At 36.0% G+C, this 55,589-nt stretch overlaps 5 protein-coding genes across 5 annotated transcripts; all 5 read right to left on the bottom strand.

Moving 5' to 3' along the window:
* Positions 1–8,843: 8,843 nt before the first annotated feature.
* Positions 8,844–14,266, bottom strand: LOC140773950 (protein AUXIN RESPONSE 4). Its single transcript, XM_073116745.1, has 3 exons — positions 11,878–14,266; positions 9,325–9,563; positions 8,844–9,241 (listed from the first exon to the last, which is right to left on the bottom strand). Exons 1-2 carry the CDS (start codon positions 13,084–13,086, stop codon positions 9,354–9,356), a joined length of 1,419 nt encoding a protein of 472 aa, XP_072972846.1. The 5' UTR covers positions 13,087–14,266; the 3' UTR covers positions 8,844–9,241; positions 9,325–9,353.
* LOC140772811 (photosystem II 5 kDa protein, chloroplastic) lies at positions 14,267–14,593 on the bottom strand. The gene has a single exon (XM_073115004.1). It carries the CDS (start codon positions 14,591–14,593, stop codon positions 14,267–14,269), a length of 327 nt encoding a protein of 108 aa, XP_072971105.1.
* Positions 14,594–19,293: 4,700 nt separating this feature from the next.
* Positions 19,294–36,433, bottom strand: LOC140773515 (uncharacterized). Its single transcript, XM_073116118.1, has 11 exons — positions 36,325–36,433; positions 36,174–36,241; positions 32,597–32,678; positions 28,980–29,063; positions 27,578–27,617; positions 25,816–25,861; positions 24,866–24,924; positions 22,029–22,096; positions 20,269–20,352; positions 20,076–20,143; positions 19,294–19,624 (listed from the first exon to the last, which is right to left on the bottom strand). Exons 1-11 carry the CDS (start codon positions 36,378–36,380, stop codon positions 19,545–19,547), a joined length of 735 nt encoding a protein of 244 aa, XP_072972219.1. The 5' UTR covers positions 36,381–36,433; the 3' UTR covers positions 19,294–19,544.
* A 4,071-nt stretch (positions 36,434–40,504) lies between these two features.
* LOC140772799 (uncharacterized) lies at positions 40,505–46,536 on the bottom strand. Its single transcript, XM_073114991.1, has 5 exons — positions 46,312–46,536; positions 45,118–45,432; positions 43,050–43,251; positions 41,038–41,266; positions 40,505–40,901 (listed from the first exon to the last, which is right to left on the bottom strand). Exons 1-5 carry the CDS (start codon positions 46,396–46,398, stop codon positions 40,658–40,660), a joined length of 1,077 nt encoding a protein of 358 aa, XP_072971092.1. The 5' UTR covers positions 46,399–46,536; the 3' UTR covers positions 40,505–40,657.
* Positions 46,537–48,663: 2,127 nt separating this feature from the next.
* LOC140773905 (uncharacterized) lies at positions 48,664–55,317 on the bottom strand. The gene is made up of 8 exons (XM_073116686.1): positions 54,793–55,317; positions 53,565–54,284; positions 51,083–51,178; positions 50,918–51,001; positions 50,304–50,538; positions 50,061–50,221; positions 49,305–49,586; positions 48,664–49,202 (listed from the first exon to the last, which is right to left on the bottom strand). The coding sequence occupies exons 1-8, from the start codon at positions 55,144–55,146 to the stop codon at positions 49,140–49,142; spliced, it is 1,995 nt and encodes a 664-aa protein (XP_072972787.1). The 5' UTR covers positions 55,147–55,317; the 3' UTR covers positions 48,664–49,139.
* Positions 55,318–55,589: the final 272 nt, after the last annotated feature.

Raw genomic sequence — 55,589 nt, 5'->3', positions numbered from 1 at the left:
TTTAAAATTATTTTTATTTTAAATATTTCAAACTGAGTCTATATACTTATTCATTATTTTTGATGATATTTTGATAATTTTAACGGAAATTTTAAAAAAATATTTTAATAATAAATTTAGAGAAGAGCTTTTAAAATGGAGAGAACACGTTACCTCATCTGGGAGGATATAAAGTGAGACTTTTTTATAGGATTATTTATGACGAGTGATGAATGCGGGTGGTGAGGAGGTGTTACCGATGGTGGAAAGTGAAAAAGGAAAGTGACAATTCTATGGATCACTTTCTAGGAGAGTGATAAATTTATGGATGGCAAATGGTTTGTTATATGTCTCATTCTATCATTAATTACAGAAAATTGTATACTATACCCTACATTTTGAATATATGATGAATAAAATATGTTTTATTATTCTGAAATAACTTAGAGATAAATTAAGCGCAGATATTTAATAAAGTAAGAGCTAAATTAAGCTTCTAAAACACTACTCAAAATAGCTATAGTACTTGATTAAATTTAATAAAAGAATTAATAGTTTTACTTTCGTCATAAGTATAGAAACTAATTTAAGACTTATTTTTAAAGTAATTTTAAGCATAATTATATTAAAATATATTTAACTATCCCATTGTCTAGTAATGCAGGAACTTATCATCAAGCTTAATTTGTATTAAGGGAAAATAAGATGATAATGTATACATTGTCCATGAGCTCATGCATATATTGTATCTACTTTGTGAATAGTAAGTACATTTTATATAATTGAGCCATGTCTAACCAAAAGCATGTAGGGTGGAGACGCAAAAAAATTGGAAGTTAATAAAAGAAAATTGAGAACTTTTATCTTTGAATGTTTGATTGATTCAAGCAATTTGAGAGGCTAAAAAATAAAAATAAAAATAATCTCTCAAGTTGCTACTAATTCCTTGGACACTTTTTTTTTAATTAAAGAAAAGAAAGAAAAGAGCATTGAAAGCAGCAGTCATCATGAGAATAATTTATGCCGAGTTGGGGTTTATGCTTTAAATTGGTCCCCTGTATCATGTAACCCCACAAATTATTAATATTTAGGAATTGACCATAAAGTTTGTTACTGTAGATAGATCTATTTTAATTAAGAGATTTTTATAAATCAAATAGTACATTTTGCCTATTTTATGATTTGCACTCCGTCTTTGGAGATTTTATAACACGACCCCTCTTTTTCCCTATAATATTCATTTAACATCCTGAGTTAACTTAATCTAACCATAATCAAATTGAATGATACTAAAAAGAGAATATTTTATTATAATCCACTGTGTAATTTATAATATTTCTAAATTATCCTTGTACTTATCTCTAATTTTATTCATAACATGAACATCCATACTTGTTGTTTTTTCTCAAACCATGGAGAACATCATCTAAATGCCAAGCCAATCTTAGAGCTCCTCAAACGTCAAGCCGATTTTGTTGCTTATGACCTCAAAGATTGAGAGGAAGATGAAGAAAATTTGGGGAAAGTTAGAGAGAAGCTTCTAAGGCTTGTGAGTTTTGATATTATAATTTTGTGAGGTAGTTTAGTTATAGATAAAAAGATTTAGATTTTATGGAGTTAGGGTTTAGTTTGGGAAAGAAGGATTTTGTGGGGATTTAGTTTGGGGAAGAATGAACTTTTTAAGGGTATTTTAGTAATCTTTAAATTAGAGTGACATAAACTATATAACATAGTCAATGTTAGTTAGTTAAAGTAACGTTAGGGTGTTAAATGAATATTATAGAAAAAGTAAGGGATCGCATTATAAAATCTCCAAAGATAGGGTACGAATCACAAAATAGACAAAACATAGGACGTAATTTATAAAAATCCCTTTAATTAATAATAGACTTTCTCATAGAGGTCTGATAGGATATGGGTCCTTTTCTTATCTCGTCCCCGAGGGTTTTCCACGCTCTCGATTTTTCTCGTCTCAAGGGATTTTCACGCTCTCAATTATTTTCAGGCCATTTCACCTCCCTCATCATCACTTATCTTCTTCAAAGCTTCTTGTTTTTGACCAAGCAAGAGGGTTGTAAATTGTTTTAGACTAAGTCCATAGTCTCAAGATAAGCTTCTTCTACGATAATCTTCCTACCTCATTAAAAATTGGTACACAAATCTTCAGATGAGGAAAGACTAAACTTCGAGCTGGCGAACCCACCTACTCTGTTCCTCCTTATCAAAATAAATACATAAAAATCCTTGTCTGTGAACAGTTTATTCATTTAGAGAGATTAACTCATAATTCTTCTTACTGAAAACAATCTATTTTAGCTAACTCATTCAATTCAATACTTTATTAAAAGAATATAATATATATATATATATATATATTTATGCATTGACTACTCATCATATAAAGCAGGATAAAACACATCTCCTTCGATCATAATTTTTTATTTTTAGACCTCTGTAATAGATAATATAATTTATACCATTTTTTGGGTTAAAAAACTCAGATTTAGTGGGACATTTTATGGGCTTGTGAGAAGTCGTAGCTAATTAAATTACTATGCATCTCATCTCACCTACTCCATGAACCACGAGGGCTGCTGGAGATAAGGATAGACTCCACTATTCTATTACATATATATATATATATATATATATATAGATATAATTTATACGAGACGTACAATAATTAACGTGGCAGGTGTGACACAGTACGTGGAATTTAATAATATGTGACCACCAACCAGAAGGATAAGATTTAATTCCATAGGATTTAAATCGTGTGCGCTTTTCTTTCTCGTTCTAAAAGAAATCACGTGCGTTTCTGGATCACGGACTGGGTATAGTCTCAATTATTTTATTAGGTAGCACAGGATCACCCATCTGGGATATACCCCCCTTTAAATTTGATATCTGTTTTGCTAATTAGTTATGTGATTCTTATAGTAATATTGTTTAGGTAACTAATTTGATTTAGAAACTTGAGAAATTATGTGTGGAGTTCTACTATCCTTGAGAAAGAGTTGGCCCAAAGGATAAAATTGTTTACTTATATTTTAATAAGATATGTGTATGTAATGTTAATTAAGAGGCGATTATTAACCTCTCTTGCGTTAAGACGTACGAGCGAGATGATAGAAAGATAATATTCTCAAATATTAATTACAATAGACCACTGCGAGGCTGCATGTACTCTGTTTAGAATGTTCATTAATAGCAATGAGTTAGATTCCTCGACCAAAATGAGAGATGTCACAATTGCAAATAGAAAGAAAAACTTTTCACCGGGCAACACCTTTGGCCGTAAGTACTGAATGATAACTCTCAGAACAATAGCCAACAATACCAGAGAGCCTAGCGAAGTGCACAAGATAAAACCTACTTGTCTAGGGGACTAAAAAATAAAATGTCAGTATCAAGTTTTAGAAAATCAAGCGGAGTAGGTTCCCATCTAATCAGGCGAGAGGCGACCGGCGATTCTCAAGGCTAAGGGGGGACCGAGTCATATAGTACTCATAAGCGATTGCTATGGTTCAGTCCAAACTACCAGCATTGGCTTCCAAATATTATTTCGATACTTCCATACCGCAATCCAACAAACAGAGATTAAAGAAGGCCCCCACATTTCATGATCGAAATTATAAGCCATAAGGTTGAGAAAGATATATATATGTATATATATAACTCTAAATACTATATATTTCACCTATAAAATGCATCTCGAGATTCACGAGGGAGGGAAACTAACTCTGAAGGGCAGTACGAATGAGAGAAACAGAGGAAAGCGAGGCATTCAATTGGTGAAGTAGATCATAGATGTTAGCGTCCATTATTATTGTCGTGCTTGTCCTAATTCGTTTATTTATCATCCAAGAAAGGTGATTCCAAATGCTAATGAGGTCCCCATGCACAATGAATTATCTATGCATGTCACCAAATATTTTAAGATAATTTCACTTGGATTATTTTCCACCAACATCTTGTATTTAAAATTAGTAGACCATATATATATATATATTTATGTATCAATTTTATATATTTACAAACATAAACATACCCTTCAAAACTTATAATTTCTGCCGGAGTACTTAATTGATGAAAAAGGCAGAGATGTCTTCAATCAAGAGGAGTGCATGCAAAACACAAGTAAAGGGTTTTGAGTACCATGTAAGGAAGCAAAGATTTTTCAGATCTATCAATAAAAGAAATTAAGTATTTTGAGAGCCATGTGAATGTACGAATATCAACTTTAGAGGGAATTACATGTAAATAAGAGATTTTAGAACGGTATACAAAAAAAAATCTATCGTATATGGATTTTAGAAAAAAGAGAGTATTATTTACATCGAAAACCCACTTGGTTTTCGATTTAATAAACAGGGTCATTTTCGATTTCACGTGCAGCTTTTATCTTACTTTTTTTTTTTCAATTTTACCTTTTTTATCATTTAGTGTCTTATGTTGATAGAACACTATAAGAGAGATAAATGATCCGTACTCATCATCTTTAACTTCTTCTCCTTCATCTTCTACTTCATATGTTGATGCTAGTTCTTCTTTTACTGCTTCTTTTTCTATCTTTTAATTCTTTATTTTTTATACAAGTTTCTAATTGCTTATTAATTAATAAAAGAAGAGACTAATTAGAGATAGTTTAAACTATGAATTTTTGTCAGAATTTTATACTTAAACTCCGAATTTTGTACTTAAACTATGAATTCTTTATTTCACCGTAGATATATTTTGAATATGAAAAAACTCTAAAATAAAAAAGTTAATCTAATATTACAAGTAAATTACAATATATACTTAAAAAATATGAATTATTGTCAGAATTTCATACTTAAACTATGAATTTCTTATCAAATTCTTTGTTTCACTATAGATAAATTTCAAATATGAAGAAATTCCAAATACAAAAGTTTTAGATCATGATGTCACAAATTTTATCCAATTAGTTTCATATTTTTTTTTGATGTAAGATGCATACCTTCTGAATATTTTACTAAAATTACGCAAAATTAGAATTTCGTAGTTTAACTACAAATTGCGTACTTAAGCTACGAAATTTCAATTATGCACAGCTTTGAAAAAATATTCACAAGCTAATCATTTAAAGTCCAAAAATTATGAAACTAATTGGATAAAATATATGACGTCATGATCTAGAACTCTTTTATTCGAAGTTTTTTCAGATTCGAAATATATTTACAGCGGAATGAAGAATTCATAGTTTATGCACGAAATTCATAGTTTAAATATAAAATTCTGATAAAAATTCACAGTTTAAACTATCTCTAATTCATCTCTTATTTTATTAATTAAAAAATAATTAGAAACTTATGTATATAAAAAAAAGAAAAGATTAAGAGATAGAAAAAAGAACATTAGAAGAAAAAGATGAAAATTAAGGAGAAGAATTAGCAGCAACATAAAATAAAAGATGAAAGAAGAAAATAGGTAGGAATTATTTAAGGAGTCGTTAAGGATTCACTGAATAACGGAAAGTACAAAATTGAAAAATCATATTTAAGGAGTCACTTTAGTGTCCTTTCTTCAATCAAGTCATGTCCTACGTTGTACCTTATGCCGAGAAGGAATCCACATTCCAATATATTTGCAAATTGCTCCTCCTTTTCAATTATATTTGTAAAACTCTTAGCCTTGTTCACATGCGGAATAGTAATAGTTTTAGTTCAAAATAAATCTTCTTTATCCTGGGATAGTAAATAAAAAACTTAGCTTCTCCTTAATATATTAATTCATTATTTTTTCTCATCTTTTTTCATAAAATATTTAAAAAATAATTAATAATAACCTATAATTACTATATTGTTCATAGATTAGACATCACTTAGTTACACTACTCAATTATAATTGAGATTCCTTTTTCTCTCTCCTCTCTCTTTTTATTCATAAGTCTACAATGCAACACACTGCCAAGCACTGCATAACTATATATCCATGCTACCAAGCATTACATAGTTGCGTCCGATATTCGCACTATCACACACTACATCACTATATGTCCGCACTGTTATGCACTACATGAATATATATCTGCATTGTCACTTATTACATAGTCATATGTCCACATTGCCACGCATTACATAACTATATATTCGTACTACCACACATTTGTCTAAGTGCGGATATATAGAGATTTTTGAATGTATAGAGCATTTTAAGTCCCCATTGATAATAAAAAATATTATAAATTTGAAATTTATAATAATAATAATAATAATAATACTACTTTACATCAAATCAAAAGTATTTTTATCATTTAGTATAAAACATAAACATCACTAATTCCCAATACAAATTCACTATCTCCGGTATTTTAATACCAACTTTATGTCATATTAAATATAATTATTATACCTTATATTAGTATTCAACTAAAAAATATAATAGCTTATACTGTCATTAGCTATTTTGTTCTAGTATTAAAAATTATAATATTTCTTTTAGAATTTACCTTATTCTACAAGTTTTCATTGTATTTTTGTTTTATTCTTGACTAACCTACCCTTGTTTACAATGATCCAATACCATTTTATAGTGATATTGCAACAGAACCACCTAAAGGCATCATTTTTAATTAAAATTAAAGGTCATTATAGTTAATTTATTGAAATATATATGAATTAACTTTTCGATTATGAGGCCATGAGGGGGTCAATTAGTATATTAAATAGATTTGCACCTTGCATATATCTAGAGTCATGAATTAAATCTTGAAAATAATCACTTTAAAAATTAAAACTTTAAAAACCGTCCTAGAAGATATCTTTGGAACAAAGTAACTCTTCGTAACGAGAAATATAAATACATAAAAATAATTCACAAACACATGAGCTTTTCAACCAGCTAGGCATGCTAGTTAGGTTAGCATAAAATACATATGGTTCCGGGTATAAATGAGCTTAGCTTAAGCAAAATGGGCTTAGCTTAAGCAAAATGGGCTTAGCTTAGCTTGTTTACTGGATTTTTTCAGTTCGAGCTCAACTCTTCTCCAACTTGATGAGGCTCAAGCTCGGGTCAACAACTCGATGGGAGAGCAGAAGAGGCAAATGGGAAAGGCAGATGTTGTCAGAGACGTTCTTCTCAAGGTAGGTGGTGCGCATCGCAGCTGAGGATAAGGGTGAAGATTTATTTGGGTTTGCAGACGAAAGAGTGGAACATATGGATGAGGTGAACGGATATCGATGAGGCAACATAGGTGATCTGGGTGGGAGGATTTGGGGGCCAAGCTACTAGTTACTTATTAAAACAAAACCCATTTGATAATTTCCTAAAACAATATAAAAAATAAAATATTTAAGAAGAAAAAAAAACTCAAAGGAACAGTGAAAAAAGAGAACTCACTTGAAATTAAGGTATTGTTCCATAGAGAAGAGGAGGAAGGGTACAATGGTGGCCACAAGAACCGTGCGATGCAGAAGAGGAGACAAACTAAATGGCCTTGATGGCTTAAGATATCTAAGCTATTCAACGGCATGGTTTGACCCCTTTTTTCGCATAGATCAACCCAATTTATGCGAGAAGTTCCATAGGCAATAGTAAAAGAGGAAGGGGAGGAGTACAACTATGCTCACCATTGTCGTCAGCGTTATCTTACTTATGCTCACCTCCTCCTCCCAAGCTAAATGAGCCTAAATGTCTTGACTTTGGCTAGCTTCATGTACGAACTCGTTGCACCATTGTTTCTAGAAGGGCTAATCTTTGGGTTGAAATTGGCATTCAAATGTGGTGGTGAAAGGAGAAGAGGAAGGGGCCAGAGAAGAGGGCCGCCACTTTCATTTTGATAGAGATGATGTCGATGAACTGTGGATGAAGACGAGGCCAGAGGATGGTGAAGAGACTCGAGCTCGCTATTTCGATGTCTGTAAACCAAGGGCATGAGTTTGCCCTAATCAATTTTTGTGATTCTTAATTTAGATACAGATTGAACATGATCAAACCGATTCAAATTGTATTTTTTCTTTTGTTTTAGAAAAATAAGATGATTTCTGGCAAGTGCGTTCCAACGCAAGTGGAAGGCGTTTAAATGTCTGATTTGCGTTTACATATACAGAGTACGGGTTTTGGTTGTTCAAATGCTTGATTCACATTCACATATCCAGAGCCCTATTTTTAGTTGTTCAAACGCATTTGAGGGGCGTTCAAATATGTGGAATAGTAGCTGTATTTAGATTGTTGATTATTAGAACTTATTTTGCATCTAAACTTGAGCCAAGTCCTTCCTCCCTCTTAGTATCCAACCCGAGTTCTTGTCTACGACCGAAATTAATCCTCTATTGCTTCTCCCTCCTCACTTCAGCGACCAGTCATACCTGGAAGCTCCCTTCTCTCACCTTATATTGTTCAAGGCACTAACCCACATAGTCATCATCATCTTCTATAACCCTAACCACATAATCACGTTAATCCCACCACCTCATAACACAGTTGCTCATTGTTTCATTCATAACTTATGATATATTATCCCAATCGAGATTTCAATTGCATTGGATTCTTAACTTTCAAATGAACAATACATTCGAATCTTATATCACTTCAATAGTTGAATCAATCTCTATTGCTTTCACAAGTTCTATGTTAAATTCTGTCCAGATTAACAAATTAGACAAACAATCATTTTTTTCGAGAACAACCGTAACATCACCTTGATGAAGAATGAGGAAAGAACTAGCGAGCTTTTGTGAAAATAAACTGGATGCAGTCACCTCCTAAGATGGTTTTTGATCAAGCCTAAGTGAACCGAGCTCTCGTGCGAGCTAGCTTTGCCGAGCCCATGGACCTTTTTTGACAGCGCTACTCATTTTAACACCATCACAGAATAATAGAAGATTTGCTAAGCAATCTATAATTTGTGAATCCACTAAGCTTGATTAACCATACAAAGGGTAATTTTATCCACCATTTGCTTTGTCAACGACCTATTCTTAGCGATTAATTGCCAAAAATATTTCCATATACGCTATCGCATATGGCATATGAAAGCAGCTTGATTCGTTTACATGATGATTTCAAACCAAGACATATGTAAATCTAGAGGCGTTTACTTTAAGCTGCTACCCATGAAGATGCATCTCCAAAGAATCGCATTTTGATTGACCTGATGATTGCAGACAGTTGCCTAAAATACCTCGTACAAGAACGGATTACAAACTGGAGCTTCCTCCCAACCAAGAAAAATGTTTCAAAAGCTCAATATAGCCTTCCTCCTCGCTCGTCCTCTTCCTAGTGTTTTACAAAGAGGCTGAAAAGAAAATAGAGAACATAAGCTACTTGTAGAATGGTGAAATATTACAAGGCTGTTAAAGGCATAATCCTTTGACTAACCTCCCTAACGGATCCCTCTTCAAGGGGAATCATCCCATCCATCCCTGACCAAGGCCATACATGTTCGTATAACTTGCTGGATGTCCATGGCCATGATCATGACCATGACCATGGTCTGCTTCTTCAAACATATTCTTGATGTGCTCTGGAAGAGGTTCGCTCTCTGTCTGCCTGATGGACTTTGGCAGTGAAGTTACAAATTCGACAATCCTTTCACTTATCTCCTCTGCTGCGTCCTCCTGAAACCACCAGCAACATTAGCAAACCATGCAGACCTTTCTCATATATATATATATTGGATGAAAGAAGAAGTTATGCTTGACTTCCAAGGAAAAGATTGTTGGTCGGCTCAATTATGATAAGATCATTGAAACAGGATTACTATTCCAAAACTGTTGCCGATAGGAGAGTCAAGCAAGTTCAGATTGGCATGTGATGAACTTTTCCTCAGTGAGGATAGACAGAAAATAGTTTAAGATAGCTAAAGGAATGTAAAACTTTGGCTCTCTAACTAATTATGTGCATTGTTATGAATAAATACCTAATATATAGACTTGTAGGTCTCTATCTAAAAAACAGAAATTAGGGCTCAACCGTCACTGCAAGAAAACCTGATAAACTCTACGCTATTAGATAGTACAGCTGAATTGGGCTAATCATTTAATATCATTAATAATCTCTGTCAGGTTGTGACCCTTTTTTCTTCTTCTTTTTACACTATTTGTTCTGTTTGCACTGTACTCTACTAGTTGGCTTTCTTTTCTGCAGTTGTACATGCCCCGTATTGTCATTCTAACACATCACGGTGTCTTACCAATAATATTAGCAAATCTTAAGCATAACTTCCAAGATTCGAGCTTGTTATAGTATCAGTGATTAAGCAGTGATTGTTTTGAACCGAGGGAGTGAACATGTGCACAGTGATTGATCAACATATGCTTTAGTTAAAAATATGGTGTCTCCTGCTAAATTGGTTAACCTTTTTACAGTAGCTCATTATGTGATGTCATGTTACTATGTCATCTAACCAAGCATCTTTGATAGCCTCCTCCTTGCATCACAAACTGCTTGTCTGATACTCAACCACCATCTACTTTTCTTTCCTCTTAAGAGGTTCTAGTGGAGACCGTAGCCATTGGTATGGAAGAACTAGACTGGATAAAAATGAAAATGTACAGCTAATTCAAGATTTATTTGTCTGAAGTAAAGATTCACCCATAAGCTAGCACTTGAATCTTAGTACATGATAGGGAATTGTTCTTTGGCTATTCATTTTGTCAAAGCTTATCTAGAGACCTCTCTGTATGACCTCAATTTACTAAAACCATCAAGAAGCACTAATATAGCAAACTCTCAACTATTTATTGCTCACATGAATCAGACAGAAATCATAAAAAAGATGGGAAAATGAGATAGCATCAGTTGACAAGTCAATATCAAAAGGAGAGGTACTAAATCCATAAATTTTCAAAGTTTTTGTAAGAAGAGAAGCTCAAATAGACACCAAGGCTGTCAAATTACTAATATTTCTACAATTAAGATGATCTGGCTACCAAAGCAACATGACAGGTTATAGAAATGGAGGTCTAATCCATTCCAGTTTATCTATAGGCCGGATAAGAACTACAGAGCAAATCTAAATAGACTGATTCAATTTTATCAATCTTCATATTAGCCAACTCAAAAGGAGGAATCTTTTTTTACCTAAATTGTTATTTCTTATAAATAAGAAAGAGATTGAGACAGAGACTCTAATATTAGACATCCACTTATCTATCCAACTTAGAATTCTATTCAAGGTAGGATCCTGATTTAGTAAGTGAACTACTATAAATAGCCTGAGGAGGATAATTGGAGTTGCTCATGCAAAGATGTACCCACCAGCAGGATGCAATATGGACTATGAAGTTAAGAAAGGAGAAATAATAGAGCAGTAAGACGTGCGGATGGATTGTGAGAACATGCAGGAAGAAAGAAGAAATTTTTTGAATGTCTTGTATTAGGTCTTTGCTATAGACACCACTGTTGATGCTCAGATTCTGTAAGGGTAACTATTGTATGCTGGTCTTGCAAGCATCTTTTCTTCACCATACTGCCAGCCATACCTCACAGATCATCATGTGAAAGAAAAACTCCCTATTACATTTATGAGGTTTCTTCGGCTTTGTAGGCAATGTCAATCCATGTGCTCGTTCATAGACAAGGTTGGGCCTTGATAATGGAAGACCTACTTAAGATGAGATCGGAGTGAGTGTATTCTGCATATTGCTTAGGCAACCTGAGTGTTACCTGGTTTCCCTTAGTTGAAAGGTTCCACAGAGACATGTCTGTGTGAGTTTGTTCTGTTTTATTCTCTTTAGTGGTTTGGAATGTGTGAGACCTATTATTTTGACAAATTCATCTATTCTTTATCCAAGCATCATGATTCCTTAAAGTCCACAAATAAAACTAATTTGACCTAACAAATTAATCACAATTTATATCAAAATGTCTACAATCAGTGCAATCTTTATCTTGAATTGCCAACTTATCAACCTAATATGCACAACTAACCTGAGGCCAACGCCCGCCTGAATGGTAAGCAAATTTTGCCTGTGAAATGGCAGAAGCAGACCGCCGCCCTTCATCAATCCATCTATCCGACCACGAATTTGACCAGAGTACCTGAAGTGGCATATCCTTCGCTTCCTCTGAATCTATCCACTCTCCCAAATTAAAGCTATAATTCAATCCCTTCCCAGCCGCAACAACAGCCTTCCTTCCATCCTTCCCCTTCAAAAGAAGCCTATAAGCCTCTGCAGCTGAATCCTCCATGGATCTCGAGCAACACAACCTCATCAACCCAGTGAACATAGAGCGCGACCTCAAAATCATCTGCCCGACCAACGGCACACCAAGAATCCAGGAAGGGAATGCTGCGGACTCTGCGGCAGAATCCAGAAACGTCACGCTCCGCACTGACGCCGGATTCATCGACACATAGTTCACCCCAGGCCCCAACGCCGAATCATGGACTACCAAATGGATCGGCGCCAATGCCATTGAGTCAATAACCTGCTTGATGACACGGCCCGTCTCCGCCAACCCATCTCGCGGAAAGCTCTGCCTTTTAACCCCGATCTCTTCATACGGCATCTGTCCCGTCTCAACTAACCGATCGAATGCCCAAAAGAGACCCTTTTCCTTAATCTCACTGTAAACATCCCATAACCCACCAAAAACCCCACCCCACCTCCCACTCCCCTCCAACCCCATCGCGTCGGAGAAACCCGAGCCAGGGAGATCGACGGCCACAGCGCGAACGCCACGGGATGCGAGCGAAGGAAGCATTTTCCTAAAAGAGTAAGAGTTGCAACCGAGACCAGGGACCAAGAACACGGTTTCGGCGTCTCGTGGGCCCTGTTCGACAACGAAGACTTGGATCGGAGGAAGGTAAGGGGAGACGTGGACTTTGATGAGCTTGCCATGGGAGTGGTGGAGAAGGAGGTCTTGGGGCAAGGAGAGGAACCAAGAGAGCTGGTCGTTGTTGTTGGGCTGGAAATGGGAGCGGAGGGAGGAGAGGAGGAAGGAGAGGAGGGAGACGGAGACGGTGAAGTAGGCCCAGAAGGCGAAGGCTTTGGAAGGAGAGGAATTACGGTTAGGGTTGGTGAGATTGGTGGGTTGAGGATGAGGAGGTCGAGGGAGAAGGGGGGATTTGGGGTTTTCTTCTTCCTCTTTGATTTCTTCTCCATTGGAGGAGGAGGAGGAGGAGGGTTCGGCCATTGATGATGGCAAGAGTGTGTGGATCTTGGAGAGAAGTGAAAGGGAGAGAGGCAGCGTGGTATTGAAAGTGGAAAAGCGTGCAGATGAATACTACTATCTTTATATTATATTTTTTTGTACGGAGAGAATGTGAGAGAGAAAAAAGAAAGAGGAGAAGAAAGATGGAAGCAATGCTTCGTTACACACTAATTACACTGGAAGAAAGTAGAGATACCGTTTGGATAGCGAGAATAATATAAAATTGGAGAGAAAGAGAAAGTGGGATAAAGGAAAGAGGAGAAAGCATAAGAAAGAAAGAAAAGAATTCCCTCTCCTCTTATTTACTTTAAAAGAGGAGTGAGAGAATGAAAAAGAAAATATAATTTATTTTCTATTTTTCTTCTCTTATTTACTCTTTGTCATTTTCTCTTATTCTCTCTATTCAAATAGAGTATAAAATATTATCCAAATGATATTAATATATTCTGACATGCAAAAGAACTCTCCATTTTGCTTATGTTTGGCACAAAATTATTACTTTTTTTTATAAAATCTTTGCAACACTACAAGAACTTTCATAAAATAAGCAGATTATTCAACTAGGAATACGATGCCAATAAAATCATACTATAAAATCATACTCCGATGGTTAAAATGACTTATATTGTACAAGTTTTATCTTATATTCGAATGCAGGTCGCATATATTTAACTAAACGATCATTAGATTCACATTTCTCTGTAACAAAAAAAAAATTGAAAACAAATATAGAAAAATTCTACTAAATAAGAAAACAATGGTTACCCACACCATCAGAAAGGTACAGAAGCAAGATAACTTTTACGATTATAAATCTGTCTTTCATACCCTCAGCAAACGTCTTAGGTAATTAGGATGCAGGAGAGAGTCACTGCGGTGTTCTGCTAAACAAGAGATTTCTCCCTGTTCCAATTAGGAACGATGATTCAGGAATTGTTTTGCAAAGAACCCCAAGAATAAATAACAAGAACAACAACAACAACAAAAATGTGGATTGATTAGCAGATAGATGCTAGACTTGCATTGACGACCAATTTAATCAAGCAATTTTGGATGAACACTAGATGCCAATACTAGTCTTAGCTTCTTACATTCAAAATGCCCATATTATGATAAATATGTACTGCATATTACAATCCCCCTAAGCCATGCAGGAAGACCCTCACTTGTGGCAAGCTTTTGCAGTTGGCATGGTCACACACACAGGAGCATAGAACTTCTTAGCCTCTGGTGTCCCAGCCTTGGGCACCTCCCCTGCGATAGCAACACCGTGAAGTGACCCAATGGTGGACACTGCAGCCGCCGCGACGGCAAGCATGGCGGCACGCCGGCCTCCGCTCCCACCGTGTTCGCGATTGTCGACATCGTCGCATTGGACTTTCGACGCAGCCTTGGCGATAACAAGGCTGCGGCGGCGGTTGACCGATGGGCGGTCAGCGACGGCGGCACCGGCCGTGAAGGAAGCCATCATGGTGGTGAGTGATGCCATTTCTAGATAAGCTCTCGAGTTCTCTCACAAGATGAGGTGGTTGGTTGTGCGACTGAGGTCTACTGTCGAACAGTTGGTGGGTGCTCTCAGCTGGATTAAGAGCTGGATGTGGCAAGCAGAATATAGGGTAGGGAGAGAAGCACTTGTTATCTTATCCTTTTAGAGTTGGTGCAGCCAATGGACGAGTCCCACGTAGGAGCTTCATTGATCATTCCGTGTATGAGTGGTACCAAAGTGGATTACATGGGAGGATCAAGTTAGAGCATGCCACGCGGAGGAGAAGGGTCACGAAAGTAGAAATTAGTCGGAGCAATTTGGTGTGCCCCACTCACCTTGTAAGTGATCCAATGGTGGATCTCTAAGGCTCTTCTCAGATTGAAGGACAAGGGATAAGTTGACGGTCGACCTTTGTTTAAAGGGTTTACTTTTTATTTAGCTCCAGTTCACTTCAGAAATTTTTTTTTAATTTTAAAATAACAGCTATATAATATAAATATTATTCATCAAAATTATATATTATACCACACATTAACTTAATTAATAGTTTACTCTTAATATATATCCCATCAACCTACTTTATATCAAATTAAAAGTATTCATGGTTTATAAAAAATAAAATATATATTTTCTATCTTTTCTTTTACTTTATATCACATCAAATTTAATTATTAATTTTATTTTAGAATACAAGTAATACAAGAATAGTTATTCCTATAATAAATATCTCATTTTAGGAATAACAAAAATAAATATCTATTTTCGAACTGACTTTATTCCTAAAGTAAATGAGGCCTAACGTAAACCATCAAGGAGACCAACATATATAGGTAAAACTCGACTGGGCAATGGCTATCATGAGATAATTCAGTGCCTACCCACATTATGAAATCATCCACCTTGACCGAGCTACATCGAACCACTCCTCTCTTCTCTTTACATTACAGCTTTCCCTAATAAGAATGGCTCGACCATTTTGGTTCAAGCTATTCTAGCTCGAGCTCGAGAACAATGAGCATGTTGTCAACGAGGTCTAGATGAAAAATGCACGTAGGAATCCGCTCCATGCATTCATGCACAAGGTGGCTACCTTGCTTAGCGCTTTACGTGCGTGGCAAAAATAAGGTGATAAGTTGTCTACAAGACAAATTGGTGAGGACCATTCAATCCATCTAGCAGCTGGAGTGCCTCAATGCGTAGGAAAACTCGGATGAGGTAGGGCTCCTCAACCTCAAGTGCTTGTACAACTATGAGTCGATGATCAACATGCAGATAAATATTAAATGGCTCCAAAGATCTTAGCTCAAATGAGTCTAGGAGGGCGATAGGAACACAAGGTTCTTCCATCTCATGGCCACCATCCACAGGCAACATAACTACATACCTGGGTTAATGAAAGAGGAGAGAACCTGATTCTAGGACCTCGACGAGGTGAGCTCTGCCTTTTTGAGTTTCTACCACCAGTTGTGGGGGGTCAAAAGCTAGGTCGAGCCTCGCAGATTCTCAATGGCCAAATCTCCTAGTACTCATGACTAAAGATGCTATTACTCTCACTACCCTAGTCACTCATGATGAAAGCAATCCTGTGGAGCATGTCGAGAGGGAAGGCTCCGGAGCCGGATGGCATCCAAGCCAACATCTATATCAGGTACTGGTCCATGATCGGGGAGTCTCTACAAGACAATTAGCTTCTTTACCTTAGTGTCCTTGCCCACCTAGTGGGGTGATACATCATGCTCATCCCCAAGAAAGACCAACTGCAGCAAGTGAAAGACTACCACCCTATTACCATGTGCAACATGGTTTACAAATCATTGCTAAGGTGCTCATGGTGAGGCTAAAGTCGTTCCTGGCCACGCTCGTTGGGATAAAATAGATGGCTTTCATGGCTAACCGTAGTATCTCAGACATGGATTTCCCAGAATAGTGGTGTGCTTGTGTGCGAGCCTTCATCATGTCACCTCGGTTAGCTCTCCTAATCAATGGTTGCCCCAATAAAAATGGATCTCACCTAGCCACAGACTCTAGCAAAGGGATCCACTATTGCCATACATTTTCATTTTAGTCTCATAGATCTTCTCAAACCTTCTGATTCAAAAAATGAGCTTGGGTGAGCTCATTGGCATTAGGGTGGGGGAGGTGCAACTCTCACACCTTCTCTATGGATATCCTTATTATGGCACAAGTCACTCGTCACAAATCAGAAGATCCAGATGGCCAAATTTAATCTCTTTCTTTGCGATCGGGTCAGGCCAGAGCTTGCTAGCCAACTTGGAGAGTTGTTGCATTTATAGAAGACCTCTATGCCTTTCAATTACTTGGGGATCCTTATCTCGGGCAAAAGGATTAAAGTTAGGGAACACCAACTCTTAGTGGATAAGGTGGTGCACCGGTTGGCAAGATGGAAGCATACCTTCCTCTCGATGATGAGGAGGGCTACCTTAGTGAAGGCCACACTGTTGGCCATTCCCTCTTACTGGATGGGCTTGACTTGGCTTCCGAACATAATGCTAGACTCCATCTCGCGCAAGGCAAGGGTGTTCCTTTGAAATAATGGCCATGGCAAAGGGTTACACTTGATAGGCTAGGTCAATGTCATTAAGCCGTCGGCGGAGGCAATTGGCCATTCATAAGCTAAAGGTGGCTAGATCTGCTTTATTAGGAAAGTAGGTCTTTAAGGTTTTCAATCAGTCCAACTCCCCTTGGGTGAGGATCTTGACGGCTAAGTATGGAGAACTTGACCCCTAGGCCGTGAAAGTGACTCCGAGGGTTTCCTAGCTATGGCGAGCTCTCAACCGGATGTTGATGATCCTAAAGCTTGGGTGTAGGAAGCTGATGGAGAATGGCTGCACAACTAAGGCACCCATCGTGCCGTGGTTCTCTACTTTCCCTTAGTGCAAGAAGTCTCGCACCATGCATCCTTCCCTCCTCGACGAAGACTTGATGGCAGCTAATCTAATGGATAGGAGTAGGTGGAGCTCAGAGAGGCTCACTAAGAAGGAAGGCAACAATCTAGCTTATGACATCTCGTCGTTCTCTTTGGGTGCCACCACCACTGCCGACACCTAACTTTGGTGGTCGCACCCAAAGGGAGAACCGAAGACAGGATAAATGTACACTACCCTGGATCTAATGATGGATGGGGTGCGCAAATGATGGGTAGAGCTCTGGTGCATCCTGATGGCACCGAGGGTGAAATCATTTTGCTAGAAGCTTGAATGGAGGCTCCCCATTCAAATCTACTTGCAAGCCAAACATGTTGGGCCAGTGAAGGGTGGGCACTCTATGGGGTTGAGGAGGACATGTGGGCATCTATTTTTTTAATTACAAATTCAGCTCGGATGTGTGGCAAGGGCTACATGACGGTCTGCATGAATCATTGCATGTGGTGAGCCTGGATTGGCTAAGTGTTACATGACAACAGGACTCGTGGAGTCATTATTAAAGGGGTCATAGTTGCCACCTTGTGGTATATCTAGAAACAACGTAATGCAATCATCTTTGGGGAGGTTTTGGTACAACCGAGGATGGTAGTCCAACTAGCCATGCAATTGGCCAAGGAGTATGATGGCTCTGTTAAGAAAATCTTAGCTTCCATGGTAAGGAGGAAAGCCGTGTGACGAGCTTTGAAATCGGTTAAGTGAAGTTAAAACATGGATGGCGCTTTCAACGTGAACGACTATTAAGGAGGGGCTGGTGCAATGGTTCACAATGAGGTAGGGTTGATGCTTCGGGCGGCTTGGGAGCCTTGCCCAAAGGCATCTGCTCTTCACACTGAGGTCTGGGCTATTCGACTAGGGATCAACTTGATCGAGGGTGGGAGAAACCTAATCCTTTGAGTCTAATTCCTTGGAGGTGATTAAAATCCTTAGAGGGGAGTCTTCTAATCAGGTGGCTAATTGGGCTACCAAGTAGGGTGGGCTAGGATCTAGCTATGTGTGGGTTGGGCATCGGACATTATTCCTCCTCATCTGTGTAATCTCATCTTTGTGACACCTCTCCGACAAATGCCAAACAACTGGTCTAGCTAATTACAACTTATTTCAAAAAATTTAAAAAAAAAAATTGATGGACCAACAAACTCTAGTAGAATTAGTTTGTTACCTTTTCCTACATTCATTCTTCTACTCTCCTTTCTTTCCCTTCATTCATTCTTCTACTCTCCTTTTTTCTTAAGCAAGTGTCGAAACTGCTATTCTTGTCCCGATACCCAAAAGCGTCAAGACACCATTTGATGGTGTTCTGCAGTGGATGACCAAAGGATATATTTTTGCCCTCAAAGTTCACTCCAACCCCCAAATAATTAGTAAAAAAAATTATTTGATAGTTTAATTGCTTAGCTCAATGGTTCAACTCAGTTAATGCCGAGACGTGCTATTAATTAAAAGAGCAACCTGATAGCATGACGATATAAAGCAATATCTCAACAGTATTTGACAATACATACAACCTAAAACTTAAACTAGACAACCTAATGTATTGACTAAGAGTTACGCATTTGTTTAGACTTCAAGCTCTTAAATGACAAAAAAGAAGGGATATGTTGATGGCAGGAAGATGACCACCAAATTTTGATGTTGCAATGTTAGTATCACTTCAACCAATACTTAGTCAGAAAATATAACAATTTTTTTTTTAATTTTACAAGATCTAAAGTATTATCCATATTATGTGAATAAAGGAAAATTTCAGCACGCATACTATGGTAAATCATAAATCATATCTTAGTAGACATGCGTTTCAAGAGACTAGCCATGAACACTGATCCATTCTTAACAGTGAACTCATGGAACAGCTAATATTGAACCACATATTTAACAAGTTAATCCATTCTCTACTCTTTGATGATGTGAAGTGTGAAGGCACATATCAATGAGTCATTCATTGATCGGTATTAGAGTGCCATTAGAAAATACAGTACAAATTTATCCCTCTATTCTAATTAATCCCTCAATCACGGAAACATTCCCTCGAGGAATTCCTCGAAGTTGTCGTCCTCCACATTGGCATCACCTGCTGAAGTATCCTTCAGCCCTGCAACAGTTGCAAAATAGTCAGTTACAAATGGGCATATTTTACAACTGGTTATCCAATTGAAGCCACACCCTCTATATACTGTGATGTCAGGCTCCCCCGCCTACGAAAAAGATGAAAAAGAAAAAAGGCAAACAGGAAAGATGAGGGAACTGTCTTGGTTCTACAATTAGTTAATAGTACTCTTAGTTGCAACGTTTTCCTCCTCATCTATATTATAATCCTAAACGAGATCAGCTATTCCAAATTTGATGATTACAGTCTGGACTGAAAATTTAAAGCTCATGATGACCTATACAAAAAGAACCTCTACTAAGAAATATAGGATCTGATTCTAAAAAAAAAGTGTGATTATTCGCTAGCATTATTCTAAAAAAAAAGTATGACAAAGTATACAGTCTTGAGAGGTTCAGAGGCATCATAAGATACACACGAGCAAATAAAAGCAGACCTTTTTTCCTTCTAGCATTGCTCTTGCTCTGCTCCTCTTCGGTGCTATCAAGGGATCCCTCTATGTCCCTAGACAAATAGACAAATAAAAGAGATAAAAGATTCAGATTACCAAAAAAAATACATTGATATTATTAATTTATTATTATTAAGTAGAGGTAAAGAAAGAAATAAATTAGCAGGAGTTTTGATACCTCTTTCTCTTGTCACTTTTTTTATCCTTAACAATAGACTGCTCCTTTTCTTTCTCCCTTCTATAAACAAGTTTTTCTGCACATCTTTGATAAAGGAGTCCATCAAGCCAAATAATTAATCACAACATGTCATACAAGTTATATGCAAATCTCATACGTCAGGAATGGAATGACGAAATTAATGAAGTATATTAAGGAAATTAATCAACTTTCACTAAAACCACGCCAGCAGAAAAGGAAAAAACCAGATTTAAAAAATAATTTATTGGACATATCGATGGGCTCTGCTTGTTCTAGGCTTCTAGAATATGCACACACTGTCAGGTTCATCTCCCACCTAGCTTGCCACGCCAACAGCAGCTCTGTTCAGTTAAATATGATACATGTTGGGGTCATCGGACCTCTAGATTGGGGAGGTATAAAGATACTTGTTAATCCCCACCGTATAATGCACAAAAAGGTGTGAGATGATATTTGCTAACAGACAGATTTTACTCTTCACCAATAAGTTTCTCCTTGTCTTACATTCCCAGTGTCATCAAAATCTCTCTTTTGCTATGGAAGAAATCACAACCAAAGGTTGCAGTTTTGATGGCAAGGGTCTTACTTTGGTGAATGCCTACATTTACAAATGCTACAAAACACTAGTGAAAGTGAGAAATGTAGAAACATGTTAATAACTTCATTACACATGGGCATTTACTGAGTGATAAGCTGATATTGATTCTTAATCGGAACTTTGTTACACATAGTAAGATGTGGAGAGCAGAAGCTGCCATACAACTGCTGCATCAATTGGATTCTAACTGCAACCGTGACGCTCTTCCCTTAGATTTGATCCCCTTCAGAAATGATCACTCACATACCGTACTTCAATGGAACAATAATTATGAAAGATTCCGTGAGAGGTGCTATTTCAGGATTGTTTTCATTAACGATTAAGTTGGGTACTGCCAGATGGGGATACCCATGTTCATTCTGTTTAACTAAGACCAGACAGCCAGCCAGAAATAATATGAAACATACCACAATAGTCAAAACCAGGCCTTACTCCAATTTCAGACATGCCTCAATAGAAAACTAGCCTTTTCCCCTGAAACTTCAAAAAGTGGTTCCTTCATGAGGTTCTACTAATATAGGTGAGCTTCTATCAACTAGATAAATTTCTTCAGCAGTTTTTGTATAAAGCATGACTATAGAGGTGTGCCAGTGCACAAGGTTTTGTACAAAGTATAACAGGTACCTTTTTCCCTATGTCTTGACCTGATTCAGCTCATATGATATTTTAGTGTCACTTTTTCCCATATGTCAAACTGATGTAGCAAATTTAAGAATATAAATTGCATGTGCATTGAACATAAGCACTGAAGAACACATTGCATACCTACTTCATTTGCCCACAGGACAACTCAGCTTACTGATTAAAAATGGTGTGGATCTCCTCCCTAATGTTGTATCTAATAATCATTAAGAAAAAGAAAGTCTTCCTCTAGTTAAAAATCTCCAATAAAAATATGGCTTGAAACAACCATATCTTTAAGAGAAAAGATAACCTTAAAGACTATGGAAGAAATAGGTTCCCAGTAATCATCTATTAGAAATTCAATGCAACCAGTACTAGTAAAAAGAAATGCACATGCTATGTACTGAATATGTGCCCACATGATTAACTATAGGCCTAGTATAACATGATGTCATCAAACTGGCTTAAACTGCCTCGATATCGCAAACAACAATAGAAAAGTAGTGGACAAACTAACCTCTTACAAGCCACCAATTTCACGAGAGCCTGTTTTTGTTCTCCAGCTTCCGCATATGAAAAGTTTACCTGAAATGGAAGCAAGAAATGTTGAAATCAACCACTAGTAATAGGTAGCCAATAGTATGCTGAAAATCAGAGATAAGAAGTTGAAACTTGAAAGCTCATCAGGCCAACCACATGGAAAATAATTAGCTTAATCATAATATTCTGCATTGGCCTCTCTATTCTTTTGTTTAGTTTCTGCATGTCTAGATTCACATAACTCAGTTCATAAGAAACATACGTATAAGAGACATGTCGAGCAACACACAGTGTCGTCTCACATGGTTGCATGCCAGCAGTGCAAGAAGGGCAGGCATTAGGGAAGTGGAGAGTGCTGAAGAGAGGCTCAGCAACTCAGCAATGCTGGAAACATTATATATACATATATATATATATATATATATATACATATATATATATAGAGAGAGAGAGAGAGAGAGAGAGAGAGATTATGCTATAATGCACAATAAGATGAGGGGAGAAAAATGAAATAATAAGCCCCCGTTTATTTCAGGAATAACTTTTTTCTTATTCCAGAATACAATTCTTTATTCTAAAATAACAACTAAACATCATAATAACCTCATTTTAAAATATAAACACTATTCATCAAAATTACATTTTATACCACACTAACATATTTACTAATTTACCCTTAAAATCTGTCATTATTCTACTTGATATCAAATCAAAAGGCATTCATAGTAATTTCATTAAAAAGCATCTTTTTCTCATCTTTCCTTCACTTTATATCACATTAAAAGTAATTATTATACCCTTATTTTAGAATACAAGTAAATATAAATATAGCTATTCCTAGAATAAATACTTCATTTTGGGAATAAAAAAGAGAATTTTCGTGATGTACATGTCAAAAGGATTTTTTGTATCAACAAGCTGGAAATATGAAATGTACTGCCAGCTAGAAGTACCAACCTGAATTGCAATTTTTATATTAAGAAATTGATATATGAACAGTAATTAAGTGATGATAGATATTTATGTTTCAAAAGAAAATATCTTCTTTTGTTTGTTTCAACATAAAAGTACCGAACTGTAAAACCCAAGTCATGTGCATTGTGTATTATGATAACTATTCGAAACCTATTATCCTAATCAAGGTTCAAAAAATCGAGATCGAGATTGGCGTTCCGAAAAACGATACGTATTAGACAGATTAGTCGCTTGAATCTATCGAACTTCTTAATTCTGTAAAATTCTAAATATTATTTAAAAATATAGGACAACTTCTAAAAATTTAGAAAAAATTTACTAAAAATAAGAAAAGAAAGAAAGAAAAACTATGGTGCAATGAAAAAATTGAAAGTTGATGACTAAAAGAAAATTAAACAAAAAAAAAACCATAGTGCAGTGAAGAAGAAGATGATGAAGAAAAGAGAATAAAAAGGGAGAGAGTGGAAGAAATGAAAAAAAAATTGAGAGAAATAAAGAAATGAATTAAAAAATTCTATACCAGAGTTCGTCGGAGTTCGCCAGAGTAATATATGCGTCGCCAGAACTAGATCTCTCCTTAAGAGAAACAATGTTATATGATAAGAAGAGAAAAAGTGAAAGAAAAAGTGAAAGAGAGAAAAAGAGAGTTTGAATCGGGCCTAGATCGGGATCGGCCGATTCGCCGAACCATGATTCTAATCTTTTTTTACTCTAGGGATTCCTCCTAAGTTTCCTAGCTACTTCCAAAATTTCTAGCCAAAGCTGATGAAACAAGGAAAGTAGCCACAATCTACTCTTTGTAATATAACTATGATTCTCCAACATAGATTATTGTTCTAGATCATTCGCACTTAGGATGAATTTCGATATCTCATCCAAGGATGGTCATGCTGGTGGCATGGCACCTAACACAAGATGTGCCAGTGACACACTCGCGTGTCGAGCTGTGCCGATCTCCGCGTCGATGTAGAGCTTTGTTTCTTAATTTTTTTTTATCTCCATCAATCATCATCAAATGAAGCCTTCGATCCTCCCCATCATTTTACCTTTAACTAGATATTACTTTTAATTATTTAACTATTACCAATTAATATTATGTATTGAATGTTATTATGTGTCCAATTATATTATCGAGTATACAACTATATTATGGAGTGTTCAATCATTAACATTAGTTTTAATAAATGTATTCAATCATATTATGTGTTGAATAATATTTATATTTGACATTGCTTTATCTTTAATAATATAGGTGACTTACAAAAATAATCTAAAGATAAAACACTATAATGTAAGTTTTAATACGTATATTTAAATCAAATATTAACATGTGGAAGATTCAAAAACATCTCTAAATGTCTTAAATTTTTAATTAAAAATATGTTAAATGCGTATCAGCGACACACAGGGGTGTGCCGGTCCCCATGACCATCGTTGATTTCATCTACTACAAAATAAATAGATAAAATGAAAGATTCACGCATTGGTGAACTATTTTGCTTCCAAGATAATTGTTCAAGATTGTTGCCACTGGTTCACATGCATGGCATGTAAACAGAATAGTCAAATTTAATTGCCTAGTATGAAAAAACCAGTAACAAAATTTTGATTATTAAGAAGAGATTCATATATCCCGATATAGATGAACATGAGAATTTTACAAGCAACCCGAAGTACTACATTCACCATAATGTAAGATAACTAGGTCAGCAATTTATGATGACTGCCAAGCATGGAATAAACACTGAATACTGTAGCTAGGTTCTGCAATGAACCCAGATATACTAGCACCAGTAAAGGAAATGCTGCAGTGTAAACAAAGTAGAGTCAAAAACATGCCTCATAACTTCCTAAGCCATCTTTCTCGTCGCATTTCTTGTTGCCACAGACAAATTGGCCTATTATATTGACAATAACATAGCTTGTCAATATTTAATATAGAATTCTGAAAAATTGAAGATAACATTGAGTGACAATGAACTGTGACAAAATAAGCATCAACTGCCTAGTATTAGGACATTCCATTCTCAATATAAGCAAAATAAATAAATGGAGAATATAAAATCTTAAAAAGTTGAGGACAGGCTGTTATAAAATATGGACTACATAACACATCACTGATAAGCACGGCATGTCACAGCGTCTTACTGGTAGGTGGTCAACACAAGAATACGCAATATTTCATATCAAACAATGCTTTTGGCCACTACCACCCCTTCATAGTTGACTCCCACCTATGTCATCGTCCATCATCATCCTCTGAAAATCCCAATCCATCCGTCCACTTCCCATCACAGAAAAATAGATTAGGTGTTCTTTTACCCTTCTGATCAATGGAGACACAGAAGAGAACATTACTAATATAACTTCCAACCCGTACCCGCAAATATCAAAAATGTAAACCTAAACCTATCTTCTCTAAAACACATCTTACGAATTGGCCACTCCCTCGTCCCTCTCACTCCTATGTAATTGCCAAAGATCCCCCTCTGCCCCCACTTCGGGGCCTCCCATCTCTCATCTTCTCTCTCCCTTGTTTTCTACCTCATCAAAATGACATTAGCACAATTACAATACAAGCCTTGCCACCTGGCATGTCTCATATTCTCATGTCGCTGCCACAATCTGCGCCAGTGGATTGTAAATCCTTTCTATTAGTACATGTTGTTCCGCAAGTAAAAGAACATATCCATAAGGCCTTGGCATTACAATTTGAACACATCACACTCGTTTGCAGCACATAGTGATGTAAGTTGTTAAAAGGTTACAGTGTGTATTTACTGGATTACCTTTGCCAGATACGACTTCCTTTTCTGTTCTCCATCTTAGGCCAATCTGTGCAGAAGAAATTTCCTCAGAAACAAATAATTCTATTGACATTATCAGGGCAAAAAAGCCGCAAAAAATTAATGCATGAAATATAACACAAAATCAAAAATATATCATATTAAATTTGCATTATGCTGATGCCAAGACTAAGGATTAGTAAGCTGCTAATGAAGTTATAGTGTTATACTCAAATGACATATAAAGGATAGTGCGCAAATCCAATATCACTAGTAAAACAAACCAACATAGTGACAATCCTGAAGAAACTCATGCACAGGTACTCAACCATATCATAGTAGATCTAAATTGTCGCATTGGCACCCCTAGACCAACTTCTGCCTGAGCCCTGCAATATTGTGCCACAACTAGAAAACAATGTGGCAAATCAACTTGATTTAGCATTCAGTAATGTTCTATTGCACAAGACTAGCCTTCAGACCATTTTTGTCTTTCCATTAGTAATTTGAGAGACTCTTATTTCATTGAGTATGTACTAGTTTAGTTTGTGCAAATAATTATGATTACGAATTCTTAAGCAAGCTAGAACCATAAAGCATGACATGTCTCCTAATTATCTGGCATTTTAAAATGTGGAAGACTGTGATCATGCTCCTCCCATTGCATCAATGACTCAAGGACTCCAGGACTGCATCCTGAAACTGTGGTGCATCCATCTACCTTCCTTTTTTTCTCCCGCCACCGGTACACTGACTCTAATCACCACCATCTCCTGATTCATGGCCACCACCAACACTGCATTGTTATCCCTTGGCACTCTTCTTCTCTACCTCTCTCCCACCCTCACACTCTTCCATTGGCACCATTATCATTGGCATACAGTCACTACAGAACTCCATGAGGTCAAAAGAAAAGAGTACATTTTATGAAGGAAATGAAAAAAGAAAGAATATATGGAGGAAACAGGAAGACAGACACCGTGATAAGATGATCATATAGTGGCTGCCTTTGCAGTCTAGGGAAGAATTTGCTTCTTTTTAATGTCAAGAAAATGCCAAAGGGCTTTTCTTGAAAATGGCAATTTTCTCTCTTCGTTTTCTTCTATTTCTTTTTATTTAAACAAAGGCGTGTCAAGAAAATGCCATTCATTAGTTTAAAATTTTGAATTTGATAATTTAATTATAAGGTATTGACTATATAAAGTATAAATCTAGACAAATAAATTTATAGTTTAGAATAAATTCTTAGAAGGAACTTCTAGTTATTTGTGTCCAACTGTCCATATCAAAACACTGACCATGCATGATGGATATACTTAATCATCAGAAGATGTCCATTTACAGAATATAGTAGAAAAATTATTAAAAGCAATTAGATTAATTAGATTAATTAGAACCATGATAATCTAGTTTTGCCACAAGGCCATCTAAGTGTGCACGGAATAGATTAAGCCCGTCAACATAAAACACTATCATAAAACAAACATGACATATTTTACCAATATAAAACCAAGTATAGTACTATCAAATTGCAGATAATAAATTAAAGCTAGGGAGGGAAGGTATAGTAATGCTATATACGCAGACTCATTATACAGCAACGAGAAGAGGTAAGACCAGAAAAAAAAAAAAAGGATAGGAAGAGAACTAAGGAATAAAGAAAGTTTTTTATCTTCTTATAAGAAGGAAACATCATCAGTAAACACATACTCTATGAAAGTTATAGATTCTTAATATACCTCATGCCTAGCTAGTTAAAACATACCTTGCCTTTTTTGTACTGTGACATATCTGCAATGCAATATCTATCAGATGTTAAGGCTTCTAAGATACATATATCACGATTTTCAAATAAGAGTCCCATGTAAGATTATAGAAAGTATAATTTAGTAGGTATAAATTGTGAACATATGGCATTCATTAATAAAATGAAGCTGAAAGTAAATATCACCAAAATTAAAATAGTTCTGTTATACAATAATACAAATGGATAAACAATGAGCAGTCCATTTTTTCTAAAAGTTTGCTTATTTACTTTCACGCACAAGCAGTCCATAAAGAATAAACTAGCTTTAGTAACCATTCGAAACAAAAGATATATCTATCAAATAACTGAGTTTAATAAGACTCCTTATTCCACAATGTATCAGGTTTCATAAGACTGTAAAGAGTGAAAATTTCCATGAGCATTCCGATAACCAACTCAAGATTCATGTAATTAACATTACCACTATAAAAGTACATATATTTGGAAACTTAGTAGTCCGAGGACCACAAAGTTATGAGCAATACTTATAATATGCAGGGACATATCATATTGTCCAACTTATTTCCTAGCTTTAACAAAGATTTATGTTTCAGAAGTTACTTAAAGGAATTTGATGCAGTATTGAAGTTATAATTCAGCTAGATATAAGTTGGAGACTTCACCAAAGGGTTTATACTGGATGATGCTGATTATCATTATTTCTCTTGGTTTTTTAGAGCTGACAAATAACAGGTTGGGAAGCACAAAGGTAGAACCAACACAGTTGCACATAATACCACCAAAATGTTGATGAAGTGCAATGTTGTTATTGAGAAAAAGAGCTGCAAGTGCAGCACAAAAGTATAAGACAAGTCAGCTGAAAACACAACTACACAAAGTTGATGAGACACACTCCTTTTATTGAGGAAAACAGCTACAATTTCAATTATCTGCCATTTGAAGTAAATTGAACGGCGGAGATAGGTTCTCTACCTACAGTTTAACATGGGCTTCTTAAAACATACAGCGTTTGGCATCTTCACACAATCCAGGTTAGGATTGCCACAGCTAATTGATTCTTTGCACTTCAGTAGAGACTATAGTAAATTAGTACTGCCAATAATACTAGCTCATGAATTTGTGTTGAGCAGCATAGACCGTGCCACCAAGCTGGTGGAATGGTACAATAACACTGGCACAACCTGGGTTATATGAGCAAGCCAGGTCTTGCCACAAACAGTCTGTCAGCATTGTACCAGACCTGTGCCGGAGGCACATAATATATTGGTGCACCAGCAGCACATAAAACTCTGCTCCAGCTCTATCAAACAGAACCCAAGCAGAGTTGAAAAGCTCAAGATATCATATTGAAGTTTTCCAAACAAAAAGATATGCTACCGTAAGACTTCAAAAAGGATACTCTTTAAAAAGCTTCTCATAATAACGTTTGACGAGCCTTTTCTCCCAAGTAGAGTCCACGTCATCTTCTTCAGATAGAATAAACCTTTATACAGAACAAAAAAATTTTAACAAAAAAATTGTCAGTATCTAATATTTATTAGAGATGACCAAAGCAATCTGGAGAACAAGAAAAATAGCAGTTGGAATTAAGGAAAAGCATAACTGCAGAAATCTTAACTACCTTCATGTTCAGACTGGATTATACTACTAAATATTCCTCAATACATGTAAATAATTGTATTTAGGTGGCAATTAAAGATCTTCTTTTGATGTTTTAGTTGAAAAGACACAATTGAAATTTCAAAAGTGAGAGCAGGCATATGACAAGAAAAGACCTTAGAATAATATATACAAATTAGAGTATCCATTTCATAAAGAACTAATAATGAAGGGAATAAAGCAACCAAATAAGGTACAACTACAAATAGTCAATTAAAACCCTTTTAGCTTTACCCTATTCTTTTTTCTTTCATTCCTTCATACATCTTTTTCATCTTTTTTTTGTCTAGCTCTTGCTTACTGCTACTTGATGCTCCTTCTATTTTTCCTTAAAAGAATGACCACCTAGTTTGTTAGGAGGTCCATATAGGCATCTAGATCCACACATGCATTTGGAATATTAGCCTAAACAATATTGAAATGTAAAACCATTTAAGAAAATGAACCAAAAGTATAAAGTAGCATATCCACATAATTATGGATGTGAATTATAATCTCTATGCATCACAACGTAAACTTTCCTGAAAAGTATCTGCTAGTTATAGGACATGACATACAAATATACAACTGAGGTGAGAATTCACTAAGAAAATGAGTATGTACTTGTACTTTCTACAATAGCACAATATATATTTGTAAATGAAGCTTTATAAAACTTATAGATTTCACAATACAATGGAAAGTACAAAAAAAATTGTAGTATTCAAATACTTATTAAATATACTATGACTTATAAGCCGTATCATGCAATCAATTACAAATTAAGGGTGCTTTCGTTCATCATATTATTCAGATTAATGTGATATATCATATGATTGGGCCATTTGCAACAAAAACAATTTTAATAATTACAAGATTGGGCTCTTGAAACTGAATGTATTTATTTTTTTTATACTAAATACACATCTTTTTATAAGAAAATACATACAATTTACACAAAAGATGCGCATAACAGCCCATTTTTGCTATTTTAGAAACTAAAAGGCTTTTTTGTGCAAATGACACCATATGATTGTGATGCTACTTATATCTGCATTCACATTTATAGTTATCTAGATCAGCCAATATACAATAGTCCATATGTGCAATTAATTGTGTTTTACATGTGTAAAAGGGTGTTGAAGAAAAAATCACTATGTTGGAGTGTGGAAAGGTAATAAGTTTAACAGCTTTTTGAACCTTATTGTTGCCCATTGGAGCAAGAAGAAAGGACATCTTTACTAGCCTTCACTAATGTAATCTATGACGAACTTATCTTAGAGATTCTCTCAAATAGAAAAGTTTGATTAAAACAGCTCTCCTAGCTAAAACAATCAGATAATTGGGAGGTAACCAAGATGAAAATTAATACCCAGTCAAAACTCTCAGATCAAACATAACAAAATAACTCTATAGAGATGCCAAAACATAACATAAAGTCAGTGACTACTTATTAGCTCTTCATTCGACTAGTGTTTTAAGAAATGAGGCTGGCACCTAGTGGGGTGCTCATGTGAGCGCCTCGATTAGGAGGGAGGCAGCCTATTTAAACAGCCCTAATTAAGAAGGGTGATTAGGCGAGCATTTTGCAATTAAGTAGTGGAACACCTAGGGTAGAACAACTTTTATGTGGCCATATGGATCTGGATTTTAAAAGATCCAACTGCAATAAATTTAAAAGTAATGAACTAATCCCAATTGGACATGTATTGGTTTCTCCACTTCCACGTAATAACATGCTATATTAGTCTATATCCAACAAGAATTCGCAAGGAAAATTTCAAGAAAGATCCCATAGCATCAATGAATATATAGAATATTGTTGCATGGCTTTCTGAATTAAAAATAAATGAAAGAGCAAATATTCCTTAGCTTTGGGGTTAATATTCCTTAGTATGACTGAAGATGCCTCAGGCGCAATGGAAGTCATAGCTTCAAGGATAAAATCTAGAATTGCATCATAAGGTGTTTCTAGTTCTAGAAGTTTGGATGACAATGATGAAACACATCTAAGCTCTGAGAATGACTAAGATAAGAAAGTTAAAGCAAATCTAGAATAACATGATAGTTATGATGATGAGATAAGATCCAATGATGAGCTTCATATTGATCAAGCTAAAGCTTCATGCTCAGAGTGATAATTGATCAGTCTTTTGTTGTTTTTTTCGTTATTCACAAATATGACTATTATGATTTTGTATCATTTGGTTCTTGATCTTAGTTTTCTATTTTGAGGCAAAATGTTATGGATATATTGTTAGCACTCAAGTTTTATTCTAGGATGAGAAAATATAGTTTTCTATGAAAATAATGTATGTCTTGATAATTTCTTATATATAACCGCATTAGTTCTAGATGCTTCCTTAGACTCTAGCCTAGCGCCTAGAGCTGCATGAGCCATTGGTCATCCATCTGCCGCCTAGAGTCTTTTAAAACATTGTTCCACTATAAATTACACCAATCTCTATTTATCTCCCATAATCAACCCTTGGCTCCAAGACTTTTCAGCATTACTAGCTTTCTAAGTATATTGCCCCTCTAAAACTTACTAGAGTTCACATCCATGAAATTTACCTCTCTCCATGATAAAAGGGGTTGCTTCTTCTTCATGCGTTCTTCCATAATGAACACTCAAAGTTTTCTTGATATTACAACACAATAACTCGAAGTACTAATTAACTACAAAATCTTCAAAGACATGGTGTTAATTGGAAAATACTGGAAACTTAAGGTGTGATTTGAAATGCCCTAAAATACTAAAGGTTTTAGCTTATATTTGTCAAAATGTAAAATGAGCAATATCTATGAAAAAACTATAGATTTTAAAAGATAAACACATAAATATAAAAAATATGTATACAAATAAATAACTTTGAAGGGGTATAATTGTAAACATATCCATTTACTTTTGTTTTGAAGTTCAGAATTCTCTTGTTCATTTTCTCAACCAAGCAATAGAAAGTAAAAAGCTCACAATTTCAATCTCATACTCTCTATCTCACCAAACATTAAGAAGTGACAGGTTTTTGTTAAGAAGTTCGTTCCCCATAAACTTCCACTTTCCAATATCGCTTCACTTCCCTCAATTTTTGTCAAGCAAACATGCCCTTTGAGGAAGTAGAAATTCTAGGCTCTATCAACCCAAGTAAACTTCCTACAAACATTACCATTTGCACCTAGCAAGTCAAGAATTTAGAAAGGTACTTCTAAGGAATTGCTATTTGTGACTCCAAAATATAGATAACCACATAAAATAAAATGCTAAAAGTGTAACTTCAATTCGATAGGCCATTAGGCACCATCAAATAGTATGTCAATTATAGGTTTCTCTAATCCTAATTGGGCAGAACCAAATAAGATGACAGCAATGCATTGTACCTATAGCCTTCTCTAAGTACGTCCCGATCAGTTCTTACTGGCAAAGCACCATTCATGTTCTCTTCTCGCCCATAAAATTGAGCTGCGAGTCACACACTACTTATTGAGAACAAACAATAATAACCTCTACAGTAGAAATTATTCTCAGATTTATAAAAAATTTGATGAAAGAAATGATTTAGTCAAACTATGTTAATAACTACCAAAAGCAACAGCAGGACTGCATTGGTAAACAAATGCATAAAGTACATGGTAAAGATAACTTGGACATATCAATATGAAAAAGGCATTTGCTGCTTCAGAGTGATGTTGCACGCATGTATAGTGACATATATTCATATTCATGCATCACAAACACCCGTTAGAAACTCAACGTTAAATCTAATTTGGAATTAAAATCTAAAAGTATAACAAGCAAAAGATCTACAATTTCAACAATCAATACAGTTGGATGTGATCCGTGACACTTCAAGGCTTCATTAACAAAATGCCTTTTAGTTTAAAAACTTTTAGGTACATAGGACTAAATGAACAAAAAAACATGGTGTCACACTAAGCCCCTGTTCACTTCAGAAATATATTTTTTTAATTCCAGAATAACAGCTAAATATTATAGCAATCTCATTTTATAATACAAATACTATTCATCAAAATTACATTTTATACCGCACACTAACCTAATTCCTATTTTACCCTTAAAATCTATCATATCAGTCTACTGTATATCAAATGAAAGAGCATTCGTGTTAATTTCATAAAAAAAAACAAAAATATTTTAAAAATAACAAAGAGTAATACATATTCTAAAATTGATCTTATTCCTGAAGTAAATGAGACCTTATGCTATGCTTTGAAAGCATCCAGATTTATGATCTAATAAATTTTATATGTTAAATAAGGACAATTTATACCTTATTTGACTAATGAACATTGAGCAATCAAACCCTTTATACAAACATATATGTAGATATTATGGAACCTTCTGGCATCTATTTGTCCCCATCCATAAAGTAATACTATTTGCTCTTACTGTTCCACCAAAATTAACTATCGTAAGTGAATTATAGAGTTTATGAGATAACAATAGTTCAAGAATCAAGGAATATAGACAAATAATCCCATCAAAACATAGGTCAAATGTATAGACGAATGTAGCCCCCAATCTCTTTCTATGGCAGAGGGGACTGTTCATCATCTACTTGCTATTGGACTCCAAGATATAGCACATAAATAACTAATTATATGCATACTTCCTCAGTGTCCATTTCTCTCTTACTATAGACCAAGTCGTATACATCCATTTTGGGAAAAAAAAAATTCATGTCCTTCTGGCCCTTGATTTGGCTTGCAGAACATGTAAATAGGATGAATTTAAGTTGAAGAAAGTCAAAATATACTGATTCCGAAACTACGATAAGTAGCATCAGGAATTTAGGTCAACGTCATGTATGCTTGATCTAGTTATCAAGACTCACAAGTGGTTAAGTATTGAGCATCACATATGAGGGTTTATCCAACATCATAAATAGTGAAAAATGTGAATGGTTTTATATAGATTCTTGGGCCCTCATTAAATAACTTAAGCTTTTGGATTGAGTTGGGTTTCATGGTTTTGTTAAACCCTATTTCACTTGCATTAGAACTCTCTTGTGTCTCAACAATTGGTATAGGGACCGATGGTTCAACAATCTTGGACTAACTTAACACGGTTTGGTGAGAACGAAATGGTAGCTCTAGTGGTCATATCGTCTCTTGTGGAGGAGTCATAGTAACACGATGTGATATTACTAGTGGATAAAAGCCCTAAGATTGGGCTTAACAACGCAGGATTAACGTGCAAGCTCAGTTACACTTGATGGAGCAAGGGTTCTAGGTTAGGAGAAGGGGCTGAGTTGATGCACGAGCTCAAAAGAGTGAGCTTGCGATGACTCATGAAAAGTTAACTGCATGGAAGAGCTAAACTCTTAAGACCAATAAAGGTGATCGGAAGCATGGATGGCCATGCCAACCGGCATGGGTGTGCCGGTCGGCACTTGCTGTGCCGGTGGCGTACCGGCACATGGCACGAGGGGTGCCGCACAGCACCCCTCTTAATAGTTCCGCCGCTCGCCGTCGAGCTACCCGTTGCCGATCACCATCACCGTCGCCGTCGCCGTCGCCAATCGCCGTCGATCCGAATCCACAACTTAAGTTTTAACTGATAACCTTATATATCTCTCTCTCTCGATCGACGCACTCGGGCGACGGCGACGACGACAGCAAGCGGCGATGGCAACGGAGACGGCGGCGACGGTCGGCAACGATGAAGATGAGTATCTCGTTTTTTTTTTTTCTTCTCCTCTTACGGCACGGCCGGCAAGTGCCACGGCACATGCCGTGCCGTACCAGTGACACGGCCATCGTTGATCGGGAAAGAAATTGGGCACAAAGCTTGGTTGAGAGCATTAGATTGGAATCAAGTGGGAGCAATTGTTGTTAAGTTCACAAGTGAAGAGGCATATTGTTAGGTATCGCATATGAGGATTTAGTCTCACATTGAAAATAGAAGAAAACGAGAAAATATTTATAACTTTATATAAACTTTTGGGTCCTCATTTAACAGCTTAAGCTTCTGTGTTGAATTGGTTTCAAGGTTTGTATTTAACTACATCACACTTAGATTAGGACTCTCTTGTCTCTCGAACATTAATTCAATTAAAAATCATGGCAGGTCAATGAGAGGGAAGAATTCTCTCATGTGACAAGTAAACAGTATAAAACAGAACCATATAGTCTGATTAAACAGAAATTCTATATCTAACTAAAAATTGAGGTTCTCAAGAGCAGCACATAATAAGGAAAAGCCAAACTCTACAAGTAAGTCCGATAATCTAGATTAAAAGTAAAACTCTAAAACAGATAGACTGAATTTGCTAACTCAATTACCAATAGAGCAAAAGAAAGATCCACATACAATCTTCTAGTAAAATAGTGTATTCATCGGTGGCCTATGAAGTTCATGAGATTAAGTTAGTTCTATATTTATGTATTTGGGTAACTGGTGCAAGCGAGAACACTATAATCAAATGTGCAGATACCTGTAACCCTATCTCCCTTCATTGGAAAAAGGTTTCCTTTCCGAAATCGTGCGTACAGAAGATGAACAACTAACAATATGAATGCCTTGGCAATATTCAGGTTCTTATCATAGATATTTCATAGTAGCCCATATGTTTGCAATAATATATGGCTTCCCCAACTTGCAAACAAGAACTAAAAAGTTCACCAAAATGGAAAAAAAAAAATTAGAGCAGCATAAGAAATATGTCGACCCTCTGAAATCCTAACTTCACTACTTATCTACAAAGAACTTGGTCGTTTTGAGCAATACTTTTGTCACACTTTAAAGCAAATATCTATAATAAACCAACAGCAAAGAATCCAAAGGAAATATCTACTTTTGAAGCATAACTTAAAAACTCTCACTTTCAAGAAGAAACCCATTTCAGATTCCTGCCAAAATTGCTCCTGTTAATACGCTTAATTGCCTACTTAAATGGTAACAAGAATAATAAAGAACAAAATAAAAAATACGTACCATAATCTTTCATGAACTTCTTGTGCCGCTCGTACGCATTGAGCCCTCTGATGTGAAATTGGTACTGCCTGCAACCCACCGACTCCAATTTTTCAAAGATTCCTCATTAATCGACGAGAAGACCTACTAAATCGAAGGGATAATAACTTACTGCTTCTTCTCCTCTCTATCGAATATCGAGGATTTCAGCGACCCGAGCGACGCCATCAATTTTTCCTCTTCCCCCAAATTTTGAATAGAGAAGCTATTAGGGATTTGGGTTCTTGTTATATTTGTCGGATTCATGTTTCGGATCTGGATATCGGATCCTATAGTGGATATATCCAATTAGTGGAGCTCCCATAGTTTAGTTTAATAACAACCACCCATCTGGAATATTCCATTTTATATTACTTTAAAATTTAATCATAAAAGCATCTTTGAAACACTCCAAGAACTTTAATGATAATTATCATGTTTTAAGAATACAATAGCAATAATAAAATATTTAAAAGTTTTAATTATGTAAATGAAAATCTTACCATCTTAATTTTCTATTTTGCTTTCTAAATTTGGCTTAGTATGTGGTTTTCAATAGAAAATGTAATTAATTTTTCATGCAAATATAGGTAGTAATAGTAAGGTCTATTTTTGTTACTAATATCATTAGTAATATATTACATAAAAAAATGTTATATAAGTGAATGGATTACACATAAAATGAGCATATGCCAAAAGTAATATGAGTTTTAATTCATATTTGCTAATGTGGTTATAAAGGAATATATATATCTTGCAATTAACTTGTATATTACCTCTAGTTTATCTACCTGGCTACCAAACAAATTTGAGTAGATCTTAGTATCTAGTAAAAAGGTATAAGTTTTGTAATTGATTATAAGATAAGAAGTGTATAAAGAAAATCTTATCCGACATTAATCTAATAATTGTTCAAGATCATAAATTAATAAAATATATAAATAGAAATTACTGAAATATGCAAATATTTAAATATTACTGAACTGTAACTTTGTTTGAATGTATTCTAAAGTACTAACTTTCTCCTCTTTCTATTCACAAATAAAATGATGCTTAATGATGGGTCTCTATGTTGATGTCTATGTATTGATTTGCATAGGAAAAGCCTTTAAGAATTAATTACAATCTACTCATAATTTTCTTTATTGCATGAACTATCTTGGAATTATTATTTATTTCTACTGTTTGAAAAAAAAAATACCATATGTCGCACTTTATTTATATATATAACAGCTTAAAATTCAACTAAGACCTATCATTTGAGTCCAATTCTTTTTATATGTGTGAAGTATATTTCCATTAGACTTAATTCCTTTCTCTGAAGCATCCTTACAAGTATTTCAGAGTCAACTTCTGAAGGCTTACAAGTTTCACTTAAGATATAGCACCCCAAGAAGTAAGGATAAAGAGATTAAAGATGCATATATCTCATATTCTCAAATTCTATATAAATAATAACCTTGTGAACTGGGACACCTTCTTAGGGTTATTAGGCATACATCATCTAACTCAATTGATTAACAAGTTATAAAAAAAAATAGGTAATGCTATGAAAATGATATTTAATGAACATTTTTGCCCATTTCTTCATCCCTTTGGAATGCTTAAAGGCTAAATCAGACCCATGTAGGGGCATTTTTGTCATTTGAAAAAGTTTCTCCCCACCAATGACAAGCTGCCAAGTACCCTTGCTGCATGAAATTCCTGCAGCCTGCTGCCAAGTTTAATCACCTTCCATACCCTCACCTGCTGTTAAAAAGAGAATTACCATGGTAAGGAATTAAGGAAAGGATTCAGGTTGACATTGGATACTATCTTTCCCGGGCTTTTCTGAGCTTTTAACTTTTAAATAAGGCTTTGGAATGCTAAAAGGAATATAGCATCAAAGGTCTTCCCTACTATTGAAGTTGGCCATTTATATATGGCTGGGTTTGCTCCCCTGAGCTCTCAAGCTCACATAGCTATCTTTTCTCTGCTTGAATGCATTTTTCCTCAGCATATTTGGACTTCTAGTTTGCTGCAGTACTTCTCCCTACATGAGATTTCTCAAAGGTCTTCATAGCTCTTCAGTTCCTTTTATCAACTTGGAGTTAGAAGCAATTATATATATATATATACTACTAGTGTACTAGTTAAGATTCTGGGTTGCTAGTTTCCTACCAACTATTGATCAGATGAGGAGGAAAATCTACTGCAGACAGTGCTTCGCTAGGCGAAAATCGAGAGCAAAACTAGCTGAGGAGCTCCAATCTACAGCTGATAGCTCCACAAGACAGGCAAAGCTTCAAGTGGAGGAGAACAATAGTGTTGATGTCTCCTTCTCTGGCTGTTCCACCCCAAAAGCTAAAAGGTTTTGCATCCCTGAACACCTTCAGTGTCCGCCGGCGCCTAAGAAGCGGCGGCTCTCGACCTTCCATTGCTCCTCACACAAGGCCTCCATCTCATTCTTCAAGCCTCCTGAACTTGAGCTCTTCTTCTTGTTTGCATCTTAGTAGAGCAAGATAGCATGTGCTATCCTCATTTGATTTTTAATCATTTTTATCTTCTTTCAGATGAGTTTTCTTCTTTTCTTTTTTGGGTCTCAGCTTTGATTGTTGTGCTTGAAGAGTATAACTAATATTGAATCACCCTGTGTTAATTCCTTATGTTTTTCCATGTAAGGTGATTAGGGTGTGGTATGAGATAAAGAGTTTGATGTACTGAATTGAAGGTGTGAGCAGTATTCAGTTCATGTATCTTTTTAAAACTGTTCAATATATAAAAGCATCTGATTTCTGTCATAATTATTCTCCTCAAAAGAAAAAAAGAAAGAAAGAAGAAGATGTTTATATATATATATATATATATATATATATAAAGATTCACATAAAATATTAAGGCACTTTCCAAGCTCCTTTTGCCAGTGAAGTCAGTTTTAAGGCTTCTTATTCTTGAATATTCTTGCATGCTCTTCCTTTTAAGTTCATCCAGTGGTCATCCTGGCTTTCTCTTTTCCTTTTGAAAGCAATGCTGGTGTTGCACTGCTGCAAGGGCTGTTTTTGATGAGATTGGTGGTGTAGATCAAAGTAGGAATGAAGCATATATGTGGGTCATGTCATGCATATCCACAATGATATACCTGTGCAAGATTAATCACTGCGGTCGGCTCTCCACCAACAATGATCGCGAGTAGCCGCAGGTTAAAAGCAACACCAAGCGTGATAAAAGGAGTCCCTTTATTCGAATCTGGATGATGATCTATCTAAAGCTTGTATAAGGTTGTTGGTTGTTGGTCCTCAGGAGAAAAGACCCATAACCTGACCAGAGAATGTACAGCAAACCCTAGACAAAGGATATATATATATATATATATATGATCCCAAACCTCCTAGCTCTTGTACTGTTTGTTGTTCTTCAACTCTGCAACATATATATATTCTTTTTTTCTACACAAGGAGTTGGACCATGGTGTGAAGTGGAGATCGATGTAAAGAAAATTTATTAGTATCTGAGAATAAATTACACAAGGACAAAAGAGGTGGATAGAATTTCACAATGCCAAACAAAATAATTAATAAGTTTGTTAACATAAACTTTGTGCTACGGATACCAATGTCCTCTGCCAGGAAGTTGATTTTTTCTTATACATTCATGTGATTATAGTCAGTTTTATGCATCTTTGTCTATGGCAAAGCAACGTAAGGACAGGGTATCCTATGAAGAGGCCTTACTCTGAAATGTCTATCTTACCCTCCAAGGCAAGGAACCTTACATAAGAGGAGTGGGAGTTGACATGGGACCGGATGTCTTGCCTTGTGATACTTGTGCTTGACTTTTTCGACTCCAGTTGTCGGATTAGATGAACAACTAATATCCAATATCTAATTAATAAGCTAAAAATAGTGACAAGGCAAAGTGCGAACAACTAACTATGTTAAAGGCTCAGTGAGTACAAGGAACTCTGAATGACTTTGGAAGTACAAAGAAGCACCACCACTATATAATTTGAGAGTCAAGAATATAGGAAAACAAATTATTAGTAAGCCAATAAATGTCTGAAACGCTGATATATTTAGACAATCGACAAATAAGCAAAATCTAGTAATCTCTTATTTGTTAATTCAGGCAACGATAATATTGTTCTTTGAAAAAAGATTGGTCATAATGGTACATTGGACAAAATATATATATATATATATATATATCAACTTCCATTCTATCAACACCACCACTAATAAAATAGATAAACACTTCGATATTTGAAGCCACTACAGTTCAAAATTATACTATGTGTTAGTGAGAATTTTTAGTGAATCTTCTTGACATGAAGATGCTAGACCGGAATCAATTACTTATTAACGAAAAAAATGATCACTATAATTTTGATTAACCATACAATTCTACATAAATTTCTGAATATTGAAAAAGTATTATGACAAGATACTTTGGGAGCACAGTTTTACAACTCATGTTTCTTAGGTTGATCTTCATCCTATGTGATCAGCGCCGACATCGACTGGATCTGCTTCTTCGGGTTCATCTGAACTATACTCCAGATTTCCATCTGCTGCTGACTCTCCAGCAGTGGAAGAACCTGAACTATTCCAATCAGCTGAACTTTTTGTTTCTGTTGCATTAACCTCTTCTTGTTTGTCCATCATTCCAGATAGAGCTAGCTTTGGAGACCACTCAAGAACATCATCAATTATGTTTGAAACCTTCTTTTGGTACCTGAGAAAGAGCAACGAGTTTAATGATAATTCCAAAACATACAGGTATATGAGCAGCATACAAAAGGTCAGAATGCATAACAACATTACGGTTTTTATTAGCAACGTGAGCATATACTACAGAATGGAGATCAAACCTGGCTCTGGCAGCTTCATCTGGAGCATGGTGCCTTAGCAATAATATGATTAACACAGCAGCAACGGCATATGTAATCCTTGATGTCCATTTTGGTGGCTCCCCTTCATCTTTCTCCGGCCAAAAGCGAACAAGCTCTCTAAATGTTGTTTCCTCCGCATTAATATTGGGGAAGAACCACACACGCTTTCCAAGAATTATCCAAAGGGCACCAAAGATTGCTCCTCGAACTGCATTACAAAGTTCAAGAAGATGAAAATATTTGTTCAGTTTATGGCATGGTGTTCTTCTCTAGCATATTTCAAACTAAACTAATATGGACGACCAATCAATAAAAAGAAAATGTAAAAGAATCATGAAATAAAAAATAACAGCCAATATCTGTGTTAGATAATTAATAGCCCCCTCACGTGGATAGAAAAAAGAGGATAGGGTGTGTATCCCATGGCCTCCGCCATACCAAACAAAAATGGATAATAGTAATTGAGATTAAATAGGCTTTTAAGAGGTTCGAACTCAAAGCTTCTAAAAAACTTTAGCTTTGATACTATATCATTTGTTAGATAATCAATTGACCCAAAAGCTTACGTTGTCAGGTAATAAACTAGCAACATATATCCTACTTTTAAGAAATTAGAAAGGCCAAATCGCTAAATCTCCTAGGCATAGAAAGTTTCACCAAAGTGCCTAGGACAAAATCATCTAAACTGCATAGCACCATTTGCTAACTTCATCACCTTTATAATGGATATACAGCAAATGAATTCTATCATATGATTCTCTTGGTGTTTGAAACATAATCAACCAAATAGACATTGTAGAGAAGTCTAAAAGAAGCATCCAAAATTATGTTATCATTCGTTACAAAGTGTTGTCTAAATCATGTCTCATAGTTAGGGGTGAAAACAGATCGGATATAAACCAAATAGTGCTCAACCCACATCCGAATCCATATTTTTAATTCGGATACAAATTTGGATACAGATATTGGACAAATAGTAAAAATTAAAACTATATCCTAACTAAATGGATATAAATAATTTTTGAATAGAGGATCGGATCTTAAATAGATGATGATCAAATTTTAATCAAATTATGTTCTTTTATTTACAGATAATTAACAGAAAAATATTAAGGGTTATAAAAAAATAAATTTTGTATGTCAAATACATATAAAATTAGAAAAATTAATTTCTACAAACAATATATAACACATCATTAATAATATTATTAATATTCACTATTTAAATAAGCAAACTAAAAACTGTAAATCATTTAAAAAGTATGCAGGTAAATGAAAATCCAAAATCCGTATCCAAATTCGAAAATTATATCCAACCGGTATCCAAATCCATATCCAGATTTTTTTTAAAATTCAATCTGTATCCAGAACGGGTAGAAATTTTTATCCGAATCGGGTCGGATAGCGGGTTGGGTCGGAGTTAATCCGACCTGTTTTCACCTATACTCTTAGTACATTATTATCCTGAATTTCCCCTAACCAGGAAAAAGATAAGTACTAATATGAAGAACTTCACAAGGAGACTATTTTCATGATTCCCTAACTTTCTTATTGTGTTTAACATCACTTGTGATCTCCAAACCTTCCAACGTCATAATCTAAATAATCTAAGGTGGGTCTCCGACATTATACGAAAAGTCATTTGCCCAAATAAAACCAATTATTATGTGTACAAGCACTTTAAAATCAAAATAGAGGGTCTATTTATTACAAAATTTACAGGGTTAAAACTCTGGAGCCTTTATACAAATCATAGGGTTCTATGGGTTCATGACTACTCTGTAGACAGTGAAGACTGCTCTCTCGTCATTAACTTTTGTTTCGTATTTCATAATTCATGACTATGTTTCCTTTCTTTTGTTTTGCTAACTTTTGGTACATTTAACAATTACATAACAAAAAATTAAATTCAAGTACAAAGAAAAAAAATCAAAGAAACTGCTGTGACTACTCAAAATAAAAAAAGATGAGTTCAAAAATGAAAAACTTACTTAGTAGCAGAGTTACAATGAACAGCAAAACCCCAGCACATGAGTACAGCACAACAATCTTGCACTGATAAGGATAAACAGGAAACAAACACACTGCTAGTGCAACAAGAGGCCAAAGGAATGAAAGAATTGTTTGCCATAGTGTCCTCCTTTTCATGAATGTCCATGCAAAAAAGCCATCATTTTCAGAGAAAACTTGTTCCTGCACAAACCGATCGAATAAGACACTTGAGACATAGATTCATTACCAATTCAGGAAAGAAATCTCACCAAGAATAGAAAAGTCAGATCTAGATAAACTTAGTCAAATCTGAAATAGGGTAAGCAGCTAAACATGCCAATGTAGGAAATGGCACCAAAAAGTTCAATATAAATGTAATAGACTCAATATTCTTGAGCCCAAACTTTCGCCAAAAATTTACATAAACTACCATAATCAGGCATAATGATGCCTGGAATCATAAACCACATGCTACAACACCAATTAATAAGGATGTAAAGAACTTAAAACTTTTAGGCAACAATATACACAATTATACACAAACACATATAATAGACAGTAGGAACATTGCATTCTCACATACAATTGATTGGTAAAGAAGCGTGCTCTAGGCAACTGTTAAGGAAGAAGAACCTAATAAATAGTCCAAGATGCTCAAATTAACAAATTGAAACTGAGAGCAGATCAAGGTAGCTTGCTCTCAAACAAAGAGGCTGCTTACACTTTATGTAGTACACAGCATATATGGACATGATATGAACATCTTGCTCCTAGCAATAACTTCTTAATAGGCAAATAATATGATCAAATATCCAGACTATAAAAGGCGATGTCCATATAGGCTAGTTTGCAGAACTTAGAGCATCTAACATGTCAAAAGAAGGGTTCCCATTGCACGATGTCTCTGCCCATGTGAGATCTGGGGAGAAAAACTGCATGCAGTCTTACCCTCATTCCTGATGAGGTTGTTTCTAAGAGCATTTCAAATATGAAAAAGCATAGCTTAAAGTGCTTTAGAGATTATTCATTGCCACCAAGGTCACTTGATATGTATCATATTCATTAGCTTGATTAGTAGTAACAGCATATGCCAGTTCATAGACTTTGTTAAAGTATCCAAGTGAAAGAAATAAAAAAATCAATATCATACACTTAAAATAATTGGATTTACCGCAACTAAACATCTGTTGTTGCTAACAAACAAAAATCATCAAATTTTTCCTCTATCAGAAATCAATCTAGTCATTAACATTTATCAGAAGCAACAGACTCTTATATAATAATTTATACCATCAAAGAACCTTACTTAGACTATACATGCTCCTTAGCAATTGTACCTCAAAGTGAGATTTCTACTCATCATTCTCCTGCTAAAATAGGCAACCTTATCTCAAGCATCTAATTCATTGTAAACTGAACCATGAGCAAATCAAAATCAATGTACGAGGCTTTGAGAACATTTAAAAAAGCAACGGAACCAAAGAATGGTGTATATACTAATAAGAGAACTCCCAATTCCAAACTCCAAAGTTAATAATAGTTGATATTGGATTTTGTAAGTTCTTTAAGCAATAAAAAAAGGGGCGGGGGTGGGTGGGTATCTGAAATAACAAGGCATATTCATAAACTGACAAAGTGGCAATCAATTGAAGAGTAATCTACTATCCGTATGCTTCATTACGTACAATTTTTCTCCAATTTTAAGCTAAGTTTAGTACAATATTGCAATATGAAAATAGTAGCAATGTAATTTACAGATAAAATTATAAAAAATAGTTTAGCACAATATTTTTATGAGTAACTTTATTTAATCATTTTTATTTAGATATGAGCGAATAGTCAGCACCAGAGTGTGTGAAGTGCTGCAAGACAAGCTGGCACCAAGTCGTCATGTAGAGCATCATGGTACATGCCATAGAATGTTAAGTGCTGACCATAAAATGTACGCTGGTAATCCGTGATCACAAGTAATAAAGTACTTCATATACAGTATCTACAATCTTGCAGCTCATAAATGAAACATAATTTGATTGTTCTTTGTCCAATTTTTAAAAAAAAAATACTTACATTATGTATCTCCAAATGTGCAGGCCATGATGATAACTTCCTTTTCCCAGGCCTAACAGTTTTCACTACACGGTCACATCTTATCAGAAGGTTCTTCCTCAATAGAGTATTTATGATGTCTTCTGCCTCTAAATCTTTATCTGATCCAAGAATTTCCTTGACCTCTGAATGATTTTTCAAGAAGACGGTAAAATCCTTCCCTCTAAAATATTCAACTCTGGTTTCTTGCATTATAGCCCATCTAGATTCTAGCTGCTTGTTGTCTCTAACCTTCTCAGCAAAGATCTGATATGCATCTTTATTTTGAGCTGGCTTCTGCGATCATTTTTGAAGAAAAGTGTTAGTACATGTAAATGTACAGAGCTTTGAAACTATTCCATACAATTCTAAACTTCTTTACTATAGTAAAGAGTAAAGACCAAAGACAAAAAGGACCAGAAAGAGAAAATTGAGATCCATAAATGAAGGATAACTATACTAATTGCATTGATAAGCCCCTAGTTGGTCAAATGCAATTCAACAGCAGCACCACACAAGAATGACCAGAATAAGATCCTAGACTATTTGAAGATTGTTCAAGTGAAGGCGATAAGTTACCAGGGTATTCCATACTTCATGGACTTCAATGAAGCGCAGATAAAATAAACTACGGAAATTTACTAAAGCCGTAACATTCTCCTTTTTGCTTCTAGAGAAGATTACTAAGCAGTATCAAAAATGTGGATGAGGTATGTATAGAAGGATTTAAGAGATGGAAAATTAAGCCTCTTAAGGCAAAAGGACAAACATTAGCCGAAAAGAAAGCTACCAGAGAGATAGCAATCGCCTAAACATAAAGTTTTCATTTTGATGTTCTTTTTAGTCTTATATGTTCTAATAAAAAAGCTTACGATTTGACATCCATCCACCTAAAAAGATGACAAATTTCCTCATCAACAAAAAGGAATACTACACAACATCATCAAACTGCTCAAAAGTTCACGCTCTCCGTCAAGAAATCAAGAATGCCTTGGTCGGCCAGCTTCTTGATTTCCAAAAATTTAGGAGACTAACACGACCTCGTCTCCCCGTCGTACGCTAATTTCCTAATCGGAAGACGGCGGGATCTTGCCTCGATCGAATGAGATGCAAAGAAAACCGCCGAAGAGCTCGCAGCCGCGAAAAGGGAGAAAGAAATTAGAAGGAGGAGAAGACCTTGGATTGGCTATCGGGAAGATCCCTTCCCCCGCCATTCTGTGGAGCCCGGCGGACTCGCTTCTTCTCCGTTCCCGATTTCGTCATCTCCGAGCAGCGATGATGCGTGCGAGAGAGGGAAGGGTTTGGATTTGGTGTTTGGTATTCGGTCGTCAGTTACTCCATCGGGGGGGTGGTATTAGGGCTCGAACCCGTTCACGGTACACTTACGTTACTCACAAAGGACTTGGGAAGCGAATTCTTGACCGATTTAGACTTCCTACCCCCCCAAAAAAAATTACCCTAAACGAAGACCGGTCGCAATTTTCACATACATCCCCTCATAATTTCTTTAATATATATCAACTCCCTAAACTATATAAAAATAAAAATAAAAATCTCACCCGTATTAAAGTGTAAAAAAAAATTTAACACATAAAGTAACTATTTCACTGTAGACTTTGCTATCTTTCCGTTGTTTAATATAAGAATATAAAATTAACCATGTGACACTCATATATATTACTAATTAATAAAATGAGTATTTAAAAAAAAAACCTATATAGATGAGGAATTTATATGTTTTTATAATCAGAGGATTAAAATGATACTCAAAGTATAACTAAATCTATTTTTTTAAAATATCTATATATGCTCTCTTAATATATAATTTTATATAAAAACTTGGAATTATCTTTGTAGAAGGTTGTTTAGTAATAAATCAATGATTAAGAAAAACAAGTAATAAGTGGAGTTAATTCTATGTGACTTATGCCACATACATCTTTGAATAAAAACATTTATATGAATATATTTTTTAGTTCAAAGATTGTGTGGATATAAAAAAAATTCAGTGCATATGTAAAAGAAAGAGTTCAAATGTAATTATTCCTACTATTATATATCCATTTTTTTTTCTAAATTAAATAGAGAGAAATAAACAGAGATCAAGAGAGGTCGTAAGTAGCCTCTCACCGTTCTATCTGTGGGTACTGTATTAGGAATGTAATGCGAAAAGCAGGCATGATTAAGGAGTTAATATGTAATTAAAACTATAATTTTCTCTCCTAATAATAGATCACAGTGGAATGAAATGATGAACCTTTTTTTTTATTATTTTTACTGAAAAATTTACGGTAATAAGCTCGACATAAGTAAGGTGCAGTGCAGTGCAGTGATGGGTTGTGCTCTTCCTTTTAGTTTTTACCTCGGTCGTGGTCTTTGGTAAGAGACGCCGCCTACCAGGAGTCGAGCGGGAGGGCATCCAGGAACACAAAACGTGCACATCGATGCCACGTGTGACGGCTATGCAGCCACATCACCCAACATGTAACACGTGTCGCCACCTTCACCTACTATATGTGTTTAAAACGTCAACCTCTTCCTCCTTTCACTGTACCTGGATATGTATACAGACTTCTGAAGCTCGTATATAGCAGTAGCTGTTGTTGGATGAGTAGTACTTCGCCCAGTGTCTTATCTCGGATCGATTGCTTAGACGCCATCCTCGGCCACTTGGAGGAGATGCGAGCCAGCAGGAGCCCTTCCGCGTCCGCGAGGACGTCGACGAACGGCGCCGCGACGACGGGTGCGGCGGATGATCACGGCGGCTCGTCGCCGAAGAGCCTTAACCGGAGGAGGTGCCGGCCCATGAACGACGTGGTGGTGGAGGCACAGCTTAAAGGCAACATCATCGACCGCGTCGGCCACCTCGAGATTCGTATACTCAAGGCAAGCTACTCTTGCATGTAAACTCCTTTAAATTTTCTAATTTTTTTAAAAAAAATCTTTATTCTGTGTTTGAAGTAGTATATATACAGCTTCACAGTAGTGCATGTTTTTAAGGGTACTTTCTGGTGGTGTATGCAGTTGGAGGAGGAGATGGAGCAAGAGAGGAGCCCAAGGAAAGGGAAAGGAGGCCTCAAGGGCTTGGTCAAGTCGTGCGTCAAGGGAGACCTCAAGACCAAAGAGTGATTGATAGATAGAGATGTCTTCTTGGAGTTTTCTCCCTACTTTTGGGCGATGTGATAAGAGTTTGTTGGATTCTAGCTTGTTATGATGTTGCCATGAGATATAATCACCGTTTTCTTCTCTCCTCTTTTTTTTTAGTTCTCTCAATGCAAGTAGAAACATGTAAATTAAAATCATATCATTTTACTAGTGCAGTGTTTTCTTTTTCCCTCCATTGTTTTCAAGAAATGCTCTACTGAAAAAGATAAATATATACATCGTTTGATGCTTGATGGCAAATGTAAGTTAAAAGTTGATAAACAAATAACAAAGACGCATCCAAAGGAGTATGCATTGTAAAGCTCCAGGTCCAAATATTGTCTTTGGAAAACTGAAGCCAAGAACACTCGAAAGAGAGCTAAATAGTTCTGAATTCCCACTTTAACTCTTATGTAATAAGTACACTCAGCAAAGGATAATTTACAGAGTGGAGAATACTCTTGTAGAGTATAAATATGATCGCATCTTTAATTTACAACATGGGAATAATACAAGAAACGAGGTCTAAAATACATAACGTGATCTATTCGAGAAACCTTCCAGTCAAAATTAAAATCAAGCAACAGAAAAGGACCCAGAAAAAAGGAGAAGGATTTACCGACCCGCTCCACTTCTTGGAAGTTGCAAGAGTAGACATATCCATCCTTTTGAGTTGTACAAGGGAAATTTTCCAGCAACCGAAGGTAATCCCTGAACCTGCGAGTGTTACTTAGAAGAACTCACCAGAGAAAAATCTCTCTGAGCTCAAGCTGGGAAGGGACTTTAGAGAAAGATGAATCAGTTCCAGTTCATCTCGATCAGATTGGAAGTCAAAAACTACCGAATAGTTGAAGATAGAACTAGTGATCTTGCCGACTATCCTCGAAATCTAAACACTGTTCCAGCACCATCCTTACTCGAAGCTGCGTTGGAAAGATATTTGAAACATCAGACCAGCTATAACACCGAAATTTACGATATAACTAGAAATACTGCAACTTTTAAGTATTCGAGAGAAGTAGGACCTTGCAATCCAAGCAGGGATCATTGTTCATAGTTTTTAGTTGAGAAATTATCCCGGCATCCTTCAGTCTAGTGATCCGAGAAGACGAGCTCTCGGAGTCAGGGAAGACAAGGTTCACTATGCACCACAAGGTAGCAATCCGCAATGACTTGTCCTTGCTCTGCAGAAACTTGATAATAAATGAGGACCTGCTCCAATCTGGTTGGGATGGAAGAAGACAATTCATCACAGCTTCTTTACAGGAATCATCCCCGGCAGCAATGTTGCTAAGCACAAACATTCCCTGAAAGGGAAAATTGACAGATCATAATGTTACAACAGATCCTTGAAAGAAAATCAACTACATTTGGAAACTTGCTGTAATATGACAAAAGTCGTAGACATCGCTCGCTACTTTCTTACATGGCAAGATCACCGTAAAGTGATGCATGGCCATGCCATATAGCACTCAAAGAAAAGTAATGAACTCTTAAGGCACTGAGGAAGACCCATCCGGGTATCCAATTTTGCAAACACAGAATGGAGTAGATCATTACACTAAACATTTTTATTTTTGGTTAATGTCCTGCTAAAACTTCAGCAAACAAAGCTGAAGATAGCCAACTTAACCAGGCTTACGGACCATTCTGTCAAATAATTTAGCTTTTAATATCCCAAATATTTCTTATTAGATGCATAGGATCCTCAAAGCAAAGGCAAAAGTGTCTGAGGAGAACATGCATATAGAGAAGCTCAAAGAAAATAGTGAAAAACCAACCTGAATACACACGCCAACAGCATAAGCATTTTTTAATTGTCTAGAAACAGCGATTATAATAGCGCTTTCATCAGCAAAGACATGCTTAATAGAGTCACCACACCCATCAATAAAATTGCTGACCAGTGCCAAAGCTTGCTCTTGAATTAGATGTTCAGCATCTGCAGCATATTACATCAAGCAATGGCGTTAAATAATTTAGTATGAATTTTACAAAGAAGGGTGAAGAAAACTTAAAATTACCACATATCAGGCTTGATAAGGTGGATACAGTCAGCTGCATAAGGATGTGGTCTTTGTCCTTTCTGTCCAAAAGGAACATGAGATTTCTCAAAGCCCATACCGATTTTAGTCTCAGTGCTGAATCCATCGACTTGGATAATAGAACAAGCTGTGTGACGCCTCCATGTTGAAGTAAAACAGACTTCCTGGTAGTACAATTGACAGCTACGTTGCAAATAGCACCAAGTGCAGCAATCTGTGACCAAAAACAGAAGGGTGATCAGATAGGAAGCACTAACCATATCCAACTTTCAGATTTTGAAAAGCTAATAGAAGTTTCCAAGTGCTGGTGAACTAGACATGAGACAACAGGAATTTATCTAATTCTAGGACATGTTTCCGGGAGGATCTAATGTGGTTTTATACAGATACTACCAGGGGATGAGTAAAAATTGAAGTCCATGATGGTACGATGATATGCGTCATATAAAAGATAAAAAGATAAGTAGACATGAAAACTCACTTCTATATGTACATGAGGAAGTTAAAAGATAAGTTAAAGAAGGATGATGATATGCTTCATATTCATGAAACTCTCAAACATAAATAGATTCAAAGAACAACAATATGCATACCTGTACTGAAGTGGATGGATCGTGCAAAAGTTGGATTAAACGAACAACAGCTGAGTCACTAGAAAAGCGACCTGCACTAAGGTTCTGTAACAACACAAACCTATCAAATGGTTTCAAGAACATGCAAATAAAGTTCAAAACAAATTAATGTTCCAGAAAACAAACCTTAAGTGATCGAGAAATGTTCTTTATACAGTTGCAAGCAGCAATTCGAACATCAGCTGAATCATGCTTTAGTGCATCAAAAATCAAGTTTGACACCTGTGCCAGCATACCAACGCAGAAACAATTTAGATTTAAGAAAAAGCAACTATAACAGGTCCAATAAATTTTGTTGATTAAAGCACAATAGCCAATGAAAATGCAAAGAAACCATTTTCATGCTCCTTCGCTTCATTTGCTGATATTTAACAAGCTAGGGAAGAGCATTAGTTACACTGTACTAATATATATCATGCTAAAATAGGTGAAAACAGGGGTTTATGATATTCTAATGGCAATAATGCACATTGGAGTCACAGAGATATCCCACTGGTTAGGTAAATGTGCAGGTGCACTAAAGTCTCTCATTCAATTTAAATGCGTGCATGAGCATTGAGCCAATGAGCAATGCTAAAAGAAATACAACAAAGCACAATGCTTATCGAATTATTCAACACGGCATAATAGGAATCCAAGAAGATTGTGTACTCAAAAGAACTTCAACAGTTGAAAAAACAAACAAACTTTGAACTTCTTGATCAATAATACTAAAGATCTACTTTGGAAGACATATAATGTTACACAAAGATGGAAATACTACATGCAACATAGGCACAAGTATGGACCAGCCAGCCACTAATGATGCACATTCTCATTATAAGATCCTAAAGCACGATAACAACTTGACAGCATTGACGCAGCAGTAAATTAGAAGAATTCATATGATAGCTTCTTCAGGTCTCCTTGATTTAACCCTGGCCAGCAGATAATGCGAGCAATGGAAGTACCAGGAAGAAATACAATGCAAACCTCCCAAAGTATCAAAGAAAAACAGCAGTTCAACCTGACTATTGCTTCAGAAAATAAGGTCCTGAAAAAGTAATTGTTGCAGTACAGGGGGCTGTGGCAGATTCAAAAAAAAAAAAAGCACTAGTATTCACACTATATAAGACCTCAGTAAATGCATTAGAAAGGGAACAAATGCACAGTAGTTCGAAAAAATTACATGACACCTGGCAGTTGGAGAGAATGTAGTAGAGAACTCCAAAGAACAAGAGAACGAGTAAACAACCTTACTAATCTAAATTGTCTTATAAATGTACCTGAATCATTATCATTTCAAGGTTATGATTCTTACAACAGAGAACTCAAAAGCACATAGGGAATTACCACTTTGTAGTCAAGCACGTATCAAAACGATACTCAGGAGAAAATCATGGTGAGACACAGTAGAATGAAATAGAAGTGATCTACTAGGCCATCTACTGGCCAGAAGCAAAATAACTGAATGGGCAGAAGCAAACAATTGAAATAGAAGTAGATTGGAACTAAGAAATAGGTAAACCTATTTCTGCAAAACTAGATTTAAAAGGCCTCTAGCCATCTGTTTCACAGAATTAGATTCAGAAATATGTGAAGTCCAGAAGATTGCTTCTATTGCCGAGTTTATTTGCTTTCAGATGGGATGTGGTAGGATAAGCAAAATAAAAAAGAATTTTAAGAAAGGAAGAATTTAAGTTGCAACAAGTACCACCACTATGGTAACTCATCACAATAGAAGCACCACAAACAAGGAAAAATACCAAGTACAAATTATGATGTCTAAAGCTGCCCGAAGATACAGATTATTACTTAATCTCCAAGGCTTCAAATATCTACAAGTTGATTGAAGGTTGTAACAAAGTGTTCCAATGTTCTAAGTTCTAACTCTAGCCATGATTGACTGAAACAAAGTCTGTTGTAGCTTCAAATTACAGTACAAGATGATGGTTTGAAGATTAGACACACAGGTACACTGGATAAAAAAAAATCAATTGAAGGCAATATGAGAGAGCTAGAAGCACATAAGAAACAATTGAATCAAAGAAAGCCACAGTACAAGGAATAGCATAAGTTTGGAGAAAAATTAGACATTAAGGAATGCTGGTCAAATGCTGGATGACAATATTTTTATGAAGAGTTGCCATATCACGTTTCTATGTGTTTCTGAAAGTCATAAGACACCAACATGTAAACATGGAGTCATAATTTAAAGGCAAGAGCACAACATATCGTGGCCAAATAAACTATCAAATATGTCATTGCTCTAAGAAGACATCAGGATTCATTTTAAGAAAGTAATTTGATCACATACTATGCTAGGTCTTATTATTTTTTTTAGTTGTATTAAGGTTTTCTTTATGCAGAAGCACACGGTGTTGGCTATGTCCCATACACATCCAAGGAATAGCTGTTAACATAAATAATGATTCCACTACTTACGATAGAGATTCTTAGTTATGTCTGATAGCAGATGTTCCTTCTGCACTTGATTATAACTTGGGTCATGTGAAAGATCGTCTGATCCATATAAATAATACAATAAATTTAGCATCTTTCTACATATCATGATATAGAGTAGATTGGTAGCTATTATGCTGATATATTTTCATGAGATATTACAGACCTGTAGCGACATAAGCTGAGATCTGGACTTCTCTAGTTTTGAGCAAAGTTCAGCTAATGCCAGCAATATTCCCTCAAGGCGCCTGGCTTCTATTGGGGTCTTATTCAGATGGTTGCAGAGCTTCTCAACAGCATTTATTAAAACAGCCTGTTTCTGTAACTCCTCATTTTCTGCAATTAGATTTGTTAATGCTGATGGAGCCTCATCTCCAACTCGACCAGGTTCTTCAAGAAGCTCAACTAGGATGAGTATTAATTTGGTTTTGATTTGTATATCCTGAACATAACAAGGGAAAGCATGCCCAATAGCAATCAAGCATTCACAGGCAAGTAATCTTGTGCGGGGGTTCCTTTCCTGCATTAGCCCCACCAATGAATCAAAAGCTTTTCCATTGCCCATGCTTGCAAATTTGGAAGCAACTTGAGAGTTATTTTTTACAATTGCCACAATAGAGTCTAAGCAAGCATCTCTTTGATTCATAGAACCTCGTAGTAGAGTAACAAGCCTCTGCAGAACCCCAGCATCACAAACTGCAATTTGTTCTTCATTACTCTCACAAGAGTGTGCTATAATACTAGCAGCTAGTTCAGTCACGTTCTCATTTCCACTGTTCAAAAGAGAAAGAAGAAACTGCATGTTTTTCTCCTGAAGGACATCATATTTTGGAGCCAATTTTGATTGGAATATAATTCTAAGAGAACGTGCACCAGCATCCACAACCTGTAAATAAGCAAAGCTAATCAGATGATCATGTATTCATGTAATATTAATATATCATTTCCATCAGTGAAATTTGACATATGTGATACTAATCCTATTCTAGACATCTGAATTTAGCAGTTAAGAGACTCTATAACAAGAAGCACTAGCTGTTGTCAGTTCTAGTTGTCTTAGCTCATTAGACCACCAATTACTCCATATGGAATTGTTTTAGCTCTAGGTTTCTTGCTTTTAGATTGTATCCTCCAATCCAAATACAATCAAAGGTTTTCGCAAGAGTATTCAGTGTTATTTATCTGAAACGCATATAAAGTCGCAAAGAAATCGTAGACAAGTGATAGTCTAATTGAACCAGCTGCATAGCTTCTCTAACAGAAACACCCCTCAACTCCAATATAAACTAAGCCGGATCACTACCATCAGATCCCCAAGATTTCTCCTCGCAAACATAAATTAACGAACGAAAGCAGCGGAATTGAATCAAGAGCAGCAGCCGGGCCACGATTACCTTCTCATCCGGATGCGAGAGGAGACGCATGAGGTGCGGCACGGCGCCAGCATCGAGAACGGCGCGGACCCCATCCTCCACCCCGCAGGCGAAGCTCCCGACGGCGGCCGCGGCCTGCACGACGACGGCGGCGGAGGCTGGGGACGAGGCGAGGAGGGAGACGATCTTGGGGACCGCGCCGAGGTGGAGGTAGAGGAGCTTCTTCGTCTTGTTCCCGATGATCTGATTCTTGATCTCTCGCAAAACCCTAAGCAAAGCCTCTCCCTGGCCGCCGCCGTCCTCACCTCCGGCTCCGGCGGCGGAGAGCTTCTCCGCCAGCTCCTCCGGACGGCGGCTCGCCGCCGACGCCGGCATCTCGATCGATTGGTTCGGGAGAACAAAAAAAAAAAAGGGAAGCGCGATGGATTTGTGTCGGATTTTTTTTCCCCGGGGTGGGGGTTTTGATGGTTAGAGCGAATCCGTCGTGCGGAAAGCCGGATTTCTAATCCGACAGCAGTTTTGGGGAAGATCGTGGAGAATGGAATGGTGGGGCTCGGTTTTATTAATCTGATATCCTTACCCTCGGATTTAAATGTTACAAACTCATATACTATTTAGTATTTAATTTGGCCTTTTATTTTGCGAAATAATTTATTATAGGAATAATTAAATTTCAAAAGTTAAGTTTAAAAAAAATTAATTTATTCGCTATCCTTGGGAGGAATGAGAGTGACTCGGTATTACTTTCCATGTATTATTTTTCTCTAGTTTTTGACCAAACTAATCTGGCTCTAATTTTTTTAATTAAAATTAATTAT

The sequence above is a fragment of the Typha angustifolia genome, chromosome 13, assembly GCF_048772165.1.
Source record: "Typha angustifolia cultivar Huaian chromosome 13, ASM4877216v1, whole genome shotgun sequence".
Classification (NCBI taxonomy): domain Eukaryota; kingdom Viridiplantae; phylum Streptophyta; class Magnoliopsida; order Poales; family Typhaceae; genus Typha; species Typha angustifolia.
This window is presented reverse-complemented; position numbering and strand designations above follow the sequence as displayed.

What these genes read in the sequence shown, in the direction of transcription:
- LOC140773515 (XM_073116118.1), bottom strand. Translation starts at nt 36,380, where the DNA reads ATGGCGTCGCTCGGGTCGCTGAAATCCTCGATATTCGATAGAGAGGAG. An exon ending in GTACTTAGAGAAGGCTATAG is followed by an intron (nt 29,064 to 32,596) that starts GTACAATGCATT and finishes TTCTGTATAAAG; the next exon opens with GTTTATTCTATCTGAAGAAG. An exon ending in CAATGCTAGAAGGAAAAAAG is followed by an intron (nt 19,625 to 20,075) that starts GTCTGCTTTTAT and finishes CAACTGTTGCAG; the next exon opens with GGCTGAAGGATACTTCAGCA.
- LOC140773950 (XM_073116745.1), bottom strand. Translation starts at nt 13,086, where the DNA reads ATGGCCGAACCCTCCTCCTCCTCCTCCTCCAATGGAGAAGAAATCAAA. An exon ending in CAGGCGGGCGTTGGCCTCAG is followed by an intron (nt 9,564 to 11,877) that starts GTTAGTTGTGCA and finishes TGGTGGTTTCAG; the next exon opens with GAGGACGCAGCAGAGGAGAT.
- LOC140772799 (XM_073114991.1), bottom strand. Translation starts at nt 46,398, where the DNA reads ATGACGAAATCGGGAACGGAGAAGAAGCGAGTCCGCCGGGCTCCACAG. An exon ending in CACATTTGGAGATACATAAT is followed by an intron (nt 43,252 to 45,117) that starts GTAAGTATTTTT and finishes CGGTTTGTGCAG; the next exon opens with GAACAAGTTTTCTCTGAAAA. An exon ending in CATTGTAACTCTGCTACTAA is followed by an intron (nt 41,267 to 43,049) that starts GTAAGTTTTTCA and finishes TTTGTAATGCAG; the next exon opens with TTCGAGGAGCAATCTTTGGT.
- LOC140772811 (XM_073115004.1), bottom strand. Translation starts at nt 14,593, where the DNA reads ATGGCATCACTCACCACCATGATGGCTTCCTTCACGGCCGGTGCCGCC.
- LOC140773905 (XM_073116686.1), bottom strand. Translation starts at nt 55,146, where the DNA reads ATGCCGGCGTCGGCGGCGAGCCGCCGTCCGGAGGAGCTGGCGGAGAAG. An exon ending in ATCCATCCACTTCAGTACAG is followed by an intron (nt 50,539 to 50,917) that starts GTATGCATATTG and finishes TTTTGGTCACAG; the next exon opens with ATTGCTGCACTTGGTGCTAT. An exon ending in CTTATCAAGCCTGATATGTG is followed by an intron (nt 50,222 to 50,303) that starts GTAATTTTAAGT and finishes AATATGCTGCAG; the next exon opens with ATGCTGAACATCTAATTCAA.